The sequence below is a fragment of the Silene latifolia genome, chromosome 3, assembly GCF_048544455.1.
Source record: "Silene latifolia isolate original U9 population chromosome 3, ASM4854445v1, whole genome shotgun sequence".
Taxonomy (NCBI): Eukaryota; Viridiplantae; Streptophyta; class Magnoliopsida; order Caryophyllales; family Caryophyllaceae; genus Silene; species Silene latifolia.
In genome coordinates, this window is record NC_133528.1 from 45,200,267 (window position 1) to 45,272,355 (window position 72,089).

The 72,089-nt window shown below is 38.7% G+C and overlaps 1 protein-coding gene, 1 long non-coding RNA gene and 1 other non-coding gene across 3 annotated transcripts; 2 read left to right on the forward strand and 1 right to left on the reverse strand.

Moving 5' to 3' along the window:
- Positions 1–14,987: 14,987 nt before the first annotated feature.
- Positions 14,988–19,588, reverse strand: LOC141649016 (uncharacterized). The gene is made up of 4 exons (XM_074457720.1): positions 18,391–19,588; positions 16,831–18,278; positions 16,363–16,713; positions 14,988–16,262 (listed from the first exon to the last, which is right to left on the reverse strand). Exons 1-4 carry the CDS (start codon positions 19,586–19,588, stop codon positions 14,988–14,990), a joined length of 4,272 nt encoding a protein of 1,423 aa, XP_074313821.1.
- Positions 19,589–30,992: 11,404 nt separating this feature from the next.
- Positions 30,993–33,614, forward strand: LOC141646067 (uncharacterized). The gene is made up of 3 exons (XR_012545316.1): positions 30,993–31,097; positions 31,193–31,253; positions 33,369–33,614. It is a non-coding gene; the product is annotated as an uncharacterized LOC141646067 (long non-coding RNA).
- Positions 33,615–38,158: 4,544 nt separating this feature from the next.
- On the forward strand, positions 38,159–38,265 carry LOC141650274 (small nucleolar RNA R71). The gene has a single exon (XR_012546316.1). It is a non-coding gene; the product is annotated as a small nucleolar RNA R71 (small nucleolar RNA).
- Positions 38,266–72,089: the final 33,824 nt, after the last annotated feature.

The window sequence follows — 72,089 nt, forward strand, 5'->3', positions numbered from 1 at the left end:
GCACTGCCGTATGGGACACATTAATGAGAAACGCGTAAAATAGCTCATAAAGAATGGAGCTATCTCGGCCTTTGATTTTCAATCATTTGGCACGTGTGAATCATGTCTCATCGGTAAGATGACTCGGATTTCCTTCAAAGGTGTTGGAATGCGCGCTGCTGACCTATTAGGACTCATACACACGGATGTATGTGGACCTATGTCAATCACCGCACGAGAAGGCTATAGGTATTTCATCACTTTCACGGACGATTTAAGTAGATATGGCTATGTCTACTTAATGAAGCACAAAAGTGAATCCTTTGAGAAATTCAAAGAATACCAAAATAGGGTCCAGAACCTACTTGGTAGAAAGATTAAAACCCTACGTTCAGATCGTGGTGGCGAGTATCTTTCTCACGAGTTTGATCAACACCTTAAGGATTGTGGGATTGCCTTACGATTAACTCCACCGGAACACCTCGGTTGAATGGTGTGTCCGAACGGAGAAATCGAACACTACTTGATATGGTTCGATCCATGATGAGTCACACCGTGTTGCCTGACTCATTGTGGGGTTATGCTCTTTTGTCAGCCGCTCTAATACTTAACCGAAGTCCGTCTAAAGCTGTTGACAAGACTCCATATGAACTATGGAAGGGAACGGTCCCTAACTTGTCCTTTATACGGGTTTGGGGCTGCGAGGCTTATGTCAAGTGGAGACACGAGGATAAGCTCGGCCCGCGATCGGTCAAGACATACTTTATAGGTTATCCTAAAGGAACACTTGGTCATTACTTTTATTCGCCAACCGAACAACGTGTTTTTGTTGCGGCTAGTGCGACATTCTTAGAGAAGGAATTTCTCGAGAATGCAAAGAGTGATAGAACCTTCGACCTGTCGGAGATTCCAGAACCAAATACCGAGCAACCATTGGAGGAACCAATTCCTTCAATCCCGGCTGTGGTGAATATTCCTGAGGAACCTAGGAGGTCGGGAAGAGTCTCTATTCCTCCGGACAGATACATTGGTATGGTCGAGGAACATGACATAGATGACGTTCTACTCTTAACGAGTAGTGAACCCGCAACCTATAAAGGTGCCATGACTAGTTTCGACTCAAAGCTATGGCTTGAGGCCATGCAATCCGAGATGGACTCTATGTACGAGAACAACGTGTGGGATCTTGTTGACTTACCTGCTAAGGTTCGTCCCCTTCAATGCAAATGGCTTTACAAGATAAAGCATTCTGTGGAAGGTCAACAAGATATCTACAAAGCACGACTAGTTGCTAAAGGTTTCACCCAAGTGCCAGGTTTGCACTACGATGAGATTTTTGCACCCGTAGTCATGCTGCGTTCCATTCGGATTATCTTAGCGATTGCCGCTTTTCATGACTATGAAATTTGGCAAATGGATGTGAAAACCGCCTTCTTAAACGGCTTTTTGGAGGAAGAGTTGTACATGGTACAACCCGAAGGTTTCATCGATCCACAACATCCTAAGAAAGTGTGCAAGCTTAAGCGTTCCATTTATGGACTTAAGCAAGCATCTCGGAGTTGGAATCATCGCTTCGACCAAGTGATTAAAGAAAATGGATTTACTCGATCGGTCGAGGAACCATGTCTTTATATCAAGTCGAGTGGGAGCAAGATTGTCTTCCTAATATTGTATGTCGATGATATACTCCTGATTGGGAATGACATACCTCTCTTAACTTCGGTGAAAGTATGGTTGAAAAACCATTTCCAGATGAAAGATCTGGGAGAGGCACAAAGAATTCTAGGCATCCGTATCTATCGAGATAGATCACGACGGATGTTATCTCTCGATCAGAGTCTTACATAGACAAAGTCCTAGAGAGATTCAAAGCATGACTAACTCCAAGAAGGGGTTTCTTCCTATGGCTCCAGGGGTGCATTTGAGCAAGTCTCGGGCACCAGAGACACCGGAAGAGAAAGAGCGCATGACACGGATTCCTTATGCTTCGGCTATAGGATCAATCATGTATGCCATGATATGCACACGTCCGGACGTGGCATATGCATTGAGTATGACAAGTCGATTCCAACAGCATCCAGGTGAATCACATTGGATGGCTGTCAAGAACATTCTTAAGTACCTACGGAGGACTAAAGATTGGGCATTGACTTATGGAGGCGAACAAAAGCTATGCGCAACCGGTTACGCAGATGCTAGCTTCCAAACGGATCGTGATGACTCGAAATCTCAGTCTGGATTCGTTTTTACTCTTAATGGCGCTGCATCCACGGTGGAAGAGTTCCAAACAAACTGTTACAATTCAGATTCTACGACGAGTCCGAGTACTATGCCGCGTTTGAAGCTACAAAGGAAGCGATATGGATGCGTCAATTCTTACATGGACTATCCGTAGTGCCTAGTTCGAATGACCCGATCACCATCTATTGTGACAATAGAGGTGCCATCTTCCAAGCTAAGGAGCCAAAGTCTAGCAACAAGTCTAGACATGTACAACGGAAAGCTCATCTAATCCGAGATTACGTGGAGCAAAAGGAAGTAGTGATAGAAAAGATTGCTACTGAGGATAACATAGCAGATCCTCTCACTAAACCATTACGACAAGATAAGCATGAAGGGCATGTTAATTCCATGGGAATTAAACGTGTTCCTAAGTTGTAGTACTCTTTTATGGATTAGATTCATTCTCTTTTGTACTCTATACGACATCATCGTTTTGATAATTTTTATATATTTTGTTTTTCATGTGGTTTTGTACGACATTTTTGAACACCACAAAGTGAACTGAACAAACATTATATTTTATGGTCCTTAATTACCCACGTGAGCTGATAACTCAAGGTAATTATTTTGTGACGTTGGTTGATGGTGGGTTCAACGAGCCATAAGTCAACAAAGTTGACCGACCAATCACGAGAGGCGATTTATACGGATATCTCGTAGGACACAATTGTGACATCGACGTGGAGTCCTAAATGTTTTATAACATTCGGTGCCCGGTCGTGGATAGGACCTCCATAGTGATCCTAAGAGTCGATTCTTTAGACTATCGACTGTCTCTTGAGACTAAGGCAGATTTTGGGTGACTTTGGTTTCTTTCTCACGGTCATCCGTAACAGGGGGCTAAGTAGATTGTTTCTGGGTCATTTCATGCTGTGCTTAGATCGGAAGGAGTTCGAGTTGAAGGAAATATTCAGCCTTTATCAGGTACTCGATATTTCTCAGGGCCACTCGAGGAGTCAGAATCGAAATGCATGGCCATGCTCGAATGCAAATTCGTTTTATCAGTTAAGTTACTCTCTAGTCGGGGAAACCACTCTAGATACAGATCGATTGTAAAATACGACCTTTGCGGATCCGGATCTGCAAATTGTTTTACATTGAGTGGGAGAAATTTTAAATGAATATGAGAATCGGTTATCGCACATACACTTGTACGGACAAGTGGGAGTTTGTTGGTTTGTGTCCTCTAGTTAGTGCGGATAACGTCATTGCACATACACTTGTACGGACAAGTGGGAGCTTGTTGGGTGGTGTCCTTTACGATTAGTGCAAGGACTTATAAATCTCTAAAAGGATCAAAGGGTATACTTTTGTATCATAATCAGTTGATCCACGTTTATCAATAACGGTTGGCTTGCTAGATAAGTTTGACGTTATTGTCATACAGATGGCGGTGATCAACTGGTCCCTAAAAGTCACACCTATAGGATACGTTTGAGAGATATGACAGTATGAAAATACAGTCATGTAGATGCCAAATTTGACTAACCAGTTAGTCCGAGTTATTTGACTAGTAATTAGTCAAAATGCGATGTTGAGACAATTATTTAATACGGATTAAATAATATGGGCTAAAGGCTTAATTAAACAGATTAATTCGTATATTAAATATAAACGATTATATTTAATTAATGTATATTGAATAAATTAATTATACAATATCGTCTTTGTCGGACATGTATTAATACTTCAACTAACCCGTGTTATTAGTTGATATTTTAATAGCCGATAACCGATGACGATTTATAATAAAAACCGCGTCATATACATTTTAGCGAGACGAGTCGGATCAGTCGGATCACGAGTTAAATGAGGAGAAAGTGGAAAGCCCACTCCCTCCTCTAGTGACCCGCGGACCGAGGCCATCAAAAGGAGAGGTTTCCTCTCCTTTGAAACCTAATTCATTTTGACAACAAAATTAGGGTTTTGAAGAGTATTTTTCTCTGAAAAACCTCGATCTCACATCGAATAACCTCACAATAGCTCTCTCGATATTGCAAGTCAATTAGAGAGCATTTCTAGCACAAGGGCATAGTCTCAGACGGTCTTGGGTGCAACGATTAGGAGGAAATCTCTGTTGATTTCTGTTCTTTACGCCGCGCATCAAAGGACCCGAGGTTGATTCTTAATCTTTATCGTTTTTCTATTGTATTTCGTTTATGACCATATTTCACATGTTAAATTTACGTTATAATCCTTAAATTTAAAGGGTCTTATACGGATATTACCCCACACTAGCATTACAAAAATTAAATCGCAATACTTGCTATCCATTCCGCTCTTTTCTTGTCATCTTGCCTTTGTTTATTGCCCAAAACCGGGTTACCACCTCCTTCAAAATGTTCCTTACCAGCACACGAGGATGAATAACAACAGCTAAGATCCTTGCCTTATTTCGCGCCCTTCAAATAGCATAAGTCATACTAACATATGCAGCACATACTAGCCTTTTCTGCAGCTTAGTTCCTCCATAATTTTTGTTGAACCACACTAAATGCAGCAGTAGGTGCATTAGTGTTCATAGCCTATTGTAGTAAGGTCATACATTGGGTACTATAATAACAAGCATAAAAAAGATGTTGATGAGTTTCATCTCCAATTCCACACAAAAAACATATGGTATCTACTACAGCCCCCATTCTAACAAGCCTGTCCTTTGTCATGAGCCTTCCGTGAAGAGCTGCCAAATATATAAAGGAAGTGTTTGGAATATTCAAGTGGTTCCAACAGGTGAATCTCCAGTTAACCTTAGGTTTTATGTTTCTTAGCCAGTTGTAACCCTCCTTAACTCTATAATCTTTGTCTTCTCCAAGCCACTTGCCAGAACTATAAGCAGGTGCAAAAGTTTTGAGTGAATTAACAATATTTTCAAAGACCAGCTACAATCACTAGAAGGTTCATAACTGGTCCATTCACTTCCTTTCATATACACATGATTCACCCACAAGTGATCCTTTTTGAAAGCAATCCACCATACATACTTACCCAAAAGAGCTTTGTTCCACAATTTTGAAGCTTTAATCCCAAGGCCTTCTTCTTCTTTAGGTGTACAACAAGTATCCATTTTATATTAGGTGCCTTCATATAAGACTCATCCCCCCCCCCAAAGGTAATTTCTACAGATTACATCAATTTTATTTAGGATACCATTGGCGATAAGGAAAATTGAAGACCAATAAGAGTGTAGTCCTAAAAGAACAGAGTTCACCAAAACCAACCTCCCAGAGTAGGATAAGTATCTTGCACCCCAAGATATGATCCTTGTTGTTATCTTATCAATTAACTTCATTCCTTCATTTTTAGTGAGCTTCTTTGAGGAGATAAGGACACCTATGTATCTAAAAGGCAAGGATCCCCTCTTGAAACCAGATATTTGCAAAATGCTATAAATGGAGCCACGAGTCATCCCATTAAAATAAATTTCCGATTTGTCTATGTTTAGACACAATCCATAAGAAACTGAAAAAGTGGAGAAAGCTCTGAGTAACCACATAATAAAAATTTCATATCCTTTGGAAAAGAGGAGCAGGTCATCAGCAAAAAAAAGATGCCACACATGGGATGGAATTTGAAGTCATGTTGATGTCCTACTACCTTAAGGATTCTAGACAAGTATTCCATACAAATGGTAAATATGAGAGGGGAGAGAGAGTCCCCTTGTCTCAAACCTCTACAACCTTTACAAAACATAAAGGAATTGCCATTTAAAAAAAGGGAATAAGAGGTAGAGGTAACACACACCATCACCAAGTCAATGAACTTTTTGGGAAATTTCAAAGCAGAGAGCATCTGAGAGAGAAAATCCCATTCTACAGTGTCAAAAGCTTTTCTTAAATCAATTTTGACGAGGTAACGAGGTGATGCAGATTTCATCTTATAGAGTCTCACAATATCCTGAAAGATTAAGACATTTTCCACTATATGCATCCCCTTGATAAAACCTCCTTGATTGCTACTAATAATAACAGGTAACACTTGCCCCAGTCTAGTACATACATTTTTTGCAATGCATTTGTATACAGTATTACAACATGCAATTGGTCTATATTCCATTACAGGAGTAGGGTTAGGTGTCTTAGGAATGAGGGTGATATTAGTATAATTCACTTGTTTTAGTAGTTTCCCAGTGTTAAAGAAGTTATTCACTGTAACACCCCCATAATCCAAGTGCCTTACCATGACCACTTAAGGCATGAGAATGCTACCATCTCGGTTACCCGAGGCAATGTATATCAAATAGACGATAAAGAAACAAACTTTAGTAAATAAATTTAAAGTGATACATGTCCAAAACCAAAACTGTTAAAGAAACTACATCTGTTTCTCAAAACTGTCAAACCAACTAAATAAAATGAATGTTAAGACACAACCGAAGACTTCTAGACATCTCGTGGCAACTCAACCCAGCTATCCCATGCGCATCATGTCATACCTGCTCAATAACTGCTCACCATCCCCGAATGGATCACCACAGTTTTCAAAACATTTAAACCGGGGTCAGTTACTGTTTACATAAAACAAAACAACAAAAGTAATACAAAAATCATCCAATCTCCATCACAACTCCACACACCTGACTACACACTAAAGTGTGTAGTCCTGCCAGAATACCCATTGCAACAAGTATTCCACCCCGCAAGTGGGGACCGCAGCCGTTCCTACCTAAGCCCCGCTCATCTCATCCGAGCGATAACCCAAGTTCCTAAATGTGCACATCCCTTCTGTGGCGGGTTCCACAGAAGGCGAATCAAGGGCGTGAAGCCACTCCCTCAAGTGACTCGACTCAGCCAAGGACGCACCTCGCAAACCACAGACAAACAATCACAACCAACTACATTATACAACAACAATCACCAATTACCAATTCCAACATGATACAATTCAACAACAATGATCAACCATCAACAATACTATGTAAACAATAACCGAGTAGGGAAACCCTACCTGGAATAAGAAACCACAAGACCGTCACACGCAGCTACTCAGTAATGTTCCTCTACGAATCCTCCTCCTATAACACATATTCATATAATTATCACCTAATCAACATAATACACCAAAAACCCCCAAATCTACCCAATTAGGGTTTTAAACAAACTCAATGAAACATTATAAAAATTATATAAGAATCTTACCCTTGACACGACGAACTCAACGGCGTAAAGAACAAGACAATCCGACGATCCTAGCCCTTGGGATTTGTTAACAACGTGAAGAACAATGCAACGTAACTCCTTTTCTCTCTTTGAAAGGTTTTAGAAAGTAAAAACTGATTAAAAGAATGACGGAATCCTTTTATACTAATCACGCGTTATTAACAAAACCCGGCTAAAATAACCCGTAAGACTCACTTACTCGATCGAGTAAGTCACTTACTCGACCGAGTGACCCTTACTCGATCGAGTTCCCAACATACTCGATCGAGTACCCATCAGGTAGCCTACTGTTTCGTATATAAATATACTTACTTGACAAAGTAAGCCCCACTCGATAGAGTACCCATAGACATAGAAAATAGTAGTATTACAGTCTTCTCTCCTTAAAAAGAACTTCGTCCCCGAAGTTCAACCCATACACAAAAACAAAACATACTATCTCAACTCCGACACAACAACATAACCAAAAACTCAAAACAAAACTCTCAACCACAACTCAAACCGACTCAAAGCAACTACTAACCGTACTAAAACTAACATAAAGCATACAAAAACCTTATGCGACCATCTCCTACCCCCCTAAAAGAAACATGGTTACGTCCCCGTAACCACATATACCTGATAAAAAAGAGACGGATACCGCTCCCTCATAGCCTCTTCCGCCTCCCAAGTAGCTTCCTCAACCTCATGGTTAGACCATAGAACCTTAAGCAACACTGTTTTCCCATGTCTAGTTTTCCGAACCTTGCGAACAAGAATCTGTTTTGGCACCTCAATATAAGACAAGGACTCATCCAACTCTATGTTCTCAACCTCTAACACATGTGAAGGATCGCTCACATACTTCCGTAACTGGGATACATGAAACACATTATGGACCCTATCCAAAGCCGCTGGTAACGCTAATCGGTAAGCAACCTCGCCCACACGATCCAAAATCTCATATGGTTCGATAAACTTCTGGCTCAGCTTCCCTTTCTTACCAAACCTTATGACCCCATGCATAGGAGACACTTTCAAAAGAACCTTGTCCCCAACCTGAAACTCTATGTCACGACGATGTAAGTTTGCATAACTCTTTTGTCGATCCTGGGCCGCTTTCATCTTTTGCCTGATCAGGTTAACCTGTTCTATCATCTCCTGTACCATCTGTGGTCCTAAAACCACGGCCTCAACTCTATCATCCCACCAAATCGGACTCCTACACCTCCTCACATACAAAGCCTCGAACGATGCCATCCCAATACTCGTGTGATAGCTGTTGTTATAAGAAAACTCAATCAGATCCAACCTATCCTCCCAACTACCACCAAACTCCATCACACAAGCCCTCAACATGTCCTCCAAAGTCTTGATGGTCCTCTCTGTTTGCCCATCTGTTGCAGGATGAAAAGTTTTACTCATCTTCAAAGTAGTTCCTATCAACTCCTGCAACTCTCTCCAAAACCGCGATATGAACCTCGCATCCCTATCTGACACTATATCCTTAGGCACCCCATGCAAATGAACCACATGCTTCCTATAAGCCAAAGCTAACTGTATCTTGGTCCAAGTATTTTTCATCGGAACAAAGTGAGCTGACTTGATCAAACAATCAACTATTACCCATATCATGTTGTTACCCTGTTGACTCCTCGGTAAACCCACTATGAAATCCATAGAGATAGACTCCCATTTCCATTCAGGTACCTCAAGAGACTGAATCTTACCTTGTGGTCATCGCTGCTCTCCCTTAACCCTCTGACATGTCAAACATCGAGCCATAAACTCAACTGTTTCCTTCTTCATCCCAGACCACCAGAAAGTCTTCTTCAAATATTTATACAACTTGTCACCGCCTGGATGTACTGAATATGGTGTGCAATGAGCCTCTGTCATGATCATCTTCCTCAAATCCTCATCATTAGGGACACACCATCTCCCATCAAATCTCACACTGCCATCTGTATGAATGGAGAATCGAGACAGTACTGTCCCTTTCTCTACTCCAGCTCTCCACTCCCTAATCTTAGGATCCAAAGCCCGTTTCCTGCGAATATCCTCATAAAGGTCTGGCTCCACTATCAAGTCCCCTCTAGCATCCCCTTTCTGTATCATATGTATCCCCATCTTCCCCACCTCATCTCTCAACCTCATCAAAGACATAGCTGTGCATAGAGAATGCACACTCTTCCTGCTCAGCGCATCTGCAACCACGTTTACCTTCCCTTCATGGTATATAATATCTATGTCATAATCCCCTATCAGCTCCATCCATCTCCTCTGTCTCATGTTCAGCTCCTTTTGAGTGAAGATGTACTTGAGACTCTTGTGATCTGAAACCACCTTAAAGGTCGCCTCATAAAGATAATGCCTCCAAATATTGAGAGCAAACACAACTGCACCCAACTCCAGATCATATGTCGGATAGTTCTCCTCATAAGGCTTCAACTGCCTAGAAGCATAGACAATTACTTTCCCGTTCTGCATCAACACACATCCCAAACCATTATGTGAAGCATCTGTATATACTTCAAAGTTCTCACACCCTTAAGGTAATGCTAAGACTGGAGCTGTGGTCAAACGTTCCTTTAATGTTTGAAACGCCGTCTCACAACTTTCATCCCAATGAAACCTGTTCTCTTTCCTTATCAACGCTGTCATAGGTCTGGCTATCTTAGAAAAGTCTTTCACAAAACGACGATAGTACCCTGCCAAACCCAAGAAACTCCTGATCTCTGCCACATTCTTCGGTGCTTCCCACCGAGTGACTGCCTCTATCTTTGCCGGATCCACAGCTACACCCTTATTTGAAATCACATGCCCCAGAAAGGCAATTTCCTCGAGCCAGAACTCGCACTTTGACAACTTTGCATATAGCTGATTGTCACGCAAAGTCTGTAACACCAACATCAAGTGCTCCTCATGCTCCTCCTTAGTCTTAGAATAGACTAAGATATCATCGATGAAGACCACCACAAACCGATCCAAAAACTGACTGAAGACCCGATTCATCAAATCCATAAACACTGCAGGTGCATTAGATAACCCAAACGGCATCACAACATACTCATAGTGACCATACCTTGATGTAAAAGCTGTCTTCGTTATATCCTCATCCCGAATCTTCACCTGATGGTAACCCAACCTTAAATCAATCTTAGAAAAGACTACTGCCCCGTTCAACTGGTCAAACAAATCATCTATCCTTGACAAAGGATACTTGTTCTTCACTGTAACCCTGTTTAACTCTCTGTAGTCGATGCACAACCTCAAACTCCCATCTTTCTTCTTCACAAACAGAGCTGGTGCTCCCCATGGTGATACACTAGGTCTAATGTACCCCTTATCAATCAAATCGTCCAGCTGTTTCTTCAGCTCCTCCAACTCCTTAGGACCCATGCGATACGAGGCCTTAGAGATTGGTCCCGTCCCTGGTTTCAGATCCACACTGAAATCTATCTCCCTCTTTGGTGGTAAACCTGGTATCTCCTCTGGAAAGACATCTGGAAACTCACCCACCACTGGTATCTGCTCAACTGTCGAAGTCACCATACTATGGTCTTTCACATGGCATAGGATCAAAGGACACCCCTTCCTCAGATAAGACTTCAATGTCACCGCTGCAATCACTTTGACTTTGGGTTTGACAATAAACCCACGATAAGACACACTAACTCCCTTAGGACCTCTCAAAGAGACTCTCTTTTGGTGACAGTCTATTCTAGCTTTATACTTTCCCAATCAATCCATGCCAACTATCATCTCAAAACCGTCCATAGGAAACTCTAACAAGTCCACTGGTAGGTCCACCTGCCCAACTATCATAGATACACCCTTATACAACCTCCCACAAGATACAGACTCACCCGACGGTATAAAAGCTTCCTCTTTTATAGATTCAAACTCTCTCAAACCCAAAAGCTTAGCATGACTCGATGATATAAAAGATTGTGACGCCCCCGAATCAAACAAAACAAAGGTAAAGACACCATTAACAAGAAAAGTACCCGTGATTACGTGAGCATCATCCTCAGCTGCTTTCTTCTCCATCATGAAAACCTTGCCATCGGTCTTCTGGCGTCCACCTCCCCGGACAAGACTAGCGAGAAGTAGATGACTTAGCGGTGACCCCGGTTGTTGTTATTTCTTGGTCTCGATATGAATTACCGCCATTGCGGTTAGCCCCATTGTTGTTGTTGTTCTGACCACCCTGATTGTTCCATGACCCAGCCGGCCTGTTACTAGCATAGCTCTGAGACGAACCCTGAGAGAAACTCCCCTGTGATGGTCTCTGGAAACCCCCCGCCACAAAGATCGGTGCACTCATGTCTCTTGTGGCCCATACCGCCACAGTTAAAGCAACATATCCCCCAGCTGCCACTGCCACCACCACGGCCACGCCCAAAAGAAACTCCACCACTGAACCCCGACCCCGAAGAGTAAGCCCTCGCCTGGTTATGGTTGCCCCTCTTATAACTAGACTGACCACCACCCTCGCTGTCAGCCTTCCTCTTCTCAGAACCTCTCTCCCTATTCTCCTTAGCCATCTCTACCAACCTCTCAGCTCTCCCGGCGCGCTCATATACCTCCTTAATATCAATAAGGACTTCTACAGGTAGCTTCTCCATGATCTTAGGTGTCAAACCCTTCTCAAACCTCAACGCTAATTCTCCTGACTCAACCCCATGCCCTCAGCATACCTAGACTTCTCATTGAACTTATGGTAATACTCAGTCACAGACATCTCCGGAGTCATCTTGAAATCATCAAACTCCTCTCTCAACTTACTACGGACATGTTCCGGCACAAACTCTCGATGCATAGCTTTCTTGAACTCACTCCAAGGTATAGCCGACATCCCCTATTTCACATATAGGTCTAAAGCACTCTCCCTAACGTTATCCCACCACTCTCCGGCCGCATCCCTCAAGTAGAACGCAGCTTGTTCCACTCTAAAGTCTTCAGGACAATGAACCACATTCAGAATATTCTCCATCTCTATGTGCCAATTATCAAGCAAGATTGGCGCACCTGTACCCATGTACTCTTTTGGGTTGAAATGAGCGATGTTGATACTCATCTTAGCAAAATCCACCCCAGCCTCTTTATCCTTCCCAAACTTCTTTAAAGCATCTATAAGCACGTGTTGATGCTCTAGCATCTTAACTATCTCATCAATACTCATCATTTTAGCCCTAGCATACAATGCAGTTCTCTTTGGCGGCATCTTTGAACTATATATAAGAGAAAAGGTAAACATAAACACACATCCCACAACTCAAACACGTATACGACTTGTGCAGAACCTACTCGATCGAGCAACACAACCTACTCGATCGAGTTGAGGCCACTCGATCGAGTTGCCCACTTACTCGATCGAGTGCCTCGACTCCAGAACCTGACCAGAAAGCATCAAAACCTTACCCGATCGAGCCCACTACTTACTCGATCGAGTTGACCACGCTCGATCGAGTCCCCTTACTTACTCGATCGAGTGCCCAAAAACAGTACACTGTCCAGAAACTATATACACCCCACTCGATCGAGTAACACCCACTCGATCGAGTCCCTCACCTACTCGATCGAGTGCCCCCCACTCGATCGAGTGATGCTGACTCGTATACTACCCGCATGCTCAACTCAACTACCTTCTAACCAAATAAATATATGTAAATCGATAAACATACAAGTATGTATAACAAACAACATCCTATTTGACATGTTTCTAATAAGCCACATTAGAAATCATCTATCATACATTTCCGTTATTCAATCAACACATATACTCATGTTACTCCTCACCTTTCACCACAACATTCCCCATCCTCCACATGCATTCATCCACCAATTCACACAACACATTTCTATATAGATATGCAACATACTTAGATAAACACATAACGATCCCAAGACACACCCCATAGTGACCGGTTCAAAGTTGTAAGGCGAGATCACGACTTTAGTACGTCTCCCAAGTCTTTACATTAGCTCCTAACAACTCCTACCTGGGTTCATTTTATTTTGACTCCCTAAGTTCATTGGGTTCATTAGTTACAGGTTCCAAAATCGTCGCTCTGATACCACTTTGTAATACCCCCATACTCCAAGTGCCTTACCAGGATCACTTAAGGCACGAGAATGCTACCATCTCGGTTACCCGAGGCAATGTATATCAAATAGACAATAAAGAAACAAACTTTAGTAAATAAATTTAAAGTGATACATGTCCAAAACCAAAACTGTTAAAGAAACTACATCTGTTCCTCAAAACTGTCAAACCAACTAAATAAAATGAATGTTAAGACACAGCGGAAGACTTCTAGACATCTCGTGGCAACTCAACCTAGCTATCCCACGCGCATCATGTCATACCTGCTCAATAACTGCTCACCATCCCAGAATGGATCACCACAGTTTTCAAAACATTACCGGGGTCAGTTACTGTTTACATAAAACAAAACAACAAAAGTAATACAACAATCATCCAATCTCCATCATAACTCCACACACCTGACTACACACAAAAGTGTGTAGTCCTGCCAGAATACCCATCGCAACAAGTATTCCACCCCGCAAGTGGGGGACCGCAGCCGTTCCCACCTAAGCTCCGCTCATCTCATCCGAGCGATGACCCAAGTTCCTAAATGTGCACATACCCTCTGTGGCGGGTTCCACAGAGGGCAAATCAAGGGCGTGAAGCCACTCCCGGAAGTGACTCCACTCAGCCGAGGACGCACCTCGCAAACCACAGACAAACAATCACAACCAACTACATTATACAACAAGAATCACCAATTTCCAATTCCAACATGATACAATTCAACAACAATGATCAACCATCAACAATACTATGTAAACAATAACCGAGTAGGGAAACCCTACCTGGAATAAGCAACCACAAGACCGTTATACACAACTACTCTGTAATGTTCCTCTACGAATCCTCCTCCTATAACACATATTCATATAATTATCACCTAATCAACATAATACACCCAAAACCCCCAAATCTACCCAATTAGGGTTTTAAACAAACTCAACGAAACATTATAAAAATTATACAAGAATCTTACCCTTGACGCGACGAACTCAACGGCGTAAAGAACAAGACAATTCGATGATCCTAGCCCTTGGGATTTGTTAACAACGCGAAGAACAATACATCGTAACTCCTTTTTCTCTCTTTGAAAGGTTTTAGAAAGTAAAACGTGATTAAAAGAATGACGGAATCCTTTTATACTAATCACGCGTTATTAACAAAACCCGGCTAAAATAACCCGCAAGACTCACTTACTCAATCGAGTAAGTCACTTACTCGATCGAGTGACCTTTACTCGATCGAGTGCCCAACATACTCGATCGAGTACCCATCAGGTAGCCTACTGTTTCGTATAAAAATATACTTACTTGACAGAGTATGCCGACTCTATAGAGTACCCATAGACATAGAAAACCGTAGTATTACATTTTTTTTTTTGGTAAAGGGTAAGTATATATATCAAAAAATCGTAACAATTTACATCATCGGAGTATAATTCAGTTTCACGAGTCTATCAAAAAAAATAAAGCAGCAGTACCCAGATTATATCAGCTACTAATACTTGCTAACCAATCTTCTTCCTTCCTTGTTAACTTTCCTCTATTCCTTGCCCAGAACCGACTCAGTGCATCCTTCAAAATATGCTTGACCAGGAATGCAGGCCGAATCACAACATCATAAACTCTAGCTTTGTTCCTAGCTTTCCAAATTCCATATATCACTGCAACATAGATAGCACACACCATTCTTTTCTTAAGTTTAGTCCCTCCATGACTCCTGTTATACCATACGTGCAAATCTTCAGGCTGTAACTGAATATGTAGAGCCTGCTGAATCAGAGTAAAGCATTGAATACTATAGCAGCAAGCATAAAACAAGTGATGATGGTTTTCATCTCCATTAGCACACAGAAAACAAGAAGGATCCACTCCAACCCCCATTCTAACCAGACGATCTTTGGTCATAAGCCTACCTTGAACAGCTGCCCAATAAATAAAAGAAGTTTTGGGTATGTTCAGACGATTCCAACAGACATATCTCCATTCCACTTTGGGTTTAATATCTCGCAGCCAGTGATAACCACTGCTGACTTCATAATTCTTGTCCTCCCCAAGCCATTGACCAGAGACATAAGCAGGTGCAAAAGTCTTAAAAAGAGAAGCAATCTTTTTCCAAGACCAGCTACAATCACTAGGTGGTTCATAGCTGGTCCAATATCTTCCTTTTATATACACATGGTTCATCCATTTCACCCACAAATGATCCTTTTTGGCTGCAATCCACCACACATATTTTCCCAATAGGCTTTTGTTCCACAGTTTAGAGGCTTTTATACCAAGCCCTCCTTCATCTTTGGGTGTACAACAAGTATCCCACTTAATGTTAGGAGCTTTCATATATGTATCTTTGCCCCCCCAAAGATAATTCCTGCAGATATTGTCAATTTTCTTCAGGATGCCATTAGGAATAAGAAAAACTGAGGACCAATAAGAGTGAAGACTTGAAAGAACAGCATTCACCAGAACAAGTCTCCCAGAATAAGTAAGGTGTCTAGCCCCCCAAGATCTTATCCTTGCAGTGATCTTATCAATGAGCTTCATGCCTTCATTTTTTGTAAGTTTCTTGGATGAGATAGGGACACCCAAATATCTAAAGGGCAAGGATCCTCTCTTGAATCCAGACACTTGCAGAATGCTATTAATAGAAGCTTGGGGCATTCCATTGAAGTAAATATCAGACTTTTCCTTGTTAAGAGATAAGCCAGAGGCAATAGAGAAGGTAGAGAATGCCCCCAAGCAACCACATAATAGAAACTTCATCTCCTTTGGAAAATAAGAGTAAGTCATCAGCAAAAAGCAAGTGGTTAAGCTGCAATGGACCACACATATGATGGAATTTGAAATCCTGTTGATGACCTACAACCTTCAAGATTCGAGAAAGATATTCCATACAGATTGTAAAAAGGAGAGGAGACAGTGGATCTCCTTGTCTAAGGCCTCTACACCCTTTGAAAAAGCCAAAAGTATTCCCATTTAAGGATAAGGAGTAGGTAGGAGAAGTAACACAAACCATCACTAAATCAATGAACTTCTGAGGAAATTTCAAGGCAAAGAGCATTTGTGAGAGAAATTCCCACTCAACAGTGTCGTATGCTTTTCTTAGATCAATTTTAATAAGACAACGAGGGGAAGCAGCTTTCCTTTTATACAGTCTAACAATGTCTTGGCAGATTAAAATATTTTCCACAATATTTCTCCCTTTGATGAACCCTCCCTGGTTACTACTAATAATATCAGGCAACACTTAACCCAGTCTTGTGCACAAGATCTTAGCAATGCATTTGTAGATAGTATTACAACATGCTATAGGCCTAAATTCCATGACACTCACAAGGTTTGCATTTTTAGGAATAAGAGTGATAGAAGTAGCATTAATTTGTTTCAGCAATTTCCCAGTGTTAAAGAAAGACTTCACAGCATTAAAGATATCCCCACCCACAATATCCCAAGAGTCCTTGAGGAATTGGCTAGTATAGCCGTCAGGCCCAGGAGATTTAGTAGAAGGGATGGAGAAGATACATTCTTTGACCTCATCAAGAGACACAGGTTTGAGGAGAATGGCAGCATGAGCAAGGGAAATAGTTTTACCTGATCTGACAGTAGGCACATGAAGTTTAGTCACAGGCTTGCTAGTCCCCAGTAAGTCTTGATAATAAGCCAAGAAAGAATTTTCAATAGCATCTGGATCAGAATGAGAATGACCCTGCATATCTTTAATTTGAAGGACCTTGTTATGAACTTGCCTAGCCTTAATCTTCCTATGATAGAAAGCAGTATTTTCATCCCCCTCTTTGAGCCATTCAACTTTAGCCTTTTGTTGCAGGAAACTAAATTGAGCTTTTTGAAGGTTAGAAAACACCTTAGCAACCTCCCTCTCATTTTGTCTAAGAGTCATGTCCCCTGGTTGCCTCTGCAGTTCAGTTTGGATATCATCCATTTCTTTGCCTTGCCACACAAAGCAGATAGCCTTTTCAATATCAGAAAATCTATTTTTGTTCAATAATTTCAGAGGTTTCTTCAGATTCCTTAACTTAGTGACAATTTGAAACATACTAATGCCAGGGACAGGTTTGTTCCACTCCATTTTGACCAACTCTTTGAAATCAGGATCCATACCCCACATGTTGAAATATCTGAAAGAAACTTTTTTAGTTTGGCATCTCTCCTTCCTATAGCAGATTATAGGGGTATGATCAAACAGCCCTTCATTCATAAAATAGGCATAGCTATCAGGATATTTGAGCAGCCAATCATTGGACACAAGACATCTATCAATACGAGAATAGACCCTAGTAGCATGATCTTGTTTGTTATTCCATGTAAAGAATGATCCCTGGGCTTGAATGTCAGTGATGTCACAGGAGTCAACACACTGTTTGAAATCTACCAGTTCATTCCACATGACAGGTCTACCAAGTCTCTCATTAAAATTAAGAATAGAGTTGAAGTCCCCACAAACACACCAAGGCTGAGTAATTTGAGTACTGATTTGATGCAACTCTCTCCATAAATGTTTCCTATCAGCCTCATCATTGAACCCATATACAACAGTAAAACAAAATTTATCACCAGTAATATTTTCAAACACATCAACTGTGATTTGCTGAGCAGAACAGTCTCGAGTAGTCACATGAAACACCTGTGGATCCCAAATTACCCACACACGACCTCCAGGATGATGTAAATTGTTATTGATACCAATCCAGTGTTGACCCAGATTATTAAGGATAGTAGTAAAATCCTGAGTCTTCACCTTTGTTTCAACTAAACCATAAAGACCTATTTTATTCAAATGTAGAAACCACTTTATTTCAGCTTGCTTATTAGGGTGGTTCATGCCTCTAACATTCCAACAGCCAATGTTATCCATTATTGATTAATATTTGAGTACCAGTTCCCCCATTCTTGTCAGAGTTATCACTCTCACAATCACTGACAACTTCAGCATAGGATTTCATAGGTGATGGAGGAGTGATATGATCCTGCCTAGTAAGTTGAATAATAGGACTCACAGGAATAAGAACTCTTGAATTGTGATGGGTTGGACCTCCAAACTTAGGTGAAGAAGGGGACATTCTAGGTGGAGCAGCAGTTGTCTGAGGAGGTACAGGTCTCACAATAGGTCTCCATACCTGAACCTGTTTAGGTTTAACAGGAGGAGGTATAGCTGGAGGTGCTGCAGCTTTCTTTCTGCATTGTTTAGTAGTATGGCCTATTCCTTTACAGTCAGAGCATACATCAGGTCTCCATTCATATTCGACCAACACACAGACTTCCATTCCTTTCTCATCCTTAAAAAATAACTTGTCAGGCAGTGCTTGCCCCACTTGAACCTCTACTATTAGCCTTGCATATCCCAATCTAGTTTTGTCCATAGTAGCACCATCAGCACGCATAAAGTTACCAAATTGAGATCCCAATTTAGCCAGAGTTTTTTCTCCCCAGAATTTTAATCCCAAACCACACAATCTAATCCAGATAGGAACAGCTTTTACCTTCTCCTTAGCAAGAGACGTTGTTTCAGTCCATGGTTTCACTACTAATGGTTTGTTATCAAACATAAGGAACCTTTGTTTAAGTAGAAGATCTCTACATTCCAGAGTAGGGAAGTGAACAAGAAAAGCACCATTCGGAAGGAACGATATCTTATCATACTTATATTTCCCCCATAAACGATTAACAAACCCAGATAATAGTTCCCATGGGGGATTGCCTCCCAGAACATAACAAATTACAGCTGTAGACCAGTAATCAATTTCTGGTTGCACATCCTCCATGGATAATTGAAGCAGAGGAGAAGAGGAAGGACTAGAATCACTTACTGAAGTTTTAGTGTGTTTTCTGCCTTTGACCTGAGTCCATCCATCCTTATTACCAGCTACTTCATTATCAGGAATTGTTGGAGCTACATCTTCAGCCTCAGGAATTAGTGAAACTTCCTCATCCTCTTCATTCTCAGATATGATCTCATGTTCTCCAATTGCATCCATATCCAACGAGGCAATACCCACAATCTCACCAACAGATTTTGTAGTCTTAGCGTCAGCAGATTGAGGAATATCACTACCAGAAGGACGATTCGTCGGCATATTCGTGTTGTCTAGATCAAGATTTTGCAGATTATTAAAAGATAGTCTTAGTTTTGCTTTAGATTTAATTGATTTCCTAATATGAGAAGGTTTTGATCTAGGTTTTTTTTGCCATAACGCAGAAAAAACCCTAATTAGTGAAGAGAGAAGCTAGAGCTTTCTCTCTCTACCTTTCCCATTATTCCGTAGTATTACATTCACAACATTATATATGTCCCCACCCACAATCTCTCATGAGTCTTTGAAGAACTAGCTAGAGTAGCCATCAGGACCAGGAGATTTGGAGGGTGGAATAGAGAAGATACAATCTTTAACTTCTTCAGGTGTGACAGGCTTAAGAAGAATAGTGACGTTAGAAGGAGAGATTACATTACCGGACCTGATTGTAGGGAGGTGAAGCTTTGTGACATGTTTTCTGGTACCGAAAAGGTCTTGGTAATATTCCAAAAATGCATTCTCTATAGCCTCTGGATCAGAAAGTATGTTGTCATGTATATCTTTAATTTGAAGGACTTTATTGTGCACCTGCCTAGCTTTAATCTTCATATGATAAAAAGCAGTGTTTTCATCCCCCTGCTTGAGTCATTCTGTCTTTGCTTTTTGTTGGATAAAGCTTTGGGCCTTCTGGAGCTCATAGAACAGAGAAGCGGCCTCTTTTTCTTCTTGTCTGAGTAACAAATCCCCAGGTTGGCTATGCATTTTAGTTTGAATATCATCAAAGTGCTGCCTTGCTGCTGCAGTAGCCTTTTCTATATCAGAGTATCTATTTTTATTCAAGTGTCTAAGAGGTTTTTTCAGGTTCCTTAATTTGGTAGTGACTTGATACATAGATATACCTGGTACATGCTTATCCCACTCCATTATGACAATCTCTTTTTTGAGTCATAATTTGATTTGCATTTGTTGTTGGGTTTAATTCAACAACAAAGGCCGATCCTTTGTTGTTAATGTTGGATCTTGTTTAATATGTGAAAATTTCGTCTTAAAAATTTCGTCTTAAATTTTCGAAATATAGGGAGGTCATGCCTAAATTGTGAGTTTTCATATATAAAACTTAGCTTGTTTGTCGTATAAGACTACTACCTTTGTTAATAATATGGTACTTTGTCTTAGAAACAAGAATTTCATCTTCAAATCAGACCCCAAGATTTCGAAACATGAAGTATACATGACCAAGAGTTGATTTTGTGTCTTAACATGGTTTAGGTATGTCATTAAGCTATAATCTTGTGAGTGTTGTTATGAAATGGTTTAAAACAAAGATTTTCCATCTAAGAAAGGGGTATATATATTTCCGAAAATGGTAATACAAATGTTAAAATTTCAGGTTTTATGCTCAACATGATTTAATCGTTTCATGTAAGTGTTAAATACTTCATCATGATGTCTTGTGTAACCTTAAGTTGAGAAAAGTTCCGTCTTAAGACTCTTAAAATCTCGAAAATGGGTAGTAAGTGTACCCAGATTTTGATTTTCATGCTTAAATTCAAATTTGAAATTGTGTATTGATTCTTCCATTCTTGCTAATAATGTGTTGCATTGATTTGAACTAGAAAATTTGCCTTAAAATTTTCCACATTTTTGAAATATGGAAGTATGCCAAATAATTTTGATTCTTACATTCATTCTTGAAGTAACGGTTTCAAGGTCAATAAAAGTTCTCATTATTTTAATTGTTTTGGATTGTGACATAATTTCATCAAGACTTCATTTTGTTTAAGCGAACTTAATTTGAGTGAAAGTTAAAAATGCCATGTCAATCTCCTTTCAAAGTGTTAGTTATCAATTTAACTCATTAAGGAAAAAATTTCTATTCATCTCCAAGTCATTTTGATTCTTACCTTTCTTATCCGATATCTTCTTGCGTGATTCCGTTTTGTAGCATGTCAAGGAACGCAAGAAACGCATGTGAAAGGTAAGAATTGAGTTTGAGAGTGAGACTCACAAGAACATTTTCCTTGTGTTAGTGGAGAGGCATATGGCTGCGACTAAGTGTGTGTCGGCCGAGACATTGAGAGTATTAGGTATTGAGGAGGAAGTGTCGGACATTTTCAACATCCTTGGCTTTGAGGGTCTATATAACCTAGAGGAGGTAAGCTACCAGAACCTTACCCTTGAGTTTTTGAGCTCGTTCGTCTACCACAAGGCAGACCATTCAGTAAGTTTTAGGCTTAAGAACACCCATTCTCACCTATCTAAGAACCGATTTGCAGACCTTTTGGGGATAAGTCGGATGCTCGAACACGAGCACGATAAGAAAGAGAAGGATATGAAAACCACTAGGTATATTGATCTATAAATGGGTAACCACCATACGTCGGTGAGTGCCCTGAAGATCATGACGTGGAACACCCCGTCTTGAGAATATTTTTACGTCTTTTAACCCTTGTTCTTTTTCGGAAGAAATGATGTGAGCAAGCTCAATTCGATGGAAGTGTTGCTTTTAAGTGCTTACCTTAATTCCTATCGTGAGAAACTCATCGTGTTTAACCCCGTGGCTATCATGGGTCACGCCCTTGAATGGATGGCCACATCGAAAAAGTGTTCTTTGGATTGTGTTGCCTTAGTGACCCTGTTGGCCAAGAAGTTGTTAAATTATGAACCGGGAGAGATAGATAGACCCTTGTCCTCTAAGGTGCCATACTTTTATATAGAGTGCATTAAGGGCCTCCAGTGGCTAGTCGATAGTAAGGAAAAAAGTACTTATTTGTGGAAAGCGGATGAGGATAGGTTCATACAGCGCTTCCCGCGGAAGGGAAATTGCTCAAAATTCAGCAACTAAGTGAGGTGAGACCGCCCCACCTTCCGGTCCAACGGTATACCATTCCTCAGGAGCTTAATTTATCTTTTGGTGGCGAGAACGTACGACGATATCTTACTCCACCACCTATTGTCCCATATATGCAAGCCCCCTCGTCTTACTCTATGCCTAGGTCACCTCCACCCCACACCGGAGGATATACCCAACCCCCCACCAAACTATGCCCCTAACTACCATATGGCGGACCTTATTCAACGTGTCAACATAAATATTTTGATGAGGGATATGCATAAGATGACTTGAAATCAAGGTGTGAGACCTCCTCACCACCCTAGCTATTGGGCCGGAGAGGGAAATACCTCGGGTGTTTTTAGAGCTTATGGAGTCAACCCGTCGGACTGGGGTTCTAGGATCCCGCAGGGTGACAGCCATTTACTTGGCCCATGGGCGGAGCCTCACTATGCTAGTGGGAGCTTCTTTAGAAATGCCTCCCAAGGAGGCGGAAATGGAGAAGGCACGCCCGGAGTGGCGACGGAGGTTATGGAGAAAGATAAATTCGAGGATGAGAAGAACCGAGTGGAGGAAGGTAAGACAAGAGAGGAGGGGAATAGAATGAGCGAGGAAGAGGACGAGGAGTAGGAGGAGGAAGAGAGAAGTGAGGATGGACCCTTCGTGCGTTGGGCAAAGAGGCTTTGCAAAGAGATGTTCCCATCCCCTTCACCTTGATGCTTGTGAGTCGGACTTAGGATGACATTCATGTCGGTTATGGAACTTGGATAATTTATTTTTATTGTGTTGTAATCATGGCCATAAGACCAAGACTTGTTTGCATTTGATTATGGGATGGTGTGTGATAAGGCTAAAGTCGTATCACCTTAATCAAAGTAAACCTAAATGACTACTAACTAATAGCTAGCGGTAAGAAGGGTCGAATCCACAGAGAGGCGAGGTAATTATTCTAGTTTGTTAATATTTAAGTCTGTCTTAAAGTAACCAATTTTTGGGGGTTTTGAATGTTTGATTTCTAACAACTAATAACAAGTGAAATAAAGATGAATAACAATAATATTAAAGAGTCTAGGGATCGGGTTCACTAGGTAGTCATCAAAGGGTAAGGTTTAATTCATTGATTGAGCAATTTATATTGTTGAAAGTCATATGATCGGTCGATTATAATATGTCTTTTTAGATCTAAACTTAACATGCAATCGCTATTATTAAGTCGGTCTAATTCAATTATCGTGGCCTATACTAGTCTTAACCCTATCGGTGATAATCCTAGTTTATGCAAGACTAATTAATCAATTCTGATCAGTAATTAATCAACTAGATTTAAGACGATAATTAAACAACAATCAAAAGCAATTTAACAATCAATTCATAAGTAACCCCTTTTCTAACAATCTAGATCCCCTTTCACCCTAGATAAAAGATTTAGCTACTCATACTAAAGGGAAGAACAACAATAACAATAATCAGAAACATGGTGAACAATAATAAAAGATGAATAACGATTGAATAATAATAATAACTGAGGAAAGATTAAAGAGTACTGTAATAATGAAGAACAAGCTTAGAAGATCCGAACAATAAACTAAACTAAACTAAGAGTTTTAGGGTTTTCGAAGTAAAAAATAAAGCGTAAATAAAACTAGGGTACGATTTAGGTATTTATTATAAAACATAAACGACTTAAGGAAAATTGCGGAAAATATAGAAATAAGGGGTTCCTCGATCGAGCCTGGTCTTACTCGATCGAGTCACCAACTTCCTCGATCGAGCCCAGCTCCAGTTGATCGAGGCATCATTCATCTTTAGCTCCTTTCTTCGTGTTGTCTTCTTAACTTCTCTTCCTTTATTCTTATGGATTCCCGTGCCATCCTTCGTGTATTTGTAACACCCGCGAATTTCCCATTTTGACATTTAAAATTTATTAAGCCATTTGAATTACTTTATTAAATATTTTTGAATTGTTCAATTTAATTAATTTTATGTCAAACAAGATTTTTATAAACGTATTATATAAAAGCTCATTTTTATAAAAATACGTACGATTAAATTATATTTTTAAGGCACAATTTATATAATAATATATGTATATGTATTTTTGGTCGGATAATAATAATGACTGTAATAATCTTAACCTCCGTCTTAATTTCCGTCTAAACTTTAGACCGTCACATTTCATGTTGTACCTACTTTAATCTGGACCAATTAAAAACCAACAACACATTCAAAATATCTCCTATTATTATTATTATTATTATTATTATTATTATTATTATTATCATTATATATAGTGTAGTTGGTAGTAGTACCATCGGTATGACCCACCCTCCATTTCCCTTCTCCTTCTTTTCTGCGTAAAACAGCAACAATAACAAAAACGCAGCAGCAGCAACAATCCAACGCCAACCACCATTTTCGCCTCCTTCAACCTCCGTTATCTCCCTCATTTCTCAACCAAATTTAATGATTCTTGCACCATTGGCTTCCTCTCTTCTTCCTCCTCATTTCTAGGTAAGAAAGTCTTATTCTTGTTGAATTTTCGAAATGGGCACCTTATTACAAACCCGGTTTTGTGACCCATGTTACTCGTTTTTCTCCCTTTTTAGTTGAAGACTGATGATAGGCTCGTGTTTTGGACGTTTTGCTCTGGAATTTGCAAGGATAAAGGTAACGGTGATAGGTTACTCGACAAACATGTCGAAAGTTCCGTCTTACTTGTCGTTCTCTGGTTCTTAGTGAATAAAGTTTAATTCTTTACTCCTTTTATCGCTTGTATAGTGTATTTGTCTCGAATGAGTGTCTGAAATGGTGGTGTCGTCCCTTGTTCCTCTGACCGTGGTATTAATGGCCGCGGGATCGGTGTCGTACGATGGTGGTAGTCGAAATAGGAGTTGTGGGTGACTGTTGCGGTCTGTTGGGACGGGTTTTATGGTTTTGCAGTTTGTCCCTCCATGACCGTGCTTGGCACATTTTGGGTGGTTGTTTTGTGAACCCGTTTTATCTGTCGTGGGTTGTATTGGTGGCTGTTGGGGGGCGGAGTGGCGTCGTGTGGTCTGGGCAGCGGCTGCCTGGCCTGGCCGTGCCCTGCTTAGCCTAGGTTGTGGCTTGGATGGGTGTATGCATATATGTGTAATATCCGTCTTAGGCTTGTTAATCGTCCGTTTGGTTCACGTGTTTGTTTATTCGGGTGAGTTGCGGTGGTCGTCCCCGACCGTGTGGTTGGGTAGGTGCTGGTGTGGATGGTGAGACTTGCCACCGTGGGTTGGTATTTGTGTTGACCTCGGTAATGACCCGAGTTGGTCACGGTCATAGTCGGGCTCACACCTCTATCCTTTCCCTTCTCCATTGTTTACCTCCTTTTTTGGTAGAGTATACCAAATGAATATATGGGTTTTACATGACTAGGCTTTATGGACCCATTTGCTTCACTTGTTGGATTCATTAAGCTTTGTTTGGTTGGGCTCATGTGTTTTGAATTGTTGGGCTTGCGGTATTTATCTAATTGGGGTTGTCATGTTAAATTAGTCGTGCTAGCTATGTTGATTAAATTGGGTTCGTGCGGTTATTTGTTTAGATTTGGCATGTTTAAATTGGTTAATTCCCGTCTCATATTTTATATAACGTAATTAGTTAATATCGTTCATTTACTTATTTATTCTGTTGGACTTGCCACATGATTTATTTATTGGGTTTATCCTAGTTCATTCATTGGATTTCACATGATTTAATTATTGGGCTCATAAATGGGTCACTTGGACTGGGTCACATTTTATCCCGTATATTTCATATAACGTAAATTATTCATTGTCACTCATTATATTTTATTTAACCGGCATGATAAATTATAAAAGGAAATATTTATTTGTATAAGACAAGTATGAGACATTTATTGTTAATGGGTTATTTGTGAAGAGTCATACTCTTGATAATGCCTTGTATTGTTCTGTTGTGGGAGTCTTGGTCTTATCGGATACTAGGGGTGAGCTATAAGCCCTCTAGTTGCGATAAGATCGTTGGGATTAATGTTCCCATCTGTACTTATGGTGAGATGCAAGCCACAAGTATAAATGTGACATTAAAAGATCCCGTGTCATATGATGTCTGCATGATCATTCTTATCCTTATTGTGACTCGAGTGTTACATTTTACATTGTGTGACTACTTGACATTCCTCATTTATTTGCCCTCGGACATTGGGTCACGGTTAGGTGCCATTGTTTCCGAGTTGGGCTATTTTTCCTTCCGCCTCTTCGGACCGGGGGTCACGGTTAGGTGACAAGGTTCCGATTTGGGGTTACTCGACTTTCGGGCACGGTTAGGTGTTCCATGTTTCGAGTCTTGGATACGATTTGGTATCGTGTGTCGAATCGGGTGTCGTCCATCCCGAGAGTCTGGCCAGGTTTAGACTAGGACCGTATTATGATCGTCGTCCTACCAAGAGGTTGGAGTCTAGAGGGTTGTCTTGTTTGAGTTCATACTAAGTATATGTTTTACACTTGTTGAGTCGTGTCAACATAAGTGGGTTGACTTGGTGATTCTATTCCTTGATTGTACATTCATCCTCATATACCATGCCTATTCTATTAAGAAAGTATTATGCCTGTTTCACCATGATTGTTCATCATATCTCCTTATTCTTTATTGTTCGTATATGTTGCATGATTAACATGTTTGATTAAATGTTGTTTGTTACCTGCATTTCGACATATTGTGGCTGGGAGAACCTTGAGTTACTCCCCACCGATCGTGGCGTTCATGTTTACATGAATGACGGGTTTTGAAGATGCTTACGTGGGGAAGACGTGTGGGCTAGCGAGAACTAAACCCTTGGACCTTAGTTTCTAATTTAGAAACCTTTTATCTGTTTATTCGTGGGATATCTTTTCCCCGCTTTCTAGACTTGGGTTGTAATGACCTATTAATGTCTATTGTAGTGTTTGTTTCTTTTCGTTAGTGGCACCCGCGTGCTAATCTTTAACTAGTAACTTACAAGTTTTTAAAATCTCATAAAATTCCGCTTTAATTTATTAGTTATATTTCCGCGTTATCGCGGGGTGTCACAGTTGGTATCAGAGCATATGTTGCTCCCGACGCACGCACGTGTACCCCAAATTTAAATTGAACTTGACCTCGAATAATGAATGAGAGATGGGTAGACTTAAGGACCTAAGGTGGTAGTCTCTAGTGTGTTTGCTCTTTGTTAGGTTCTAACATGTTTGTTGAATGTCATTTGATGATTGTTGTGTCCTTGGATTAATGACCGTGAGCTTACCTATGTGAAGATCAAGATTTGGTGTCTATTGTCGAGCATTGAAGATTTGTTCAACTTTTGAAGAATGCTTCTTCTTCCTCGAAGTTTTTCCTCCATCTTTATGTACCTTGCCTTGCTCTTTACTTATTAATGTTTGCTTCTTCTAAACTCTCTTTTATTATTCCTTGGGAATTACCCTTGTACCCCCCTTAACTTGTCCTTTGTTCCTCTTTTATCCTCCCTTAACACCTTTTTAGAGTACTCTTTCCTTTGTGGAATGTTAACCATAGTTGGATAATTTGACTTTTGTGGAGTTTGTTTGTGTTTGACCCTTAACCCTGGTTTTGAGAGGTCGTGATGTTAGAAAGACTTAGGTAATGTGATGAGACATACTTAGGGATTCTTATACCTAGTTCCTTGACAAAGTGAGTATAATTGATGGGTGGATTCTTTGTGTTAGGAATGAGTTGCCTATGTGATTAAAGTTATAGGACATAGCTTTGTTGTTTATATATGGGATTTGAAAGCTTAGTAGGTTGAGCGTCGTCACCTTAGGAGTAAACATGAGATAAGTTTAGGATCTGAATTTGGAAGAAAACCCATTTTTAGATGTTAATGATCCCGTATAGATTGGTGATGTGATTTGATGTTAGTTGTTCCCTAAGAATTTTGTGGAGAAGTCTTCGCTAATCCATTCTTTGGTTTTTAAAACATTGAGGTTGTGTCGAGTGCTTGAGATAAAGAGATGCTTTTATACATGAGTGGTAGATTTGCTTTAGGGAAATCCTAATGTGTGATAGATAGGTGGAAGAGGTATCTAACCGAAATATCAACCCTTAAGCGAGCGTTTATTCTACCTTGACCCTTGTTTTGGGATTTGGTCGTTTTGTTATGATGGTACAATACCCTAATAGGCGTGACCTTGTTAGAGAGAACCTTAAGTCTTAGAAAGCGTATAGTTTAAACCTTAAAATCCTCCTTCGTACCATTAATCGTTCTCCTTCCCTTCGTTCATATCTTAGTTGGATTTAATTCTTAAGTATAAAAGTTCACTTGTCATTTCCTTGTCTTGACTACCTCCCTAATTCCAATATCTCTTACTGGTTGTTAACTGGTTATCTTTATGATTCGACTCTTTTAGTTTCACATCTTGACATGTTCATATATCCCTCTTGGAATTTCCTATCATTTCCGAACCTGGTTATTACTCTTGTTTCCTTAGTGGAGTGATGACATTGTTGGCTACGTTGTAGAGTGAGTGAGATGCTCCTTGAGGATTCTTTGTGAGTCTTGTTTTCGTCGAAGTTGGATTAGTAGAACTTAAGTTAGGTTGAGTAGGAAAATTCGTATGAGATACCTATTTATCTTTTGGGTTGGTGATCTTTATAATTTGGGGAATGTGATCATCTATGCTTGTGAATTCGGGTGTGAATAAGATTTTGTTTGGAGTGTTAGAAATGTATAAAGAACTTGGGATTATGATCTTTGATTAAGGATTTCACCATAGTGAGAACTCCTAGTGGTCGATAGTTGGTTAGGAGTGTAACTCTTTTAGTAGTTTTGATCTTGTCTCGTGGAAATCGTTGGTAGGTGATTTATATTTGAGAGTTGTGAAATCACAATTGTGGTGGAGTGCCTTGACCCACGGAATAGCATAGGAGTAAGTGCGTAAGTGTTTGGAAGAAATCCTTGGGAGTTAAGTGGTTATGAGTTTTGTGGTTAGGAAGTTTTCGGAACCGTTCAGGATGACATTGTCGTTTGAGATGTGAGTACCTGGCGTTTCCATGTTGTCTAATTTCCTTTCTTCTTTGAACACAAGCGTTACCGTTCATACCTCTCTTCTTCGCTTCATCTTGCTCCTCCCTTAAGTTTGATGCTAGTGGCCTATAAAAACTCTGTCTTTGACATCCTTGTTAAATTGACTTCAATTCTTGCTCTATGAAATTCGTCGTAGCTCTTTTGATTAGTTAAGTTTGAGTCCTGTTAGCATACTTGTATCTATGATATCTAAGTTACTTTTCTTTTGTCCAATTTCTAAACCTTCAAGCTACCAGTTTCGATTCGTTGTTAAAAGTTGATATTACTTTTGAAAAAACCTTACCTATTTTGAGGATTTGAAAATGAAAATTTGATTTAATTCCATAATTGTCCCTTGAGCGTGGACTTCTTTAACATGATTTTAATTGCTGAACCCGAGATTTCTTTAAATTTTATCCAATTTCTGTTAACTTTGACCTATTTATGATTTCTTTGTCAAAGTATAATGTTATATTTCAGGAACTTGATTCCTTTTTTTGAGTTTATAAGTGAAATCTTCATTTCTATTTGGACTTTTGCAAAGGAAAATTTGAGTAGATTACCTTTTCTCTTGATTTTAACGTTGATCGGATGTTAGAACTCGTTATTGGAGACGTTTGATAACTTGTTCTACGCTTGTCGGCGAATGATTTTTGGTTTAAATCTGTCTTTGACTTGGAAAGTTAGCGTTCTTGTGTGCACGACAAGGGCAATTTCGTTCCACGAATGAGACTTATACTTTTGAAAACCCTTCGATAATGTTTTTGAAAGTATTTTGATCTTTGATTTATACAAATGATTTGCTTTTTGACCTTATCTTTGATTTGGAATGTGATGTTCTTGAATACGTAACGAGAACACCTCCGTTCCTTTGATGAGAATCTGGTTTTGTCGGAGAATTTTATTTGAATCTTTTGAAAGGAATTTTAATCTTTACGATAAGTAAACTTTTAATGTTTTGGTTACTAATTTTAAAAGTTCAGTTTTATTTTTATTTTTATAACCTTTCATTTCTATTTTCAAGTTTCGAGGACGAAACTTTTTAAAAGGTGGGGTGATTGTAACACCCGCGAATTTCCCATTTTGACATTTAAAATTTATTAAGCCATTTGAATTACTTTATTAAATATTTTTGAATTGTTCAATTTAATTAATTTTATGTCAAACAAGATTTTTATAAACGTATTATATAAAAGCTCATTTTTATAAAAATACGTACGATTAAATTATATTTTTAAGGCACAATTTATATAATAATATATGTATATGTATTTTTGGTCGGATAATAATAATGACTGTAATAATCTTAACCTCCGTCTTAATTTCCGTCTAAACTTTAGACCGTCACATTTCATGTTGTACCTACTTTAATCTGGACCAATTAAAAACCAACAACACATTCAAAATATCTCCTATTATTATTATTATTATTATTATTATTATTATTATTATTATCATTATATATAGTGTAGTTGGTAGTAGTACCATCGGTATGACCCACCCTCCATTTCCCTTCTCCTTCTTTTTCTGCGTAAAACAAAGAACAATAACAAAACGCAGCAAAGAAAAGAATAATCCAACGCCAACCACCATTTCCGCCTCCTTCAACCTCCGTTATCTCCCTCATTTCTCAACCAAATTTAATGATTCTTGCACCATTGGCTTCCTCTCTTCTTCCTCCTCATTTCTAGGTAAGAAAGTCTTATTCTTGTTGAATTTTCGAAATGGGCACCTTATTACAAACCCGGTTTTGTGACCCATGTTACTCATTTTTCTCCCTTTTTAGTTGAAGACTGATGATAGGCTCGTGTTTTGGACGTTTTGCTCTGGAATTTGCAAGGATAAAGGTAACGGTGATAGGTTACTCGACAAACATGTCGAAAGTTCCGTCTTACTTGTCGTTCTCTGGTTCTTAGTGAATAAAGTTTAATTCTTTACTCCTTTTATCGCTTGTATAGTGTATTTGTCTCGAATGAGTGTCTGAAATGGTGGTGTCGTCCCTTGTTCCTCTGACCGTGGTATTAATGGCCGCGGGATCGGTGTCGTACGATGGTGGTAGTCGAAATAGGAGTTGTGGGTGACTGTTGCGGTCTCGTTGGGACGGGTTTTATGGTTTTGCGGGTTTGTCCCTCCATGACCGTGCTTGGCACATTTTGGGTGGTTGTTTTGTGAACCCGTTTTATCTGTCGTGGGTTGTATTGGTGGCTGTTGGGGGGCGGAGTGGCGTCGTGTGGTGCAGGGGCAATGGCCGCTCGGCTCGGCCATGCCCTGCTTAGCCTAGGTTGTGGCTTGGATGGGTGTATGCATATATGTGTAATATCCGTCTTAGGCTTGTTAATCGTCCGTCTTTTGGTTCACGTGTTTGTTTATTCGGGTGAGTTGCGGTGGTCGTCGTCTGACCGTGTGGTTGGGTAGGTGCTGGCCGTGGATGGTGAGACTTGCCACCGTGGGTTGGGCGCTGTGTTGACCTCGGTAATGACCCGAGTTGGTCACGGTCATAGTCGGGCTCACACCTCTATCCTTTCCCTTCTCCATTGTTTACCTCCTTTTTTGGTAGAGTATACCAAATGAATATATGGGTTTTACATGACTAGGCTTTATGGACCCATTTGCTTCACTTGTTGGATTCATTAAGCTTTGTTTGGTTGGGCTCATGTGTTTTGAATTGTTGGGCTTGCGGTATTTATCTAATTGGGGTTGTCATGTTAAATTAGTCGTGCTAGCTATGTTGATTAAATTGGGTTCGTGCGGTTATTTGTTTAGATTTGGCATGTTTAAATTGGTTAATTCCCGTCTCATATTTTATATAGCGTAATTAGTTAATATCGTTCATTTACTTATTTATTCTGTTGGACTTGCCACATGATTTATTTATTGGGTTTATCCTAGTTCATTCATTGGATTTCACATGATTTAATTATTGGGCTCATAAATGGGTCACTTGATCGGGTCACATTTTATCCCGTATATTTCATATAACGTAAATTATTCATTGTCACTCATTATATTTTATTTAACCGGCATGATAAATTATAAAAGGAAATATTTATTTGTATAAGACAAGTATGAGACATTTATTGTTAATGGGTTATTTGTGAAGAGTCATACTCTTGATAATGCCTTGTATTGTTCTGTTGTGGGAGTCTTGGTCTTATCGGATACTAGGGGTGAGCTATAAGCCCTCTAGTTGCGATAAGATCGTTGGGATTAATGTTCCCATCTGTACTTATGGTGAGATGCAAGCCACAAGTATAAATGTGACATTAAAAGATCCCGTGTCATATGATGTCTGCATGATCATTCTTATCCTTATTGTGACTCGAGTGTGACATTTTACATTGTGTGACTACTTGACATTCCTCATTTATTTGCCCTCGGACATTGGGTCACGGTTAGGTGCCATTGTTTTCGAGTTGGGCTATTTTTCCTTCCGCCTCTTCGGACCGGGGGTCACGGTTAGGTGACAAGGTTCCGATTTGGGGTTACTCGACTTTCGGGCACGGTTAGGTGTTCCATGTTTCGAGTCTTGGATACGATTTGGTATCGTGTGTCGAATCGGGTGTCGTCCATCCCGAGAGTCTGGCCAGGTTTAGACTAGGACCGTATTATGATCGTCGTCCTACCAAGAGGTTGGAGTCTAGAGGGTTGTCTTGTTTGAGTTCATACTAAGTATATGTTTTACACTTGTTGAGTCGTGTCAACATAAGTGGGTTGACTTGGTGATTCTATTCCTTGATTGTACATTCATCCTCATATACCATGCCTATTCTATTAAGAAAGTATTATGCCTGTTTCACCATGATTGTTCATCATATCTCCTTATTCTTTATTGTTCGTATATGTTGCATGATTAACATGTTTGATTAAATGTTGTTTGTTACCTGCATTTCGACATATTGTGGCTGGGAGAACCTTGAGTTACTCCCCACTGACTGTGGCGTTCATGTTTACATGAATGACAGGTTTTGAAGATGCTTACGTGGGGAAGACGTGTGGGCTAGCGAGAACTAAACCCTTGGACCTTAGTTTCTAATTTAGAAACCTTTTATCTGTTTATTCGTGGGATATCTTTTCCCCGCTTTCTAGACTTGGGTTGTAATGACCTATTAATGTCTATTGTAGTGTTTGTTTCTTTTCGTTAGTGGCACCCGCGTGCTAATCTTTAACTAGTAACTTAAAAGTTTTTAAAATCTCATAAAATTCCGCTTTAATTTATTAGTTATATTTCCGCGTTATCGCGGGGTGTCACAGTATTCCTTCATGCCTACTCCGTGATGCCCATTTCATTCTTTTGCTCCTCAAATGCATCATTCTTGCATTAAACGTCAAATAGCGGAAGTATCGACATTCTAACATAAAAGGCATGTAAATGATATAATCTAGCACGAAAACCGTATCAAAAGCAACTAAGAGGAGGCATAAATATGTATATAATTATGACTCATCAAACTCCCCCAAACCATCTTTTGCTTGTCCTCAAGCAAAGCATCACACAATTACAAAAGCCAATCATATAAATGGCGAATAAACAACTAAGAGCTAATGTTGATGCACATACAAATCCCAAGCTATCCATATCTGTAACAAAGCAATGACCAAAGTGTACCAATAAAACAAATTCAAAGGTACGGGAAATAGAAAACATAGCTCAAGTCTCAAATCGCCATACTATAGACAAATGCCAAATACCTTTCAATCTTGCAAGACAAATTAGTCGGATTCTCGCGGATTTCACTCATGCACTCATAAGTATGTAAGGGTGAGTTATATGTGAAGATAAAAAGAAGTAGAAACACTCACTCGACTTATGAAATATGCATGCAATTTAATGTGATAGAAATTTCCCCAACTAGTATGCAATCATAATATGTAGACAGAAGTACATGTATCAAGGACAATAAGGGTGGCGAATGGGTTAAAGGGATAGAAATGGTTTCTGCCAAAGCACGTTATGGATATGTGGAGCTAAGACGGTAGTCGCAGCGCTAAACGAAAACCAAATCTTATAATAATAAATGAACCCAATTTAGAGAAATAATCTCAACTTTACAACACATGAGAGCGAATGAAGTACTCTCCAAATATGCATTAGACTCTAATGACCATCCTTTTGATCCTTGACAAAACTAAATGAAGCAATCAATTTCTCTTTTCTTCTATCTTTTTTTCTCTTTTTTTTCTTTCTTTTTTCTTTTTCTTTTTCTTTTTGCTTCATATTTTTTCTTTTTCCAACACAAGGATACAACCCAATTGCTAAATAATTATACTACACCCACAATCGACAATAATAGTTCCAACACAAGGATATTTTTTCTTTTTCCAACACAAGGATACAACCCAAAAATAGACATGATAAACAAGCAACTGCGACTGTCCCGATAAGGTAGGCAAATTCTTGGATTGTAGCTATTAGAAGTAAGATATGAAATGGCTACAAGGTTCAAACGGGCTAACAAAAGGTAATGTAAGGCTTATTTGAACGGTAAGAACCGCCTATCCACATGTACTTAGTCAAATGAAAGCAATAAAAGTATCAAGAAATCAATGTCACACTTATGCAGTTTGATATTACACATTCCACAAGGAGAAACCACACTCAAGCCTAAATAACAAATGAGACCAGTTTATTGATGTTCCTGGCCTTGGAAGCTCTATAGACCTCAGAATTTAAGTAGTTTACCAACATAATTGTGTCAAATCTAATTAGTATAAGGCATGCCAATACGGTTAAGACTTGAATTATGAGCTTTTTTTTCATGGATAACGGGTCAAAACTCGCGACTTTTCCAAAAAGAGCGTAACTTGCTCCATATTAGTCGAAGTGTATAGTAAAGATGTTAAGTTGGAGCTTAAGGATGGTGATAGCATTGTAAATGCAAAAACAATGCAATTTAACATCATTGTTATCTAATTCACCGAGACTCGACCTAAAACAAAGGAAAGACATGTTTTTGTATTTTGATTTTTTTTTAATTTTTATGGATTTTTATATAAACGCACACAACAGAAATAAATCACACAACATAAATAAACTCCTCCCCCAAACCTAAATGTCACAGTGTCCTCATTATGACGCCTACATCATAGCAATCACACAAAAATTTCCAGCAACCTAAAGGATACATCTAACAAAAGGAATGAGAAAAGAAATAGAGATAATACAATAAAAGCAAATACAAGGGAAGAGAATACCGGGTAAGAGAATATGAATTCCCTCAAACCAGCTGCAAAAATAGGGGAAAATAATCAACCGCGCAACTCCTATCATCGCCTGGCTACGTTTCTGACCCAAAATGCTTGGGTACTCGATCGAGCCTGCCAGCACTCAATCGAGTACTCATCTGGCGAGCATAAATTCTGCATTTAAAACAAATGCTCATACAAGGCACAATCAATACAACTTAAAGCACGTAATAGTAAATTAAAAAGTAGCGCATGTGCTACACACAAGCATAAGTAGCACCAATAAAAAGTCCAAGAGAAGATAAATGACAAATAAAGTTGTTGCTCATCAAACTCTAAGTCTAATAAAAAATATGAGCAATGTTCATCGTTCTTCAAGTCATCATCTTGAGGAAGGAGATAGGGCACTTCATCTGTCATAGGAGCTTCATCAAAAACTTTGACTGGCTTCTTTCTGAAAATCTCATCTTCCAAAGCATCCAACTCGGCTTCTAAGTGAACACTCTTATCACAGCTGTAAACCATCTCAGGAGGAGGTTCATCTCCATATATCAGCTTCTCTATCTCATCCACTTTCTTGCTCCATGGATATGACACAACAGCAGGGGCGTCAGGTGGATTTCTGTCAAAACAATAAGCAAAGGAATCATGAATAGTAGGATCAAGAGCATTAATCATATGACAAGAAGCTTTTAAATCAGGAGGACGTGATGCTTTGTTAAGACAAAAAGTGATAGTATCATCTCCAATATTGAACGTAAGACTCCCATGCCTAACATCTAACCGCCCCTGCTGTATGCAAGAATGGTCGGCCTAGAATAATAGGAACAAGAGAATCTTCAGCTATATCTCTCACTACAAAGTCAACTGGAATGAAAAATTTCCCTATTCTAACTGGCACATCTTCTAAGATACCCATAGGGTGCTTAACAAACTTGTCAGCCAATTGAATAGTCATGTTAGTACATTTGAGCTTAGTCATGTTTAATTGATTGCAAATTTTATATGGCATGACACTGACGCTCGCTCCTAAATCACATAAACCATTGTCAATAGTTAAAGGGCCTATAGTAAAAGGAATAGAAAAACTCCCTGGATCCTTAAGCTTAGGTGGAGAATTGGCTTGTAATGCAGCGTTGCATTCATGCGTGAACGCAATAGTCTCCACTTCATCAAAAGACCGCTTCTTTGACAATATCTCTTTCAAAAACTTAGCATATGTCGGCACTTGAATTACCAATTCAGTAAATGACACTGTCACTTGAAGATTCTTTACTACCTCCATGACCCTTCCAAACTGTTGTTCAAGTTTAGATTTCTGCAATCTTTGAGGAAAAGGTAGTTGAATTTTAATCGGCTCGGCTTCTTTTACGTTGGGAGAAGTTTTAGAAGCACCATCGTCAGCTACAGGAGTGACTCGATCGAGTTCAGGGGTGACTCGATCGAGTTCAGGGGTGACTCGATCGAGCCTTGAGGGTACTCGATCTAGGAACCTACTTTCGTCCAATGCCGTAGCTGAAACAATTGAAAAATCATCCCCTAGGGGGGGAGGGGGAGGTCCTCGATCAAGCCTATGGTGTACTCGATCGAGCAGATTGGTTCCTCGATCAAGCCTAGTTGGGCTTGATCTAGGATCCTCTGCAGTTCTCGCTTTTTTGCTTCTCCCGTGTTTTATCTTTGCTTAATTCTTTCTCGTCGTCACTCAATTCCAAGTTACCCAATCCCTTAGGATGCATGTAGGGATATTCATCATCATTAATGGGCACGTCCGGACTTTGATAGGTAGTACCGCTCCTCAAACAAATAGCATTAACTTGCTCATGTGCTTGCTTACCTTGAGGAGGAAGACCGGACTGTTTTGAAGGATTTTGAGCCGCCATTTGAGCAACTTGAGTATCCAACATCTTATTGTGAGACATAAGTTCGGAGATCTGAGCCGTTTGCTTTTGTTGAATCAATAAACTTTGTTGTAAAAGAGCTTTCATCTCGGCCATCTCATTACTTGGAGCTTGAGGATGAGGTTGAATTTGTTGAAAACCTCCTTGATTTTGCCGAACAAAATTTCCTTGTGGTTGGTTACCACGATTTGGAGGAATAATATAAGCACTTTGTTGTGGAGCTTGAGCATAAGTATTCTGACTCCTTTCAGGGAAGAAGTTAGAATATGGAGTACCTTGCTTAAAAGATTGAAAAGCATGAACTTTTTTAATAGTACTCATACACTTGGCCACAGTGTGGCCATCTATCTCACATCTCTCGCAGGACACTTCTTGTTGAACCATGTGAACCGTCTCTTTCTTATTACCCAAAGACTGAGTAGTCTTTAATTGGGCTATTTGAGTCGTTAAGGCCTCCAGCTGTGCTGCAATAACGTCATCTGAACCACTTCCTCTCTTGCTACCTCTGGGTTACCATACTCAGCTGTGTGAGTAGCTATCTGATCAATCAACTTCCAAGCATTACCGTCATTAGTATTATCCTAGATCTCCCATTAGCAGCTGAATCAACCAAGGCTCTATGATTATCATACAACCCGCTGTAAAACTGGTTGCAAAGGAACCAAATCTGAAAACCATGGTGAGGGACGGACTGAACTAGGCGTTTGAAACGAACCCAAGCTTCATTAAAATCCTCAATAGGACCTTGTTTAAAACTTGTAATCTGGCTTCTAAGAGCATTAGTTTTCTATGGTGGAAAATACCTCTTGTAGAATGCAAGAGCCAATGAAGTCCAGTTAGTAATTGCGTCGGTCTCCATATCCAAGTCACGAAGCCACTCAGCTGCATCATCTCTTAAAGACAAAGGAAATAAAGTCTGTTTGACTTGATCTTGAGTCACCTCAGCTGTGAAAGGAATAGAACAACAATATGTAACAAATTTCTCCATGTGCTTTGCGGGGTCCTCTCCAGATTTTCCTCCAAACATATTTCTCTCTACTAAGCTTATATATGAAGGCTTAATCTCAAAAGTTCCCTTATCAGTGGTAGGGAGCTTGAAGCCTTTAGGAATAGAAACAACCGTGGGTTCGGAATGACTTGCCAATGTCGGCATCTTTGATGTTGTAGAAACCACAGGTGTAGAAATAAGTGTGTCCTCTTCTAAGGACGAATCTTCTACAAAAGTATACCGCTCGTAGTCAAGTGTACTCAAGTCTTCCATCTGACTTACTTCTCTTTGAAATTTTCGTCTGTACCGAAAAGTCTTTTCTGGCTCGGGATCAAAAGGTATAATCTCTAACCTGTTAGACCTGGGCATACATAAAAACAACAAGAAAAGATAAAACTGTCTCAAGGAACTAATGCTCCCTGAGACAAAAGACAAAAATAAAGAAAAACAAACAGAAAAATTGTTGCCTACCCGACAACGGTGCCAAATTTGATAAGGCTAAAGTCGTATTTTAACTTAATCAAAGTAAACCTAAATTACTACTAACTAATAGCCAGCGGTAAGAAGGGTCGAATCCACAGAGAGGCGAGGTAATTATTCTAGTTTGTTAATATTTAAGTCTGTCTTAAAGTAACCAATTTTTGGGGGTTTTGAATGTTTGATTTCTAACAACTAATAACAAGTGAAGTAAAGATGAATAACAATAATATTAAAGAGTCTAGGGATCGGGTTCACTAGGTAGTCATCAAAGGGTAAGGTTTAATTCATTGATTGAGCAATTTATATTGTTGAAAGTCATATGATCGGTCGATTCTAATATGTCTTTTTAGATCTAAACTTAACATGCAATCGCTATTATTAAGTCGGTCTAATTCAATTATCGTGGCCTATAATAGTCTTAGCCCTATCGGTGATAATCCTAGTTTATGCAAGACTAATAAATCAATTCTGATCAGTAATTAATCAACTAGATTTACGACGATAATTAAACAACAATCAAAAGAAATTTAACAATCAATTCATAAGTAACCCCTTTTCTAACAACCTAGATCCCCTTTCACCCTAGATAAAAGATTTAGCTACTCATACTAAAGGGAAGAACAACAATAGAAATAATAAGAAACATGGTGAACAATAATAAAAGATGAATAACGATTGAATAATAATAATAATAACCGAGGAAAGATTAAAGAGTACCGTAATAATGAAGAACAAGCTTAGAAGATATGAAAAATAAACTAAACTAAACTAAACTAAGAGTTTTAGGGTTTCGAAGTAAAAAATAAAGCGTAAATAAAACTAGGGTACGATTTAGGTATTTATAATAAAACATAACCGACTTAAGGAAAATTGCGGAAAATATAGAAATAAGAGGTTCCTCGATCGAGCCTGGTCTTACTCGATCGAGTCACCAACTTCCTCGATCGAGCCCAGCTCTAGTTGATCGAGGCATCATTCATCTTTAGCTCCTTTCTTCGTGTTGTCTTGTTAACTTCTGTTCCTTTATTCTTATGGATTCCCGTGCCATGCTTCGTGTATTCCTTCATGCCTACTCCGCGATGCCCATTTCATTATTTTGCTCCTCAAATGCATCATTCCTGCATTAAACATCAAATAGCGGAAGTATTGACATTCTAACATAAAAGGCATGTAAATGATATAATCTAGCACGAAAACCATATCAAAATGAACTAAGGGGAGGCATAAATATGTATATAATTATGACTCATCAGTGTGTTAACCACCATTGGGACTTATTTGCATGTATGAAGTAGAATCGACAAGTTTAGAGATGACTTTGGGACCAAAAACATTCTGATCATTGGACACTCGGCCGAGTACCCCATTCACTCGACTGAGTGCCCCCCTTCCTCGGCCGAGTGGTCCTTCTACTCGACCGAGTGGACCGTCTATGACCCATTTTTCCTAAATTTGACTAAGTAGTGAGTAGATACCCTTGTTTTGTGACCCCAATGGTCTCTTAGTAGTTGGGTAGGCGTAGAAAAACTTACATGAGTAACTTTTGTGAATTGTTTACGTTTGACCATATTACTTGGTGTGTTATTATTGCTTGATGTGTTATTATATAAGATGTGTTTTATTAACAAGTAGCAACATAACATGTTTAAATAGACAACAAAGATAGTGTGACGATCTTATATGATATGTTTGACTTCCGCGATTGTACTTGTAGGCGTGGTCGAATTTTGTAATGGTCATAAAGTAAAGGTAAATATGAACACATATGTAATCATGTGGTAGATTTTGTATGATGCATGCATGGCATGATGAATATGGGAATGGAAGTGCGGATAGTATTTGGAATCCTATTAAAAGATGTGGTTAGTCGTGTTGTACTTATCGTTTTGTAAGGTTATACGTTTCGAATCAAGAAGATATAAATAGATATACATACGTAGTCATGAGTAAAACATATGAATAGTTACACGAGTCGGGATTTTCTTATGAGATTAGAGTACAAACGTTAAGCTTGACATTGTACCTTGACCGTTTGGGAAACAAAGTGGGAGTTATATAGGTGGTACTATCGTTATATGAAGTTGTCCATGGGACATCCCTAGTAGGAAATGAGTATGTTTAACTCGAGAGTTGCTAATTATGGATTTCGTTAGGTAGTTTATGAGAGTATCCATGAGTGTTGAGCGTTGAACTTCGGGACAAAGATCTCTTTTAGGTTGAGTGAATGTAACATTGTGAATTTAAAGAAGAAAACGAGCGTGGTATGTATACGAGTAGCATATGAGTAAGCATATGAGTATAAGAGAGGGTACACGATAAAGGAAAACGTGTGAGTTTGGTTAGAAAGAAGAGAACCATATTGGGATAATGAAGGTGATTATGATAGCAAAGACCTCTAGAGAGCGCATGAGAATCGGTGATGAGGCTTCAGGGAGTGATCGGAAATGAGAGAGAGTGAGATGAACTTCGGGGAAGTAGTTCTTTTTAAGGGGGTAAGATTAAAATAACTCATATTTTATAAGACCTATACTCGGTCGATTAAACCGAGTACTCGACCGAGTGAGGGATCGAGTGAGTCCTGTAACATCGTTAAACATTCCGATGTTGAGTCACTCGACCGAGTGGCGGTTCACTCGAGCGAGTGGAGCTTCACTCGACCGAGTGAACCGAGCACTCGACTGAGTGCCTTGTCGTTGTCCATTGTTAAGCCTGTGAATATGGGGGAGCCTTATCATCTTTAAACATTCCTTTTCTCTGATTTCCCCTCCCTTATTTCACTCCAACCTTTTCCTCAAACACCCACAACTCTCTAGAAACTTCCCATGAACACTAACTAGAAGACCAAGCCTAGATTTAGAAGGATTATTCACCAACTTTGATTCCTTCTCACTCATTTCCACTAGTAAGTAGATACTCATACTTTTCCTTTCAATTTTATGTTGACCCAAAGCTTAGAATTTGGGGATTTTCATAGGTAATGTTACTTAGTGTTTTAATTAGTATTATGAGTAATTAAAGAGTAACAATAAGGGGTTTTGGTGTTACATAGGTGTATAGGATCTATGTGATAGTTATTATGGAATTTATGTAGGATAAGACGGTCTTATGAGATGAATCTTTGGTGGTTTTGAGTAGCTTTTGGAGTATGCTAAAAGGTAGGTTTATCCTACTCGGTTTTGATAATTATGTGTATACTTATTTGTGTGTCTTGATCATCATTGGCATAGTATGAATCGTATTGTGTCACATAGTGGTGTTCGTGCATCTTGGCGAGTCTTATATGTTGTCGGAAATGCATTATCACATGATGTTGATTTAGGATGACTTGAAGAGTCGGGATACTTGAGGAATTAATATTCATAACATGTTTGGGATTGAGTTTCATGATGAGTCACATACTTGGTGTCATGTTTCATATAACATACATGGTCATCGTGTTGTATTGGAAATTGTTGGTGGTGACACTTTGTTGTTGAGGAGATGTAAGACAGTTGGGAGATCGTCTTACGCTTGAGTCACCTCTTGGCGTTTCCCACTCTAAGAGGGATGTGCAAATTAATGGTTTGAGTACGGAGGGACTCGTGTGGTTGAGGCACGATGTCTGGCAGGGGATCCGGTTGGCTTCTTGACCCCGTACCACGGGCATGTCTCGAGTACCTATTAGTGAGGTGTGGTGTCGTGGGCGTGGTTGTGGGTACGACATATTAGCATATTGGATATTTACTTATCACATCGTGTTCCATGTTTATTTATCAAAACTGACGTGTTTTGGTTGTGTGTAAATTCACTTATTTCCGGGGTGGCCTGTGTCAATCCATATGATATTTCTAATCATATGGGGAGCAGGTTGAGTATAGGTTGAATTAGTGTCACGCGGGAGACGAGACAAGCTTTAGAGTTGGAGTCGAGTCGGCACGAGTAGTTGACATAGTCTTCTTTAGGGAGTCGTAGTAGTATGACTTGTATTCCTTATTTATTCATTCATGGTTATGTAATAATTTAATATAAATAAAGTAGTTAGTGAATTACATAACCATTAATGAATAGAATGAAATAAATGATACAACTCATGACTACTATACTCTTCTAATGAAATGTCACTCGGCTCCAAGTCCAAAGCTCATCTTGTCTCCCACGTGACACCAAAACAACCTGTACTCAACCGGCTCTCCATATGATCGTAAATATCATATGAATCGACACATGCAACCCCGGAAATAGGTGACAACTACAAAGACACACAACACGTCAGTTCCAATAAATAAATATGAAACACAACATGATAATTAAATATGCAACAGGCTAATGATATGAATGAGATACAATTATACAATCACTATGTCGGTACCGAGACACGCCCATACGTACACATGATCCCCGGTGCCAGGGACACACCCACGACACCACGCCTCGCCACAAGGTACCGGGACACGCCCCGACGTACATGGTCCGGAAGCCAACCGGATCCCCTGCCAGACGTCGTGTCTCATCCACACTAGTCCCTCCGTACTCAAGCCATTAATGTGCACATCCCTATTGGAGTGGGAAGCTCCAAGTGGCGACTCAAGAGTAAGACGGTCTCCCAACTGTCTTACGTCTCCTCAACAACCAAGTACCACCATCAACGACCTCCAATACAACACACCAATAACCACACATGGAATATGGAATACAACATCAAATATGTGACTTATTATGAACTCAATCCCAACATGTTATGGTTAACAATTACTCAAATACCAATATGATGTACAAATCGATTCACTTATACAATGACGATGAAAGACACACAAATATGTACACTTAGTATTGAAACCGAGTAGGATAAACCTACCTTTCATCAATCTTTATAAGCTACTCGAATCCAACCCGATTCCGTCTCATGAAACCGTCTCATCCTATACAAACCACACAATACTATCACAAATACATCCTATACGATTCTACACTACAAACCCCCTTATTATTACCCACTAATTACCCATATTACCCATATTACATATATTAATTACTAATTAATTACCCAAATCAAAACCCCCAAATGTTAGGGTTTAAACTAAATAAAGAAGGGTAGATCTTAACTCACCAAGTAAGGAAGGAAGAGGATGAAAAAAATCACCAAATCAATCTTGAATACCACAGAAGTGTGTTTGTGGCAGTTTTAGAGAGAAGGGAGATGATTTGGAGTGAGAAGGAAAAAGATAGAATGAATGAGGATAAGGGTTCAAGATTTCCTTATCCCGTGTTCTGATTTAGCGTCACTCGACCGAGTGCGAGTCCACTTGATTGAGTGTCACTCACTCGGTCGAGTGCCACTCACTAAATCGCGTGATTGACCACTCGACCGAGGGCCACACACTCGATCGCGTAAACGCTTTACTCGGTCCAGTAAAGCCATACTAGGTCTAGTCTAGGTCACACTTGGTCTAGTGTACGATCCTGCTTTCCCTTTCGAGTAGATCTTATCTCGTCTGATGGTCCACTCATGTATTCCAAGGTACATTTGTAGGTCCCAAAAGGTACGGGTATTATAATATTCCCCCCTGAAAGTGAACTTCGTCCTCGAATTTCGCCTCACTCTGTCTCTCTCCACCGTTCTCTCAAGTCTTTATCTCTATCTCGTTACTAACTCACTAGTCTCATCTCTTTCCCAAGCCTTTACCGCATTCACTCTTTTACCTAAAACCGCTTCCCGGCTCAAGGTTCCCTTGACATAGTCGCTCTCATACCCTTGGTTTCACTCTTTAACTTCTTAATTGTTACATTCACTCCCCCTAAAAGAGAACTTCGTCCCAAAGTTCACCGCTAATTAACAATGACACTTTTTTGGTTTTATTGTACTTTCTTACTATAAGTAATTCCCATGATTAATTCCATTATATCATGATATCGTCGGTATGGCCTTTATACTACGGTTCCCCAAATGGTCAAATTACAAGTCAAGCTCAAGGCTCGCATTCTAATTTTATAGGTAATCCCGACTCGTGTTGCTATTCCTACATATTTCTCATCATTATATTCAAGATAATAGTATATACTTGTATACGCGATAAGATAACAATTTATACTACCATGATCAGAACATGTGATTTTATAAAATATTTGTAATAATTTGACCAATCATTTCTAAATTGAACTCGTCTATTATGACCATGTCTCGATTCCGTATTCAACATGCCACTTATACATCGCATCAAATGCACCACATGATTTCACATGTGTCCATTTTTATCTCCGCTTCATACAATCATTCTTGCTTATGACCATAAAAAACTCGATCATGCATATAAAATCACTATATATCACACATCATATGGCAACACTTTACGCTATCTTAAAATCACACACACACACACCTTGTTTTATCGAGAATAATCACGAAAATTAATGCATATCACCCAAGTTGATCTTATCTTTATTATCTACTTAATCATGCCATATTACTATATATCAATTACCCATATTGAAGGATGATACACCAAGCCATAATCAACCTACTAAGCACATTGTCAAACGTAAACAATTCATTAAAACCAATTACGCAATGTTTCTATGGTCATCCAACCATCAAGAGGGCGTTAGGGTCTCAAAATAGGGGTACATATAAAATAATTGGTCGAAAATAAACAAAATCATACGCAAAAATTTCACTCGCGAGTGAAATGGTCACTCGGTCGAGTAGACGGGCACTCGATCGAGTGAAGCAAGCACTCGATCGAGTGTCCACTGGGCAGAAAATGTTCGAGAATTCCTTGCTTCCTAACTTGTACATTTTCCTACATAAGTGCAATTAAGTTCCGAGGGTGATTACCACACCATCCAATATCCTAAAATGAGCAAATTCTATGCCTTATGGTCATGATTACAACATCCAAAAATAAATAGTTCAAGTGTCCAACCGACACCAATGTCAAACAAGTTTGATTCAAAACCAATAAGACTAAGAAGAGGACTTTATTCTCTTACCAAGCCTCTTCACCCACCGGACTATGGCTCCTTCATTTTTTGCCAGTGACATTTCCCTTCGGCTGCTATGCTCCTCACTCCTTATCTCTCCCGAGGTGTCCGTTGCCGCATCCTCAACCATCGCATTAGTGTAGCTGCCATCATGCTCTATAGGTCCAGATGTCCAACCTGACGCTCGTTATCCACTCCCACTTCTTTGGTAAACACTGCCTCCGCCCTCTTGGTAGGCACCGCTTCCACGTCCTTGATAAGCATTACCAAAGAAACTTCCGGTGGCATAATGAGGTCCCACCCAAGGACCAAGCAAGTGTCCATCACCATGAGGGACTCTAGTGCCCCAATTCGAGGGTTTGATACTATAAGCTTTGAAGACCCCTAAAGTATTCCCATCTCTGGACCAAAATTTAGGGCGTTGAGTGGGTCTTATACCTTGGTGGTAAGTGAACTCATGCATGTCCCTTAGGACTAAGGAGCACTTCAACCTCTCAATAAGGTCCGCCATAGGGTATTGGTTATCATAGTCCGGCGGGGGTTGAGTATATCCTCTGGTGTATGATGGCATATGCATAGAATACCTAAGAGGGTCATGAAGTGGCGAAGGCACTTGCATTTGGGAAGATGACGGGGCATATGTAGAATGCCTAGGGTGATCATGGGGCGGTGAAGGCATGGGAATATAGGAGGATGACGAGACATGCGGAGAAGTCCTAGGAGGGTCATGAAGTAGTCCGGTGTCCGAGCCCGTTCTACCTCCTCATCACTAAGTGCGTAGGTAAGCTAATTCAGAATGACATAAGTCTAGGCCGGAGAGCGAGGTGGGGTCATCTTGAGTAAATGGGCGGTCTCGGGCAAACTCCCCGGCGCGGGAAGTTTCATGTACAATTCTACATCCGCCCTCCACGAATAGCCATTCTTGTCCTTCATATCCGCAAGCCAAAACATGCCCTTCATGTAGGGGATGTCAAAGTACGACACCTTGGTATTCATAGTCCTATCAATATCCCCCGGTTCATAACCCAATAGGTTCTTAGCTAACCTAGTCACTAAAGCACCGCAATCAAAGGAGCAATTGTCGGACTTAGTCATCCTTTCAAAGACCAAGCTCACCATGGTTACGGGACTAAAGTAGAAGCGTCTTTCATAGTAGGGGTTGAGGTAGGAGCTCAATAGTAGTACCTCGGTAGAGTTTATCTTACTAGAGTCCTTCCTCCCATAAAGGATATTGGTCAAGGCGCGGAGAAAAATGTTTAGGACGGGGTGCTCAACATCTTTTATTTTCATTGCGCTCACATAGTTGTGTTGGTTTCCCGTATAAATATCAATGTATTTTGTGGCTGTCATCTCCAAATATACCTTGTCAATGGTGAAGTCGGTCCTCTTTCCCACACCCAAACGCTCCGCAAAGACGTCACTCGATAAGTTGAAGGAGGTATTCTTGAGTCGGAAACTCACGGAGTGATCTCTCTTGTCGTAGATAGAAGAGCTCAAAAATTCGAGGGTGAGGTTTCAGTACTTATCTCCGTTAAGTTATATAACCCATCCATTCCAAGCACCCTAAAAATATCATGTACCTCCTCTTCTATTCCCAAGGCCACCAAGGCATCTTCCACCACACATCTAGTGGCATTTATACGTCTTTGAGTATAGGCTAGGAAGGTATTTTTATGGGGTTCACTCTCAAAGGCTTTTCCGTGGTATCCCGGGAGAGTAAAAGCAGGTAGTGCTTCCGGTTGGGGTTGGGGACGACGGGTGTTATTTCCACGGGTGCTTCTTGTATTCCTTGACATGCTACAAAATGAAACCACACAATAAGATATAAAATAGAAAATTTAAGAATTCGAAACCAACTTTGGATATGAATGAAAATTTTCTCCAACTTCTCAATTTGATAAATGGCAACTTAAAAGAAATTTTAGCATAGTTCCCTTTGTATTTTAACCAAACCGAAATTTTTTTCATGTTCCAAGTTTTCCGAAAATTGAAATTCTTGTGAAATAATATGACTACAAAACATAACTTTAATCACATGCATTTGTTGGAATATGTGTCCTCCGACAATAATGCGATCACAACTGTCGATCATGATGATCACATGTTTAAGTCTCGTTTTAAGAATACATGTGGGATGTAATATTTTACAGTCAACTGGTCCACACATATCGGTAATGATTGGCTGACTAGAGTTTGACATTACTGTCGTGCGACGGTGGTGATCAGTTGATCCCCTTAGGTCATACCTAAAGGGTAACACTCTTAATTGATTATTTAATTGATCGTATGCTGATACGGGTTAATTAAATTGCTTAAAATTGACGGATGATTTTGTGAGTATTATTGACGTATCTTATTGTAATTCGATTAAATAAGATACGGTCTAAGTAATCAAATTGTTTTATTACTTAGATAAAATTATTGTTTACGAAACAATTGAAATTGAATGAATAATTTATTATAAATACAAGATGTTGTGATTTATAATTGGTAAACCGTTTTGGTACAAGTAATTATGAATTACTAAGTCGATTTTGTACATGACGTATTTTTATTAATACGTTGATTTTTAATATGTTAAAAATACATTACAATTACACATGACTAGTGACATGTGACAATTGACAAATGACAAAATATAAAATGGACCTCACATTTTATAAGTGCCGAAAAATGGAGGGAGTATAATGTTTAAATTGTGTTAAATAATTAAGTGGAATGCAAAATGATTACACTACTTCTAGCTATGCATGCCTAATTGCTTTTGTGAAGAGCATCTTGGCCATGCATTGACTCCTTTTCTTCCTCCACTCGGTTTCCACCTAGAAAAACAAGAGTTTTTCTTCTATAATCATTCTACTTTACACTACATATTTTACTAGTGTAATTTTATTCTATTCTCGAACATATTACTAGAACTTAGAGATAGAAAATACTCCATCATCCTTTCCTTCTCTTGACCGAAATACTAGAGAGCAAAAACAATATTTTGGGTCAATTTTTGGTAAGATTAATATTGTTCTAGATCAAATAATATTAGTCTTTTAAGAGCTTACCTTGGGTATATGCTTTTGGGAGAGATTCTAAACTTGAATCTTGTTCATCCATTATTGAAAGCTCAAGAACTAACAAGAAGGATATCTTGTTGGTGCCCATAAAACCGAAATTATCATAGTAAGAATAACGATTTCTTCTCTATTTCTATTTATGTTTGCATGCATAAGATTTGTAATTATTTTATGACTAAAGAATTTCTCACATATATGAATATGTTGTATTATGAGATTAATAATTTCTAACAAGCGGTATCAAGAGCCTTAGGTTGTTTGCATGCAAATCGGTTATTGTTTTTCCAAGTTATACGATTAACAAACAAAACTTACAAATTTGTGTTTATTATGAAATATCACGAAATTTATTATTCATGTTAAAGTTTCTGATCCTAAAATGTATTTAGGATATTTTTGTTTATTTATGGATTTTTATTGTTCATTTTATATAATAATGGCATTAAAATGTGATTTTGTGATAAAAAATGTCATTTTTGGACTAAAAATAGCTAAACTTCGTTTTTTCCAGTGGTTTTTGGATATGTTTTCACATATATTATATACTGATGGTCTGTAAATTTTCATAATAAAATGAGTTGTTATGCTCGAAATATGGTTTTTTTAAGTTAAAATTGTATTTAAATGAAAAATAGGTTAATATGAGATATATTATGAATCTGTTCATAGAAATTTAGTATGTTGTCACATGAAATTTTACAAGATGTGTGTAAAATATTTGGCTATAATGAAGTCTTTATGCATGATTTATGAATTTTTGATGAAAAATTACATAAATAGTGACTTTAATTAGTAAAAATTGCTAAAACATACTTCATGACTTAGGAAAAACGTCACATGTTGCATTTTATCATATATTTCAGATCTAAAATTGAAAATTTAATAAAAATATTTTTTTCTCATATTTTTATGGTAATAATTGATAAATCCGATAAACCGCAACATTGTTTTTCTCAATAAATTTTCGAAATTTTTAACCTATGTTTTTGAGTATTATGAGTGTCATGGTATTTTTCCAGAATGTTCATGAGTTTAAATTTCAAATTTCAAATCTATTTGAAATTTTTATGATTTATTTGAAGTTTATGACATAATTTTGTAATTTTGAGTCCATTTATGAACAATATTATAAAATATAAGTTAATTATTATCAATATGTTAGTGGAGACGAATTTTGAGTCCTAAGTTGGTTAGGGTAATTAACTTGTACATAAATATGAATTTATGTAATTATTGTGATTATAAAAGGTTAAATCACGCAAATCCGTAAAAACCGATTAATATACGATATTGGCTCATTAAAGGCGATTTAGCATAAAATTGGGCATGTTCATACATATTCAAATGCTGCATTTTATTTATGATTGTCATAATTTTAATTTTAATTTTATGTAATTTTTGAATTATGTAATTTTTTTTACTTAGTATGGCCTTAGTTTTAATTGGTATTACCCGAAATGTATGGGAATATCGATTCGGTTGTAATTTTTTGTGATCTCGTATCACCGTTTTATAATTTAATAGATTTATTTTATTTCAATTATAAATGTATAATAGGAAATTATGTAATTTGTTATGTAATTTAATTATTCCGGAGATCCTTGAAGACGATGCCACTCGAGAAGGCGATCCATTAAAGAAGTGTTGCCTTGAAATGCGTGCCAAGACCGAAGTTCAAGGGACCAAAAGAGTTGGTTTCCGAATATGTAATAGTTAATTAGATTTACTATTTTAGGAAGGCCATACTAGGATTTATTTTTATGCTTTGCATTTTATTTATATGTTGCATGCATCGCTAAATCGCCATAACTAAACATGCATTTTAATCGAGTTTATCGACCGTGTCAATTACAATTATCGTAGTTCACCGCTTTAGTTCACTTAAAACGTGATAGATAATAAATTGACATGACCTCTCGCTAAAACAAACAATTGAGACTTAGCCTTACCAAAAAGTAGAAACCATGAAAACCTATTTCGTGAGGGAGTGCACTCGGCCACACCGGGGTACAAACCTTGTTACGTAGGGGAAGTGGGTGATAAATGTCTATCCACCGAATTCATGTTGATGAGGGATTTATCGGCCACATCGTGTCCAAGTTATTGTGGGTTTGGATCATGGACACATTTATTCGAAATTTGGATTGAGCTCAACGGAAGTATTCGTGACCATAGTTGCATGTGTTCCGGGCTAAAGATAAATGTTAATGTAATTTTATCGACCAAGAGTTCTAAAAGTAGAATCGATTAAAGAGTTAATCCACCGAGTTATATTGATAAGGGATTTATCGGCCACACCGTGCCCAAGTTAATATGAACTTGGATCTTGGAATCATTTATAATAGTTGGGTAGAGGTCACTATATAAATGCTCATACTTGTCATATTATTTACAAGTATTATTATAACGATGAATGTTAAGTTTTCCACTATTCCGTTATCATATTGTTCTATTTCTTTACCACAATTCATATACGATATCATTTCGATTTTAGTTCAAATCTCCATTAAAACATCGTAACTAAAGACAAAATTTGAATTTTCTTCTAAAAACCTCGTATTATCCATTGTAAGGATCTCTTGTGAAGAGTATAGATGGAAGTTATTTGTGATCAAAAGGGTTTTTGATTCTTGACTAACATATCTACTTACAATTGTTTCTCATATGCTTAATTAAGTTAAGTACTTTAAAACGTTAAATCATTTTGGTAACTAGATTTGTTGGAAATCAAAATTGACCAAAATACCGCAACCACTTCAATGAAAGTTTTAAGACTAAACGAACGAATGAAGAGTAGTCTTCATGAAATTAAATTTTGCTTCTCTAAGCAAAGACTCATTGAAATGAGTGGGAGCATTCTCTTAAACCGTTAAGAAAAGGATAAGGTTCTAAGAAGTAAAATTAGAATGGAATTGATACAAGGTAATGTTAAAAGTAACGTTATTGAGAATAGCAATACTAAACCTATCAATCCCGACCGATAAAGTTTCCATTGTCTTAATTGTTGGACGCTAGAAAGGAAACTACCCCAAATTATTGAAGAATCAACAAGTTAGTTGTGGGACATCTAATGGGACCTTCTTCTTTAAATTTTTATTTGATTGACATAAATTTTGCTAATACTACTTCGTCAATATTAGAAACCGATGGTGGTTTTCATCATTGTATTTGATACATAGAATGATTAAAATATGACGACTAGCAACAATGATGTTGAGAGATAGAGTAATTGTGTACTCAATCTAGTTTTTGGATTTAAAGTTGTACTTAATTGTGACTATTAAGTGCATAAACTCTAAATAAGAATATAAACTTGTTAAGATACAAAAGAGGTTTCACTTTTGTGACCCTATACACCATAATTTGATGTATGGCTAGCCCATTATCAAGGTGATTATATTCTAAACCAAACTAGAATGACACATCATGTAGATGATGTAAGACTCAAATTGGTAACCCAGGATTAAACCTTAAATTCTGGAATGATGAACGCAAAGAGTTATCAAGTACTCTTGAAACCATTAGATCTTATGGTATATGCGTATCTTGTATTCAAAGCAAGATGTCTCGTGCCTTTTGGTTGAAAAGGAGATCGAGGTTGTAAATCATTGATCCAAAATAGGTTGATCATTTACTTTTACCAACGATTTAAGTTGACGCTAATGTGTTCACTTAATAAGGTAAATAGAGAAATTTTTGAAGAAGTTCAAAGAGTTCAGGGAATCACGATTTAGTCGTGATGGGATTATCAAAGTGAAGACTTTGATATAAGCCAAAGGAATTGTGATATAGTATCACAAATTAATTTCTCTTAGCATGCATTATGGGATAATGTGTGGTTGGATAAGAAATCAAACGCTATTCGATATGGTTTGGACTTCAATCAAGTTACTTTGAGTTACTTGATCCTTTTGGGGATTTTATCATTTTGTCCAAATTGTTTTTCTACTAAATCTAGAACGAATCATATGAGATATGAAATGATAGGGTACCATGTTTGTAAGTTTTCAAAAGAAACAAATGCTCATTTTTCCTTATTATAATCACGAGTACAACGGGTTTGTGGCTCGTGAAGCTGTCTTTCTAAAATACAAGTTTATTTCTAGAAGACAGAGTGGGAGAAATTATTCAAGAGCCACAAAGAATGTTATGTCACAAGAAACTGGTCTTTCTTGGCTACATGAGACGTTTTGTGTAAGACGTTGTTTCTTCAAAACCTAGGAGGTTAAAGTCATCATTTGTTGAAGATGATGCTGAAGATGATGAATTAGTGTTACTTTTAGAAAGTAAAGAACTTGCAACTTACGTTGATTACTTCGGGAAAGTAATGAACATATGACTTACATGAGAGTGTTTAAGTCACAACTCAATACAAGGCTTAGAGCCATGAAAATCCGAAATAAATTCCAAATGAATTGTTAGATATCAAAGCTTGATTGGTGGCAAAGGGTTTTGCACTAATTGAAATGCTTAAGTCTATTTGGATCTTCTTAGGGATTGTGTTTCATTATGAGATATATATAGCAAGTGAATCTAAAACCCACTTCTTCAATTAGAAGGAATGTATTCAATACATGTCTTGAGTTTTGTAGATTCTTGCCATCCTAAGATAATGTGAAACTTAAGAGAGGGTCTTAAGTAGGACATCAATGAGTTGGAATCAATGTTTTGATCATGTGATAAAACTTTTCTCAATAGGTTGAGAAGTTGTGTTTATACATGAAGTTTAGTGGGAGTTACGGTAATTTTAATTAGTCAAATATGTGGATGACATATTTATCATTGAGAATGATTTAAGACTTTTGGAGTATTATAATACAAGTTTAATATCCGGATTTATGAAGATAAATCTACATGATATTAGCGTCAAATAAGAAGTCTTATATTGATAAGATTCATGACTAGTTCAATCAAGTTGAACATATTTGATTGATTCCATTTGCTTCCGCTGCCGAATCAATTAAATGAGTAATGATGTATAACACTTCATATACTTTGAGTATGATGAATTGTTTCAAATCGAATTTAAGTAATAGTTACCAAGTAAGCCATAAAGATTACCCTTAAGTGCTTGCATAAGCATTAAGGATGTAATGCAAAGTGCTTTTGATGCAATTTTGTGTAAGAGTGTTACACAAATGACAATTGACAATTTAGATTGCGCATGGTTTCCGACAAAACCATAATCAAAATACATTAGGATGGTTAAGATACCATTGTGGCTATGTCATTTAAGAAATAGATTTTCTAGAATCGTTCTAGGCAATAAAGAACAATGAGAAATATTTACAACGAAAATTGAGTACACTTGCAATCATGAGATGTGCAAGAAGGATAAGTCCCGCACACTGTGAAAAAAGTGGGAGCTATTCTAAGGCTAGAGGGCCTATGTCTAGATTGGATCTCGACACGTACTCAGAAAGTTTTGTAATGCAAATGTATACATTACAAAGGAAAACGAGTATGTAGTAAGGTTGAGTAAGGTACAAGAAGTTGATAAAACCTACTAACCAAAGCCTTCTCATAGGCTTAACATGATGAGTCATGTCATATGTCATTTCAATTGCATTGAGATGAACAACTACATATAAGATGAAAATGGATTATAAAAATATGAAGTAGTAATCAGGTATTGACTATTCATATGTGATAATCACATTTGTCGTTTGAGTTTTTTAAATCTAAAAACTCCTTTTATACTTTGTTACATCCAAACGGGTTGTAGAGACAATATTGAACCCCGTTAAAGTGAACCCGGATTAACATTGTATTCGCCCATAGTCACTTGTATGAGGTGACGTCTCGAAGTGACTAGAGTGTGATGTGATTGATGGCAAGTTCAAGTGCCATAGAGTCATGTGAGATGACTTGTCGATCACATAGGCAAACTGTTAGGAACACTTTGTCGGGCCTTATGACCGCTTATAGAGTTCTTGCAAATTTATATAGCCTGGTCGTGGCGAGAGCTACTATAGTATTCTAATGAGTCGATTCTGTTGACTAAAGACTGTTCGCCTAAGGTGGCACAGTTTCAGATTAACTTTGATTTGTGTTACTACGACCTTCGTAAATGGGGTCAAATGGGCATATTTTGGGTTATTATGGCTGTGTCTAGTCGAAGGGATAGTGCGATAGGAATTGTCCACCCCCTTGTCAGGGTTAAAACAATATCTCAGGGCCACTCGAGAAGTAATGAAATGGAAATGCGTGGCCACGCTCGGAAGGTATCTATGGTAGATAACTCCGGTCAATCAGTTATTCTCCAGATCGAGGAAACCACTCTCGATATGATCACTTGCAAGTACGACCTGAAAGACACCTTGCATTGAGTGGGAGATAGTAATAGGACAAGAGAATTGGTGACTCACACTTGTCGAGGACAAGTGGGAGATTGTTGGAATATGTGTCCTCCGACAATAATGCGATCACAACTGTCGATCATGATGATCACATGTTTAAATCTCGTTTTAAGAATACATGTGGGATGTAATATTTTACAGTCAACTGGGTCCACGCATATCGTAATTGATGGCTGACTAGAGTTTGACATTATTGTCGTGCGACGGTGGTGATCAGTTGATCCCCTTAGGTCATACCTAAAGGGTAACACTCTTAATTGATTATTTAATTGATCGTATCTTTGATACGGGTTAATTAAATTGCTTAAAATTGACGGATGATTTTGTGAGTATTATTGACGTATCTTATTGTAATTCGATTAAATAAGATACGGTCTAAGTAATCAAATTGTTTTATTACTTAGATAAAATTATTGTTTACGAAACAATTGAAACTGAATGAATAATTTATTATAAATACAAGATGTTGTGATTTATAATTGGTAAACCGTTTTGGTACAAGTAATTATGAATTACTAAGTCGATTTTGTACATGACGTATTTTTATTAATACGTTGATTTTTAATATGTTAAAAATACATTACAATTACACATGACTAGTGACATGTGACAATTGACAAATGACAAAATATAAAATGGACCTCACATTTTATAAGTGCCGAAAAATGGAGGGAGTATAATGTTTAAATTGTGTTAAATAATTAAGTGGAATGCAAAATGATTACACTACTTCTAGCTATGCATGCCTAATTGCTTTCGTGAAGAGCATCTTGGCCATGCATTGGCTCCTTTTCTTCCTCCACTCGGTTTCCACCTAGAAAAACAAGAGTTTTTCTTCTATAATCATTCTACTTTACACTACATATTTTACTAGTGTAATTTTATTCTATTCTCGAACATATTACTAGAACTTAGAGATAGAAAATACTCCATCATCCTTTCCTTCTCTTGACCGAAATACTAGAGAGCAAAAACAATATTTTGGGTCAATTTTTGGTAAGATTAATATTGTTCTAGATCAAATAATATTAGTCTTTTAAGAGGTTACCTTGGGTATATGATTTTGGGAGAGATTCTAAACTTGAATCTTGTTCATCCATTATTGAAAGCTCAAGAACTAACAAGAAGTATATCTTGTTGGCGCCCATAAAACCGAAATTATCATAGTAAGAATAACGATTTCTTCTCTATTTCTATTTATGTTTGCATGCATAAGATTTGTAATTATTTTATGACTAAATAATTTCTCACATATATGAATATGTTGTATTATGAGATTAATAATTTCTAACAGCATTACCCTTATTTATCATCCAAGTTTTGCTCAAACTCGACTCAACCATGAAATACTACACTAAACCCCTAGCATAATGGTCATTTGTCTCGAAAATCTTGAAAATTTTAAGACGGAAAATTCCAACATAAGAGGGTACATGCTATTACAAACCAAGTTTAAATTATTAAGAAGCAATTAAGACCAGAATTGACTTGACACGATTAAAATCCGGGTAGGCATAATACCCATTTCCGACATTTTGAGGTCCTTAAGACGGAAAAAATTTCGATGTAAAGCTTCTCCAAGTATCATAAATTGGAGATTTAAGGTAACCATGAGTAAGTAAAACATGTAGTGAGCATAAAAATCAAAATTTTGACATGGTTAAGTACCAAATTTTTGAGAAACTGTTCATATTTTAAAGATGAAAATTTCTTAATTTACACCATAGTATAACAAAACCATCAAATTTATAGCTTAGTAACATGCTTGAACCGTATTTAAGACATAAATTAAAATTTGTTCATGGGTACTGAAGAGTCTATCGATCCGGGGATGTGAATTGAGTATAATAAATTATGCCCACTTTTTCGATTGTCCGTATGTAGTGTGTATGTCAATAGATTATTCATAGTTTATGGATTAAACTCGACTAATCAACTAACGTTGCAAAACGTAAAGAAACGAAAAAAAGAAAGAATGCAAGAGACACGTGGGTTTTTGAAGTGGTTCAGTTTCACAAGTCGAAACCTACGTCCACTATTCTCGATTAATTATTTTAGTACCTTTCTACGGATTACAAAATAATCAACTTACTTGTACAAATAACTCTAGTTGTAACTCACTTTGAGTATCGTTAAATACTCGACTATCTTACGCTAATAAGAAAGCACTTGATTGTTCTTCTAGTGTTCACACAATTGAACGAGTAAAAAATAATACGTAGCACTATTATCCAATAACGTAATTCTTAGAAATAATTGGAGTAAGAACGACACGACTTTTCAAAACAATTTTCAGTTGCAAAATAATGATAAACACGTTTTGTAAGGATGTTTTAAAGCTCGAAAGTTGAAAAGTATTTTGAAGGAATGAATAAGTGTTGTATTTATAGTAGAGAGGAGATCTAGGTTTTCTAATTTGAAAACCCTAGATAGCGTGGATCTCGTGTGAAGTAGAGAGCAAGAAAGCAATCTAATCTTCTTATTAAATCTAATAAAATCTTAGCAAATAATAAAGAATAAGACTAGATAAATAAGAAGAGATAAAATATCTCTAACAATTATTTACCTAAGATTTACCCTAATTGGTTGCTTGGACAAGGAGTTTACACGAAGGGGAGACGGCTCATAAGCCCACTTCCTCATGTGTGAAACCTTAGTTAAGATATTAGGTTAGAAAGATTAGATTAGGATTTAGATATGAATAATTAGAAAACCATAGATGGCCACCAAAGAACAACTCATAAGTTGTTATATGGACATTAGCCAATCAATTAGGAGATTGTCTACTCATCCAATCTAAATAGGCCCTAAATCTCATTTTACTATAAACACACATTTCTTTTGAAAGAATTAATGATTTAAGCTTTGAAAAGTATATTAAATCATGAAAGTCGTGTTTTAGTTATTGCAGCTTAAAGTTATAGGTGAAATAGCTACAACTTTGAGCTTGGTGAGTGAAGTTATAGCTAAAACAACTATAACCTTACTTGCCAAAATTACTTCTTAAAACAACGTTATTGAAAGATGACCTATACTATCTAATCTTCCTGGAGATCTTTTGTATGTGGTTCATCTCTTCATCTTGATCATAAGCTCTTCATCTTGATCATAAGCTCTTCATCTTGAGTTTATCTTGAGCTTGATTTATCATTCATAACTTGTAACTTGTACATTCAACAATCATTACTTGAAACTTTTTCTTGTACTTTGTCATGAGCTCAAACGAATCTTGAAGTTATAGCTAAAACAACTATAACTTTACTTCATGATGCGTGTATTTTATATAAGGTTTTTACCTCATTTTTACACGCATTTCTGTACTATTTATGTAGCATCTAGCTACAAATACCCCCGAATATTCTACTTTGGTTCGCTTTATGTAATTTGCAGGAATAAACCAAAGAGGAGCTAAATCGAGCCTAATTTGTCCCAATTGCATGCATTTATGGAGAATAAGGAGCCGGAGCTTGGAATCTAACATTTTAGAGACGCGTGAGCTGGTTTCGGAAGGTGCTTTGAGGTCTTACGTGCCAAGATAGCTCGATCGAGTGATTTATTACTCGATCGAATGCTTTATATACTCCAAGTTGCTCGATCGAGCAGTTCAAGGAGCCAATCGAGAAGACTTTGCAAGGATGCTCGATCGAGTGGTTTATTTCCACTCGATCGAGTGGTTTGGCGTTAGTTTGCTCGATCGAGTGGTTTATTTCCACTCGATCGAGTGGTTTGTCCTTCTATAGGCTTTTTCCGCCTAATTTTCGTGAGGGCTTTTGTAATTAGTCCATAGGTTAGATTAGGAAGGGATTTTCGTATGTAAAGAGAAGGGGGGACTGCGTATTCCTTCCTCATCTCTCTCTCATTCACTTTTACTCTAGAAAAAACTACTGTTCTTGGATTTTTTTCTTCCTTTACACCTTTGCTACTCAGATTTGGATTACGATTGGTATTATCATTCTTGTTCTTCCATCCTTTAATCTTAATTATTGTTATTTCGTTGCTTTACTTCTCTTATTATTTCATCTCTACTCTAATTCAATCTTCATTAGTATTGTTATTATGTTTAATTCTCTTTATTATCTATTTGTTGTTATTGTTAGTTCAATGATGATGCGTAGCTAATTCCCCTCTGCTAAGACTTTAGGGGATCCATAATTATGAAAGGAAAGTAATCGAATCGTAGGGTTAATGCCGGTATAATCTTTGTTGTTAGCTCATTTGCAATTAATTGTATCTGTTTAATTGAGTCGACGCGATTAGGCATTTATATCTTAGTGACCCTTGACCTGGACCGAAAGATTGGAAAAGGCGAGACTAGTAGCGAACAATAGAGCATTATACTTAGGGCGAAAGCTAACCTATTTGTGCTTTAGGGCGAATTGAGACCGAAAGGAGATATTCACTGCTCCTCAGACCGTATTTGCATTGACCTGAGACCTAGATTACACTGAATGATTATGGTGAACCGTCTGTCTTAACTGTTTTCTCTACTTGATTTATCTTTATTCTCTTATTCTCTCTTCGCTATCCTTACTATTAGTTTAGAATCAATCAATTAAAACCCCCCAAATCGGTTACCGAGACGGACTTAGACTAAGCTGACATTTTCCCATCTCCCTGTGGATTCGACCCGACTTCCCTAGCTATATTAGTTAGAGCCAGTTGGTTATTTTTGATAGGTATACGACTGCCCTGTCAAATTTTGGCGCCGTTGCAGGGGAGGTGGCACAATTTTGTTGCTTCATTTAAGTTTGTTTCTCGTCTCAAGGAATTTATTCCTTGAGACTGATCTCATTTCTGCAAAGTTTTTGATTAGTTTTGCAGATTACTTGTTGCTTTGTAAAGTCTATTTGCCAGAATGCCTAAGTTAGCCAGCCATTCAGAGCCTACTGTGGATTCGCTGCCAAAAGGTTTCCTACTACCCATTACTGATCAGGGAAACTTTGGAATCCACCCATCTTACATACAGCTGGTAGAGAGAAATCTCTTTAGGAGGGTACCGAAGAAGATCCATGCGGGCATATAGAGTCATTTTCTGAGTATTGCTCCACCATTCCTCTTCTTTGGGTGACACAGACAAAGTGAAGGGAGCCCTCTTTCCCTTTTCTTTAGCCGATGATGCCCGGGAATGGTTGAGAGATCTTGATAGGGGGGCACCCGGTGTAACCGACTGGAATTCCCTTGCCTTGGCCTTTTACAGGCGATATTTTCCGCCGCAGCGCACCAATACTTTGAGAGCTCTGATTAGTTCTTTTGAGCAGCTACCTACCGAAGATTTGAATGGGGCATGGACCAGGTTCAAGAAACTTGTCCGCTCTGTACCTCATCACGGGTTCAAACGATGGTTCCTTTGTACTCAATTTTACAACGGACTATATCGGAGCGAGAGAGCTATTCTTGATAGCGTAGCTAAGGGGAGATTCACCAAGAATGTCGAAGATGACCAAGGGTGGCGTCTCATTGAGGAGATGGCTATTCATGTCTCTGAATATGGAAATCCCCGAGGTAGTGAGCAAGTTATTGAGTCAAGAACATTGCGAGTGGAAGATCCTAGCAAAAGTCTAGGTAATGTGGAGATTACGAAGTTTCAAAGCGAGAGTGCTCGGGTTTGTTCGACATTCGAGTATGTTGAACTATGTGGTAGATGTGGTATGGAAGGGCATGACCCTATTGGATGCCTGGCGAGTACAGAGCGTGTCCTTGCTTATCAGAAATACAAGCAAGGAGTTCCCTTTTCTCAGCTGTACGAAGAAATAAGGAATGCTCCTACTCTTTATACTTGTGCGCAACCCGTTCCTCCTCCTGCAAATCAAGAAATTGCCGAACTGAAATCCTTTATGTTTAGCATAACACAACAATTTGAGGAGAAGTGCAATAGGAAAGAAAATGTCATAGCAGAGTTGAGAGAACAAGTCGCGCAGTTAACACTCGCGAAAGACCAAGCCAAGCTTCTACCGACATGCGATTCAGCCAATGCAATGAATCTCCAAGTTGGCCTTACTCATGAAGAGCCAAAAGTACCAGAAGACGGGGTTTTGATAGTCAAGATACCCGGAGGATGATATAGATGAGTTTCTGGACGAAATTGTTGCTGCGTGTGTTCCAGGCACTCGATCGAGTGAAAAATCTACTCGATCGAGTGATTTAATTCATCCTGTCACTCGATCGAGTGATAATTATGGTCGATCGAGCAGTGCATAAATTGAAGATCGTCGATCGAGTGATATTCTTACTCGATCGAGTAAGTTTGCTGAAGAAATCACTCGATCGAGTGATAAAAGTGCTTGATCGAGTAAGGCAGAAAAAGGGAATGGTCGATCGAGTGAGGAAAGTGGTCGATCGAGTAGTTTTCAACATGAAATCACTCGATCGAGTGATAATAGTACTCGATCGAGCACCAGAACCAGCGGAGATCCTATTTTACTATCTAATTCCGCTACCGTGTCGTCTTCCCCTGCTGTGGAGACGTCACACACTGATAAAGGTAAAGAGAAAGTTGCGGGTTCACTCATTGCTACCAGAGTGCCCTTCCCAGGTCGTCTGAAGGACGCAAAGATCGAGCGACAGTACGGTAAGTTTGTGGACGTTGTGAAGAACCTCCAAGTAACTGTCCCTTTTACCGAACTTGTCACTCAAGTGCCTACTTACGCTAAGTTTATGAAAGATATTGTGACGCGTAAGAGAGATTTAAGTGAATTTGAGACAGTTTCATTTATGGAAGAGTCTAGTAATTTGCTTTTAAACAAGGCTCCACCCAAAATGAAAGACCCGACCAGCTTTTCTATTACCTGTATCATAGGCAATGTGGTTATTGATAAGGCTCTTTGTGACTTAGGAGCCAGTGTTAGTGTCATGCCCCTATCTGTCTGCAAGAAACTGAACATGAGTCACCTTAAAGTGACTAACATTACCCTACAGATGGCTGATAGATCTGTTAGGAAGCCCTTAGGTGTCTTAGAGGACGTGCCTGTGAAAATAGGCAAGCTCTTTATTCCAGTGGATTTCATTGTTTTAGATATAGCTGAGGACACCCGGACCCCAATTATCTTAGGAAGACCATTCCTTTGTACAGTTAGGGTCATTATTGATGTCAAACAAGGGCGTTTGACTCTTGCAGTAGGGGATGACGCGATCACTTTCAGTCTGCCTAGTACTTTGGCTTGGCCAATGATAGAGGATACTTGTTATTCAGTTGATATTATTGACGAGTCTATTTATGACTTCTGGTCGGGTTCTTTTATGAAGGACCCACTAGAAGCTCTTATGCTTTTTGATGAGTGTGCAGATAGCCCAGATAACGATGACGCTGTGTTGGAGTTGCTTGTTGATGATTTAGATGAGCCAGAACTCACCGAAGCTGAGGGAGAGCAAGTGGAACAGATGATTAGCACTCTTTGCTCCATTGAGGTAAAGGTATCGGAGCGCAAGCCTCTCCCTTCTCATCTAAAATATGTTTTCTTAGATGATACAGAGCAATATCAAGTCATTGTTAGTGCTAAGCTTAATGATGATCAGCTGACTTCTTTGTTAGCTGTACTTAAGAAAAACAGGAAAGCACTGGGTTATTCATTGGACGATATCAAGGGGATTAGTCCCGATATTTGTATGCACAGGATAGAGCTGGAGGAAGATCACAAACCTTGCGAGACATGTGGTCGCAGATCGAAAGGAAGATGCAGGATGTTGTGATGGCTGAGGTAATGAAGCTGCTTGACGCAGGTATTATTTATTCTGTTGGTCACTCTAAATGGGTGAGTCCAGTACAGGTGGTCTCGAAGAAAGGAGGGACAACTGTGGTTAAGAATGATAAGAATGAATTAATACCTACTCGAGTAGTGACTGGTTGGCGGATGTGCATAGATTACAGACAGCTTAATGCCGCCACCAAGAAAGATCACTTTCCTCTTCCTTTTATTGATCAAATGGTAGAAAGGTTAGCTTCTCATAAGTTTTTCTGCTATTTAGACGGGTATTCAGGGTTCTTTCAGATCCTTATACACCCAGACGATCAAGCTAAGACTACATTTACTTGTCCTCAGGGCGTTTTTGCTTATCGCATGATGCCTTTTGGTTTATGTAATGCCCCTGCCACCTTTCAAAGGTGTATGATGGGGATATTTTCAGAGTATATTGAGTCTATTATGGAAGTTTTCATGGACGATTTCAGTGTTTATGGAAGTGATTTTTCTAACTGTCTGTCTAACCTTGAGAAAGTGTTGCAGCGCTGTATTGAGGTTAATCTTGTGCTGAACTGGGAGAAGTGCCACTTTATGGTCAACGAGGGAGTTGTTTTAGGGCACTTAGTTTCTGACAGGGGAATACAGGTCGATAAAGCAAAGGTGGAAGTGATTCAGCAATTACCACCTCTTGTTAATGTTAAGGGGGTGAGGAGTTTCCTTGGCCACACCGGATTTTATCGCCGGTTTATCAAGGACTTCTAAAAAATTGCTAAACCACTTACACAGTTGCTACTTAAGGATGCCCCTTTTGTGTTTACTGATGAGTGTCTTTCTGCTTTTAACAGGTTAAAGCAGGTTTTAGTCTCTGCGCATATCATACAGCCTCCCGACTGGGACTTGCCGTTTGAGATTATGTGTGATGCCAGTGACTATGCACTAGGAGTGGTGCTAGGCCAAAGGAAAGACAAAGCTCTGAATGCTATCTACTATGTGAGCCGAACTCTGGATGAGGCTCAAGTGAAGTACACTACCACTGAGAAAGAGCTGCTAGTTGTAGTTTATGCCTTAGAGAAGTTTCGTTCTTATTTAGTTGGGTCAGAAGTTACTGTTTTTACTGACCATGCAGCTTTGAGGCATCTCCTTGCTAAGAAGGAGGCCAAACCACGGCTATTGAGATGGATACTCCTTCTTCAGGAGTTTGATTTGCAGATTAAGGATAAGAAAGGAGCTGAGAACGTTGTAGCTGATCACTTGTCGCGACTGATGCGACAAGAAGGGGAAGATTCTCTACCTATTGATGATTCATTTCCTGACGATACTTTAATTGCTGTTATATCGTCTATTGTTAACCAAGAACCTTGGTATGCAGATATAGCTAACTTCGTTGTCAGTGGCAAGCTGCCGCCTGACCTTTCTCATCAGCAGAGGAAGCGTTTTCTGTATAACGCTAAGCAGTACTTCTGGGATGATCCTTATTTATTTAAGGAATGTGCAGACGGTCTCTACAAACGGTGTATTCCGCAGTGGGAGGCCAAAGTAGTTCTGGAAGGCTGTCACTCCTCTTCCTATGGTGGTCACCACGGTCCATCGCGCACCGTGGCTAAGGTACTTCAGTCTGGTTTTTACTGGCCTTCTTTGTTTGCTGATGCTAAGTCTTTTGTTTCAGCTTGTGATGCTTGCCAATGATCAGGGAACATTTCAAAGAGACATGAGATGCCACAAAATGGTATCTTAGAGGTTGAGGTTTTCGATGTCTGGGGCATTGATTTCCAAGGACCGTTCCCATCCAGTAAAGGTAACAGGTATATCTTAGTGGCTGTAGATTATGTGTCGAAATGGGTTGAGGCAATTGCTTCACCTCATTGTGATGCCAAGACCGTGATAAAAATGTTCAAAAAGGTCATATTCCCCCGATTTGGTGTCCCTAGAGTCGTCATTAGTGATGGGGGAATGCACTTTAAAGAAAAGAAACTAACTTCTATACTGTCTAAAGTTGGTGTCCAACACCGGCGTGGTTTGGGGTATCATCCCCAAACTAGTGGTCAGGTTGAGGTCTCTAACCGCGAGTTGAAAGAGATCTTATCTAAAGTAGTTTCTAAATCACGGAAGGACTGGAGTCTTAAGTTAGAGGACACATTATGGGCTTACAAAACTGCCTTTAAGACACCAATAGGTGCATCACCTTATAGGTTAGTTTATGGGAAATCATGTCACTTACCTGTTGAATTGGAATGTAAGGCTTGGTGGGCAATTCGTGAGCTTAACTTTGATCCTAAGTTGTGTGGTCAGAATCGTCTTTTGCAGCTAGATGAGTTGGAGGAGTTTAGGCTTAATGCCTATGATAGCTCGCGCATTTACAAAGAAAAGACGAAGAGATGGCATGACAAGAGAATTCTACCTCGGGAGTTTCATGTTGGGCAAAAAGTGCTGCTGTTTAATGCCCGATTGAGATTGTTTCCTGGCAAGCTGAAGTCCAGGTGGAGTGGTCCTTATACGGTGACAGCTGTTACCAAATTTGGATCCATGGAGCTCGAAGATTCCGAAGGTAGTAGGTTCAAGGTGAATGGGCAATACGTGAAGCATTACCATGAGGCGAATGAAGCAGACAACCGCGTTGAAGTCTTGTACTTCGACGGGCTAGACGCGCCAGTTATTTGATGCCAGAAAGGTCATGCGGGACCTCTTAAACCAGCGCTCTCCGGGAGGCAGCCCGGACTGTTTTATTGTACTTTTGTTGAACATTTTATTTTTCTTTAGTTTTATGTTGAACTTTAGACGCTGTTTTACGAACTCTATATGCTATCCTTGCTGTTAACGTGTATTTTGCAGGACCAGTCACTCGATCGAGTAGTTTTTCTACTCGATCGAGCATTTTTGGGAAATAATTCACTCGATCGAGCGATATATTTGCTCGATCGACCAATTGCAAAATCACGCTTACTCGATCGAGTGGTTTTCTACTCGATCGAGTCCTTCCATATACCAGTTTACTCGATCGAGCTGTTCCAAGTTGCTCGATCGAGTAATTACGTCATCCAGCTGTTGTTTTACGTCTATGGAGCTACTGATTGACTTTCTCTAACCTCCCATGTTCATGGTCGGTTTGGGGAGGTCCCTCCTTATGACATTTTGTAAGTTTTCCGACTCCACTCCTCCTTTTCTCTTCAGTTTGCATTTCTTTCCCTATTTTTGGTACAATGAGGGCATTGTACGGTTTGGTTTGGGGAGGTATGCATCCATATCTGTGTCTGCATGTTTTTCTTGCATTTCTACTTGCACGTTTAATTATTCTCGCATGCATTGTTATTTTAATTAATTCAAAAAAATCACGAAAAAATCATCATAAAATTCAAAAAATTTCATGTTTAATTTGAGTCGGAACGTTTGAACATTGACGCTACATTGAATCTTTACTTGAGCCTTGCATTTTCTTGACATTTAGTTGGCATGATTATGTGCATAATCTACGAGTTTTTGTTTCTCTCTTATCTGAACGAATAGACTTGATTCATTATATCGGCAAGCTACATTACATTCTGAGGTTAGAGCTTTATAAACTGGTGACATCCATGACCGGTTTCGTTTAGGATGTGAGTAGTACTCTCTTTAAGGCATGTAACATCAATTTGCATAAGCATGAGTCTAGTCTTCTTAATACCTGTATGCATTCGGTCTGTGGATGGTGACACATGTTAGGAGAGGCAGTTCCCTTTATTTTATTCTACCCATGAGCCCCACATAGCCAAATTGCCTTTTTGTCCTATTAGCTACTTTCTATAATACTTCCTACCCTAGCCGAGCTAGTGATGAGTAGTTGTTGGAATGTTTTATTGCAATATGGTTATTTTGTCTGATTTCAGAAGATGGTGGAAGAATTGAAGGGAATGAAAGAAAAGCGATGAACGAAAAAAAATGAAAAATAAAAAAGAAAAGAAACGAAAAGAATAAGAAAAGAAGAAAAAGAAAGAAAAAATCATGTGCGAAGAAAAAAATGAGAATTTGTATAATGATTTTCACTCCCATGTTTTATTTATATCTTATGGGGAGTTGACGAGTTGTTTTGGCGTTTCGTGAGTAGAGTGCATGGTTTTTGCACCGTTTTATCTTGCTATATTGAGTACGAAGTTGGGATGCAGTTCAAATTTGGAACTCGTTGTTGCTAGCCTGGCTATTAACCCCACATATCCAAATTCATCTTAGCCCCTTTTTACCCATTACCTCACTTACCCAAATGTAAGTCCTCGGCATGTGTCTTGGTCATTGGTATGGTTGGAATGCATATGTACGGTTGTAGAGACTTTATTCATGTTAACTGCATGCATGTTCTTATAGGTCGAGTTAGGCGAGTGTCTTTACTTCTTTCTATCTTTCACATATATACTCACCTTGTGCCCAATTTTGAGTGATGAGCGACCCGTGAGAGTCCGATATCTTATGAGTCTTGCAAAGTCGACGGTTCAGTAAGTTTGAACATTGATTTAACTCGTTTGCACTTCTCTTTTGCCACTTTGCCAGTCGTTGCATTAAACTGGTTTTGGTGGGTGATTTGTAGCTGATGCGTTGGTCCCGTTCCACTGTCTATTCTTAGTTGCATTCATATTTTGCTTGGGGACAAGCAAAGGTTTGGTTTGGTTTGGGGAGATTTGATGCGTGTATTTTATATAAGGTTTTTACCTCATTTTTACACGCATTTCTGTACTATTATGTAGCATCTAGCTACAAATACCCTCGAATATTCTACTTTGGTTCGCTTTATGTAATTTGCAGGAATAAACCAAAGAGGAGCTAAATCGAGCCTAATTTGTCCCAATTGCATGCATTTATGGAGAATAAGGAGCCGGAGCTTGGAATCTAACATTTTGGAGACGCGTGAGCTGGTTTCGGAAGGTGCTTTGAGGTCTTACGTGCCAAGATAGCTCGATCGAGTGATTTATTACTCGATCGAATGCTTTATATACTCCAAGTTGCTCGATCGAGCAGTTCAAGGAGCCAATCGAGAAGACTTTGCAAGGATGCTCGATCGAGTGGTTTATTTCCACTCGATCGAGTGGTTTGGCGCTAGTTTGCTCGATCGAGTGGTTTATTTCCACTCGATCGAGTGGTTTGTCCTTCTATAGGCTTTTTCCACCTAATTTTCGTGTGGGCTTTTGTAATTAGTCCATAGGTTAGATTAGGAAGGGATTTTCGTATGTAAAGAGAAGGGGGGGACTGCGTATTCCTTCCTCATCTCTCTCTCATTCACTTTTACTCTAGAAAAAACTACTGTTCTTGGATTTTTTTCTTCCTTTACACCTTTGCTACTCAGATTTGGATTACGATTGGTATTATCATTCTTGTTCTTCCATCCTTTAATCTTAATTATTGTTATTTCGTTGCTTTACTTCTCTTATTATTTCATCTCTACTCTAATTCAATCTTCATTAGTATTGTTATTATGTTTAATTCTCTTTATTATCTATTTGTTGTTATTGTTAGTTCAATGATGATGCGTAGCTAATTCCCCTCTGCTAAGACTTTAGGGGATCCATAATTATGAAAGGAAAGTAATCGAATCGTAGGGTTAATGCCGGTATAATCTTTGTTGTTAACTGCTGCAATTAATTGTATCTGTTTAATTGAGTCGACGCGATTAGGCATTTATATCTTAGTGACCCTTGACCTGGACCGAAAGGTTGGAAAAGGCGAGACTAGTAGCGAACAATAGAGCATTATAGTTAGGGCGAAAGCTAAGCTATTTGTGCTTTAGGGCGAATTGAGACCGAAAGGAGATATTCACTGCTCCTCAGACCGTATTTGCATTGACCTGAGACCTAGATTACTTGACTGAATGATTATGGTGAACCGTCTGTCTTAGTTGTTTTCTCTACTTGATTTATCTTTATTCTCTTATTCTCTCTTCCCTATCCTTACTATTAGTTTAGAATCAATCAATTAAAACCCCCCAAATCGGTTACCGAGACGGACTTAGACTAAGCTGACATTTTCCCATCTCCCTGTGGATTCGACCCGACTTCCCTAGCTATATTAGTTAGAGCCAGTTGGTTATTTTTGATAGGTATACGACTGCCCTGTCACTTCACAAATCATCTTGCCAAAGTATAACCATGTTTAATCTATCAAAATTAAACAAACGATTACAAGCAACAAGTATATATAAATTAAGCACACTTGTCATTATCAGAAGTCTCTTATGATTTGTGATTAAAGGTCTAGTTCCGCCTCAACATAATATTATCCAATTATAGAACATAGAACGCAAGATCTAAACTTTTGTGTTCAAAGTTATATCACCTAAGGACCTTAAGAGATAAAAGGTTTTGACAGGGAGCAAGCTTAGGCAAATACCAAATCAAGGTCATCTCTTCCCCCTATTGACATCATCGAAAAGACGAGAACGGACATATAATGCCTAGAATAATATCAACTGAGGCAAGAAATATTACGCAGGACAAGTATTATAGCATAAGAACAAATTCAACATAAGCAAGCCCTAAATATAAAGCGTGTAATACAAACCAAAAGAAGGATTAGTCAAGTTGAGTACAGATTTTGTGAGAGAGAATGAAAATAGTCACTCACCTAACTACGACCTACAAAAGCATACATGCAATCTAACATGACAGATATCTCTAGCTACCATACATATACACTCCAACCAAGCGAGGTCCGAAACCATGCCGATGACTTACATATGAATCTAAGGTGAGGTAATTGGGTAAGAAGGGGCAAAATAATTTGAATATGTGGAGGTAAAAGCCAAGCTAGCACCGATCACAACCAAAAGTAGCCATATCCCACTTAGCTTTGAAACTAACCCTACCCGGATTAGGGGAGTAGTTAAAGGCTTAGCCAAGCTGAGTAGAGGAGTAGTTGAAGGCTTAGCCTTCAAACTAACCCTACCCGGATTTATAGTCTTCGGGGCATATCAAGCCTTCAAATCATCCAAAGAAAAAGAAGTACTATGCTTGTTACACAGAAATTCGATAGAGCAAACTACCTTCCAAACCATGGGCATAAGCTGATAAGGAGGAACGCCAATCTCTTTGATCATATCAACCATAAGGGGAGAAAAATGGAGCTTGCAACCAGCCCTGAAAGCCCAGTCATGGATACAGAACCAGCCAGGGCATGACCAGTCAACCCTAATACGAGATTTTTTAGGGAGCCATACTTCAGAGTCAGCAGGGATGATGCCCTTCTCCTTCAAAACCGCCTCAAACTCTGGCCTGAGACGATTAAGAAAGGACTGCTGATCATCGAGGGCATTCGTAGGTTTAAATTCAAAATTCTTGTAAAAAATTGACACCATCTCAAGAGGTGCCATAGGAGAATTTTCAGAAGCAGCTGACTGATTTTCAGAAGAAGACGGTTGTTTTTCAGAAATTGTTTCAATAGGGGTTGGAACAAAAGGAGAACCAGGAACCAAGGCACCTCTAGTAGACTTTTTTTTCCAACCATAGTAAAAGATCACAGGGAATTTGTAAAGATTAAAGCAAAGTTTGAAGATGAATATTTTCAGAGGAGAAGATCGGTTTTTTGATGAAGGCTAAATCAAGAAGTGAAAGGTTATTTATAGTCGGTAAAGTTTTGGTTTTAACTACAACTTGCAGTGTGATAATTGAAGAGTTAGCAGTAAATTCAACACCTGTCACAATAATCACCAATTAGCCGTTATAGGAAGTGATTGGATTTCTCTTAACCGTCATAAGCAAGTTACCTTAATTGAAAGTTATCTCCTTATTACTGGTCTCACCCAGCGATAATAAGGAGATAAGGGGTAATTGTTAGGCCTGGAAATTCTCATATATTTCGGGGTAATATTTCACCTTGGCCTGACTGTCAGGGTACAAGATCATCAGGGTAGATCAAGATTGGCACTAGGCAGGAGAGGACGTTGGTCAATTATAAAGACAATATTTGACTAATTCAAGAGTATTAAATATCCGGACAATATTTGAGGACAACGCCCGTGGGAGCTGCGTTCGCGGGATCCGTAGGGGGCATTATCGACTTGAGGTTCCTTCGAATCGAATTAAGACAAATTAGAGTCGCCATCAAGTGTAGATACCTCATTTCTGCACCTCCTGCAAGCCACCCGGTGATGATTGGGCCGCATGTTTGGTACACGGAACGATTTATGACAGTTCGTAAGTTTATCGTCAAGTGATAGCTCAAACACTTGTTTCTACCCCTTGGTCGTCATCTACGCACCATTACGGTCGTTTTGACAGTAGTTAGAGTATATTTGGAGTCCGGGTCAAAAATCGTCTTCATTTTCTAATAACCGTTTAAAATGCCGAGTCGGAATATTCTGGAATGTTCCGGATATTTCTATTCCATATTTTCAATCTTTTAATCTTTGGTAAATTATATCCCGAAATTATTTTATAAATAATAAGGAAATCAAGATCAAACCGCAATTCCATAATAGAAACGCGGAAATCTTTCTTCCGCAGGAGGAAACCCTTGGGGAAAGGGCGTAGCAGGTGCTGCGCCTCTTCCAAGAGATGCAGTGGCTGCTGGGCCTCTTCCCCAGCTCCTTTCTGCGTATTTTCAAATCTTTTCGAGATTTACTTCCAAAGTTTCACTGAAACCCTAATTCCGGATATTTCTATTCCTTCTGTCCTCATATCTCTCACGCGAGTGTCCGCCCTTCTCTTCTCCCTTTGTATTCTAAAACCACGCTCTTGCTTTTTAGCGTCTATGTGCTTGAACTTTCGACCACTTAAGCTCGGATCTTTCTGAGTACCAGCCTCGTTTTGCATGACCGACCAATTTGACCAACTCCACATCAATCAACTTAATCAACTTTGTTTAATTTCCTCTTAGAGGGCACTTTCGTCGTACGTTCGAGTCGAGCATCACTAAACATTAACTTAGTTAATCTCGTTTCGTCAAACATGTAAGTCTGAGGGTGTAAATCCAATCTTTTACTATTGTATTTTATTTTTGTAATCATTATTGTAAGGTTTACGTCGAAAACATATTCAAAACCGATTTACAAAACCTTTATTCAAACCATTTTTACGGATTAATGGGAGACAGATGTCGAGAAGGAACGCAGCAACTGCTGC

What these genes read in the sequence shown, in the direction of transcription:
- LOC141649016 (XM_074457720.1), bottom strand. Translation starts at nt 19,588, where the DNA reads ATGCCGACGAATCGTCCTTCTGGTAGTGATATTCCTCAATCTGCTGAC. An exon ending in TGACAAGAATGGGGGAACTG is followed by an intron (nt 18,279 to 18,390) that starts GTACTCAAATAT and finishes TGAATAAAATAG; the next exon opens with GTCTTTATGGTTTAGTTGAA. An exon ending in ATCTTTCTCGAATCTTGAAG is followed by an intron (nt 16,263 to 16,362) that starts GTTGTAGGTCAT and finishes TATTTTCCAAAG; the next exon opens with GAGATGAAGTTTCTATTATG.